Source organism: Sorex fumeus, unplaced genomic scaffold (genome assembly GCF_029834395.1).
Source record: "Sorex fumeus unplaced genomic scaffold, SorFum_2.1 ptg000032l, whole genome shotgun sequence".
NCBI lineage: Eukaryota > Metazoa > Chordata > Mammalia > Eulipotyphla > Soricidae > Sorex > Sorex fumeus.
Window position 1 is genome coordinate 2,956,642 of NW_026606089.1, and position 72,089 is coordinate 3,028,730.

Sequence of the window (72,089 nt, forward strand, 5' to 3'; positions counted from 1 at the left end):
ATATATTTTATACATGCTTGCATGGCATACTTTTTCTTAGATTTTTTATATATTTCTAGGATATATTGATCATCTTTAATTATTTCACATACATATCAACGTCCAAAAATTCTCGAAATATAATTATTGAAAAATATAATATAGAAGTCCAAATTTGTATTGCTAATGGGATAACTATATTAAGAAGAAAATAGAACCACAATAAACATACAATTAAAATGGACATACATTTCTTTAGAGTCTTTCAATTATGCATTTATATTAGTCTATATACAAGTATGATTTTTAAATAAACAATTTCTGTTACTATAAAATGTTTATTGAGATTTTATAATTGTAATGTTTTCCAGCTAAGATGACATTGATGTGAACATTTATATCTATTTGTCTACTTTTCTAATTGTTTCCTTAATATCAATTCTTAAAAACTAACTTACTTATGACCCGATATGTAGCTCAGGACAAAAGAACTTGGCTTGCATGTATGAAATTTTGGTTTCTATTCTTCGCACTATAGAAGCAAAAGCAAAATCATTAACTGTGGTTGGAAAAATAGCTCGGTGGTAAAATATTTGCCTCACATTTCGGAGGTTTTGGTTTGATCCCTGAATTTCCATATACACACACAAAAGCTAACTTACAACAAAGTCTCACACTCGATACCTAACTGGACCCTCTCCAGAAATTCGATGAACAACGGGAGGACAGTGACAGTGACAGTGACTTAATGAACATTAAACTGCTTTAAGATATATATTGCCTAAATATTATACAGATTTAACTCTCAATAAAATAACTTGAAAAGATCTATTTTCTAGCATCTTTGCTAGGGAAAGATAGCACATGATTTTTCAATATTTGTTATTTGGGGGGAAATTTTAATTTCTCTTTTTAATTTGTGCTCTTTGTCGACTAGTGAGCTTGAAAATAGCTCTTGTGTGGTACTACATGGAAAATATTATGCTATGGGAAATGAGTCAGAAAGAGAGGGACAGAAATAGAAAGATTGCATTCATCTGGGTAACATAAAGGAACAAAATAAGAAATTAACACACAAGAACAGCTGTGATAAATACCAGGTTGTTCACTCCATGGCTTAGAGGTCAGCTGCACTGTCTAGGGGTAAAGGCAGCGCAGATAGAGAAGGGAGCACCCAATAAAGGGTGCTGGGAAGATCTGCCCAAGATGGGAGATGCCTGATGAAAGTAGTCTAAGGACCGAACAGGATTGCCACCCAATGTCCCTTCTGCAGACCATAGCACCCAAAAGGAGAGATAGAACAAAAGGTATTGCCCTACCAAATAGGCAGGTGAGATGGGGGATGGGGAGGAGGAGGGATACTTGGATTGGTGGGAGTGGAGATTGGTCACTGGTGGTGGAATGGGTACTCGATCACTGTATAACTCAAAACCAAGTGCAACGTCTTGTAAGTCTACAACTGTACCTCATGGTGTTTCACTAATAAAACAAAACAAAACAAAACAAAAATTCAAAAAAAAGAAAATTGCTCTTGTGTTTACTAGTCATTTACACTTCTTTCAATAGACATTATATGATCATGTATTATGCTTATTTTTTCTATTCAAATTTAATAGCAAAATACTGATTTATTTCACAGCACTAATTTTTTAAAACCTTTCATACTTGGCCTATCATATTAATTGCCACTATTTGTTGGTGTTCCTTGTTTTTTGATCACTTAATTTGGTTTTTGTCCTTTTCTTTCTGATTGTAAAATTTTGGACCAATGAGCATATGTTTTTCTTTATTTTCTACAGTTTTAAATTGAGAACAACTGTTAGTTTTGTACAAATAAGATACCTGTGCATTTACTATTTCTTCTCATTTTATTTATTTTAACACATTTCGATTCATCTACAACTTATCCTAGTAAGTGTTGTCATATTGAAAGAAACCACAATTTTTTTCAATCATAGCACTGTAGCACTGTCCTCCCGCGGTTCATCCATTTGCTCGAGCGGGAACCAGTAACATCTTAAACCAAATTGTGAGACTTGTTGACACTGGTTTTGGCCTATCGAATAGGTCATGGGGAGCTTGCCAGGCTTTTGCTATGTGGATGAGATACACTGGGTAGTTTGCCGGGCAGAGGAATCGGTATCAGGGTTGGCCTCCTGCAAGGCAAATGCCCTACCTGCTGTGCTGTAAACGTTATCTAAAATATACTAGTAATACCAAATCTTGTTTCTTTAACAGTGCAATATAAACGATTATTTAGTAATTTTTTCGATTTGTTAATGTAATATGTAAGCTCTTGGGTATAATGAGAATATTTTTCTAACACAAGATTCTGACGAAGATGAAACTGTTATGACTGTCTTGTAGGATTCCATCTCCCTAGCCTGCTTCATTCTACCATGCTCTCTATCCAATTCGGTGGTCTTCTTGGGATTCTGACCTCCTGATTGGCTAGGCTCTAACTTTCAACTGCCTACTTTATGACATCATTCTCCCACCAAACCAACCTCCAACTGGTAGATTCTTGGGGGTCCCATGTAGTAGTTTGTAAACAAATTTGAAACATCATGGCAAGTGACGAGTGACCAATGACCAATCACGTGTGAGCACTCATTTGTACTGAACACTTGTTGTCTTAAGCCTCTTCAGTGTTCAGACGTACTCTCCTACCATCTCCTCTTCTCGTCTACCTTTCATCGGTATTTCCTCTTCTCTGACCATGTCAGGTAAGGAATAATATTTTTCAAAGCTTTTCATTAGATTTATCATCCATACACTTAGCAGTCAAGTAAAAACAGCACGGAGTAATGAAGGTAATTATTCAAGTAGAATTTTATAAGCCTCATTTGAGCTTGACTTTGACATTTGTTGTGTGATTTTAGACATTGGCTTACTTTCTCTCACATACAAAGTGTTTTTCCTCATTGATTACATTATATTTTAGACATACTTAGGAGCTCAAATACACACATATACTTAAATACACACACACACACACATATATATATATATATATATATATATGAGTGTTGATTCTCTGTGTTTCTTTTTCCTTTAATAGTGAATTTTTCATGATTTCCATTGAAAATAAGTAAATCAGAGACAGTATTTTTACAGAAACCGAAAATATAGATGCTGTGGAAAACTGTTAATATATACTAGCATGTTTTATCTGTAATGGTCTCTCCACTTGTATTTACACTTCAGTATTTTAAATATAGTGATATTACAAAGTAATAATCATTAATCTTTGAGATTTGATTTTAGCCAGGTAATAAAAAAATATGGGGCATGAATAAGGTGTGGAGTGCTGAGGGTAGGGAGGCAAGCACTCAAAGTTAAGGAAGTTTGGGATCACTTTCATCAAACATTGACCAATCGAAACCTAGACGATATGAGGGAGAAATAAATAGGAAAGAAAGAACGAAAGAAAGAAAGAAAGACAGAATAAAGAAAGAAAGAAAGAAAGAAAGAAGGAAGGAAGGAAAGAAAGAAAGAAAGAAAGAAAGAAAGAAAGAAAGAAAGAAAGAAAGAAAGAAAGCAAGCAAGCAAGCAAGCAAGCATAGGGACGTCGATTATCAAGGAAGGGGAAAACGTTTGTACAGAATGTTGAAGAGAACCAAAGATTTAAAATCAAAAAAGAAAGGTACCAGTAGGAAAAGCAGTTTATAAGAAAGCCATCCTAGCTGGCTTTTTTCCTTATTATCTCTTAGAACATAGTACTTGGTACTTGACAATTTGAGTATAAACACGCTTCAGAAATGATGCTCCCCATAAATAGCTAATAGTGCTGATCTAGGGCCGTGGAAGACACAGAATCTTCAATGTTTTTATTACATTCTGGTTTTTAAGTACATGTACGCGCTGCCTGTTAAATAAAAAAATGGTATATTCTAACTTGAATCAGGAGATTTGATTCATTTGTGTGGTAAGTAGTTTCCAGGTTAAAGCTGCTTGTCATCTTTACAAATATTATTTCATGTGATTTTTTCTTCCTAACATGAGAGTATTTAGATAATAGTCAACTTCTGTTTTAAATCCTAAGAGGAAGTAGAAAAATCAAGTCTCACAGGTCTAATTACACATTTTTGTCATATTTGTTAATTATTATTTTTCCTACATAAAAGATATTTTATTGGATTTCGGTGCTCATTTATTAAACATTGAGAAGAATGTTTTCCAGGTTGATAAATATAATTCAAATGTAGGGGTTGAAAGTAAGTTTGCAATATTTTATGCTCACTTTTTAAATGGTCTTTTCTGTTTCTTGTGTGATCAAGTGAAATCCTCTGCTATGTTTAAAACGTGTTGTTTGCTGGTTAATATTCAAAGATACTGATGAGAATAATTTTTTGTACTTTCGAAATTTCTTCCTGTATTTTACTCATTTAAAACATTTCTTGTCTATGAAATACAATCACGTTTACTTCTATTTTCTTTTTGTTATGTAGTTACTGGTAAATCCTTTCTCTTTAATGGAGTGGTAAAGTGTGCACTCAAAAATCTCCTTCTATTCCATTTTTTGGCTACCAGTTTTTTCTAAAATAGAATACTGTCTTCATATTGTATATGTGGAACAATTTATTAATAAACTTATTGGACTGTTTTATTTGGTTTTGCTTGCGCTCACATCCACTGTTATTCAAGGCCTACTCTTACGTCTGCTCTCCATAACTTACTGTACTGTGCTGCTTGCTACAGAGCCCAGATTTCATTAAAATCTATATTCTCCTTTTTCAGTTCTGTGATACATATTTTTCATGATGTTTTCTATACACTTCCTTCTATGAAAATCAAATGAAATAGAAAAATAATATTCATGTATGCATTATTTTTCTTAGAATTATTAGTAACTACATTGTAGATAAACAACATAAGACACAGAGTTTAAATAAAGTTTTCCTTCCAAAAACATTTCTTGAAAAAACTCCAGTAGTCCTTTTTGAAGTGGATCAAAAATGAGGGTAACCTTCAATGCATCCACAAGATTAAGTCGTATGTGAACAGTAAGTAACAGGTACTCATCTCACAAGTCAAATGGAAATCTGATGATTACAATGGTAATAGTTGTAAAGAACCCAAATGCCTAAATTAATGTAAGGTATCTTCCTTCTGGTTTCTGGCCTTGTAGTGATCATGCAGGATCCTGGCAAAAAAACCACATGCTTTAATTTGTGTAACCTGGAAATTCTTAAGGGACAGAGAGAGATAGTACTGGAGGGGATAAGGCATTTTCCTTGTACACAGCCAATCCAGTTGAATCTCTGTCACGGCATACACTCTCCCGAATGTTTTAAGGGGTCACTCCAGAGTGTAGAGCCAGGAAGAACCCAAGATCACTGTCAGTTGTTGGTCCAAACTCCACACCACCCCAAACCCCGGCCAATAAAAATTATTGTAATATATGAAATCTCTTTGCCATCTCTGGGCCTCAGGTTTCTTCTTGTCCATTGAATGTTGCCCTTTCTCTTAGACGTCCTAGTTTGAAAAAACTTCCATTCTAGGAAATAGCATAGGACTCAATAGGAGGCAAGCTACAGGCATTTCTAGGGTAAGGAGAATTATCTGTAAGCAAGAAATCCAGGTACAGACATGATCACCTGGCTCTTCTACAGTTCTGTGTTCACTGTGGGAGCACGATACCAAATACACAAAGTGCCAAAATGTTCCCATCTTTGAATCACCCCAAATTGTTGGAATTTTGGAAACTCAGTTGACTGTTTGTAGTAGAAGCATCCTGATGGCTTAAATTTTAAGTTCATATTTTTCCTCTCAGCGTTGAAGGAGATTATTAGTCTCACAGATTTTTTTCATCACCCTCTTGTTCCTTACAGAAAATTTTCAAAATCCATCTGTATTGGGAACTGCACATACTCTGCAGCTTTCCCTTCCCATGGTGAAAGATGCAGCTTCCCTAACAGGAAGTGTCTGCAACTACTCCAGAGTATCTGCTCCAGCTGGTAGGTCTGCTTGACTCCTGCCCTCAGCCTCTGGCACATCTTTCCAACCACTGATGGGTAGTGCCTATATTTACAACATTTCAGCACAACAATGCTATCTGGAGTGTTTCACCAGAGTCATATATCTACCTCAGCTGCTTCCTACCCAAGTGTTTTGGAATGGGATATTGCAGGAAGTGCTGAAGTGATGTCTTCCATGGGAGACTTTTTTGTGACTATTCTTGACCAAGACACTGCTGTCTCTTCCATGTCTATGGCAGCTCGCTATGAGAAAACACTAGTTACCAACAACACGGTGTCTGTGTTCCCATCAGTTTCTGCCAGTCTTGTTGAGAGAAGACCATCTCAGGTTCCACATCAGAGTCAAAGCCTGTCACTTCCCTACAAGGAAGGAAGCCAGGTGTATTACTATCATCAAGGCACTCTGGGAACTCTCCTTTCCAGCCTGCAGTCCTATGACTCCATGTCATACACAGGGCTAAATGGCTCTGCCCCCCAAGCTTACAGCAACTCATCTTGAGAAATGGTTAAGGTTCTCAAGGAGGTCCAACCCCCTAATAACCAAATACCCGCCTCCTAGTCTGGAATCGACTTCTCTCTGTCTCCTCAACCCATCACAGAATCGAGTTATCAAAGTGAGTAAAACGGAGAGAAGGGAAAGAAAATTCAAAAATTGGGGTCAAAAAAGAGGAAAACTGTTCGTAGACAGGTACTATTCATATACACTGAGATTTTTAAATTAAAAAAAACTCTGTTCATGTTTACTCCCCTCACTCATTTAACAGCATGTTATTTTCACACTCAATATAAGAGCTCCTAATGGAGATTGGAAGTTATGATAGTATAATGGACATCTAAGTTTCTTATAATGAAACGTCAGAAGCAGAGAAAAAAATAGCGCATTTTTCCCTTCTTATTTCATTTTTTAAATTTTTATTAGTTAAACGTCATGAGGGACAGTTGTAGACTTACAAATTGTTGTGATTCGATTTCATTTATACAATGATGGAGTACTTATCCCTCCACCAGTGCCCATTCTCCAGCACCACGGTTCCCAGTATTTCTCCCACCAGCCATACCCCCTATCCCACTCAGCCTCTGTGGCAGGGAATGCCACATTTTTCACTGTTCTATTTCAGCAGTCCTCCAGAATTACCACACTAAAAGTAAAATACATGTCTTAAACTAGTATTTTGTTATTTTCTTAAAAAGTTTCAGAACTCTAATTCTAATGGTACCACGTTAACTTTCCCTTCCATAAATGAACAGCAAGGTTCTGAATACACTTGTGTTTCAGAGATTCTGACTCAAATTATGAAACCTAGAATCTGTACCTCAGCACAAATATCATGATGAAGTAGTGCTTCATTCATACTCTTATTCTATGATATTAACGCCCGTTTATTTTTCCATGAAAGTGAATAAATTATCAGTACAATACATTACAAAGCTAAGCTCTGTATGGCACTTATTAGTTTGAAAATCTATAATTATTTTTTAAAAAAACCTTTTGTTTGGAGGACATTGAAACTGTGTCATAGACCGAAGTGCTCAGGGATTACTCCTGGATCTGTGCTGGGGATCACTGCTGAAGATGCTTAGGAGATCATAAGTGATACTAAAGATCAAATTGCGGTCAGGTGTGCGCAGGGCCATTGCCTTAACAAATGTAATATTGCTCTTCCCAAGTCTCTTATTTTTCAAGTTAGTTTACACAGAAATTCTTTCAAATACAAAGAAAACCAAAAAACAAGAGCAACACATGAAAAACAGTAAGAACTACAACATTTACGTCCAATCTTTGAGCACAGGACTTGTCCATTATCCGAAGAATACCCAGTAATAATGCATTGCCTATTGCTGGTAGGTGCACATTTGTTGCACCACTAGTTTTGTGGACCGAATATCTCATTTCGCAAGCACTGATTTCTTCCTTGGTTCCTTTTTAGTGATGAATTTCCTGGGGATGGAGACCTCCCTGCCATCGCAACCTTCAGGTCAGACATTTGGTCTGACACAGATTTCCGAATTGCCCACATCTTGCAGTAGCAGGATTCAAAGACCTTTGAGTAATCCACCACCTGAGCTTATGGACTAATAAAACAAAAGTAAAATAAAACCTTTACACTCTGACATCAAAATCGTCCTTATAGGAGGGGAAGTAAATGACTGAAATGGGTAGGGGAGTGTTGTTAGTTAGTTGTGGACAGTAGCTGGATATTTGACGGTGCATGGAGTATGAATACACAGTTCCAGAGATCAGGAACTCTGTACTTGAAGCGAATACAGTTTGTAAACTTGTCATCACAATTATATGTCCATATGAAATTTATCTACATATGCTTTGTGCCTTCCTTGCATGTATGTGTTATGCATTCCTTTATCATGGCCTCAGAAATGCATCTGAGGGCACTCGGAAAATTAGTTGAGCCCCAAGTATGGGGAGAGAAGTAGTAAAGAATTGGATGAGGAAAAAATATGAGTTGGAGCTTAAGAGCCGTGTAAGAGGAATATATCGATATGTATGTGTCTGTAAATACACATATATATGTATAAATATATATATGGGCTGGAGCCATAGCACAGTGAGTAAGACGTTTGCCTTACACGTGGCCAACCTGGGTTCTATTGCTCTCCTCCTCTCAGAGAGCCCAGCAAGCTACTGAGAGTAACCCTCCCTCATGGCAAAGCCTGGCAAGCTACCTGTGAAGTATTCGACATGCCAAGAACAGTAACAACAAGTCTCACCATAGGGACGTTTCTGGTGCCTGGTCGAACAAATCAGTGAACAATGGGAGGACAGTGCTACAGTGCTATGGTTAATTCAAACGTTGTTTATGTAAAATATGAAAGAATCAAATAAATATTCTATAAAGCTGATTACACCTATTAAATTAATATAACTTTAAATAGTGTTTAGAAATTAAGTTGAAGAATTTTAAGGCTATCGAAAGATATTGACAATATATCAAGAAACACATGGATTTTTGAGGAGGAAGAACACGTAGCAGTTGTCCTTTCTTAAGGTTATTATTTTTGGCATTTATAGAATATGCTTTCCCTGAATTTTTGTTAATAGCTTCCGTTTTTTAGAAAGCATCATAATAAATTATATTTTTTAAAAAAATTTAAAAAAAGGTCTGTTAGTGAGTTTGGAACGTGGGAAGTATTTTCCTATGTAATTTACATTAACCATGATATTTACAACAGAAATACCATCTGCAGTACCATTCACAATAGCCAGAAGAAACTATGGTATACCTACACAATTGAATACTACGCAGTTGGCAGGAAACTGACATCATGAAATTTGCTTATAAATGGATGTACAGGGAAGAATATCATGCTCAATGAAATAAGTTAGAAGGAAAGGGGTATACTGATTGGACTACCCCATTTTTGGATATAAAAAACCAGAATGTGAGACTAATACCCAAGGATAGCAGAAACACCGGCCAGGAGAATTGGTCAATGGTTGGACGCTTGCCACAAGTGCTGAAGGCGAGCATTTGGAATAAAGAAGGGACCGCTATGTTTTCTTCTTGTGGAGTTTAACCAGTATTTTGTATATCCTGGATATCAACCCTTTGTCAGATGTGGATTTGGTGAATATCCTTTCCCATTCTGTAGACGGTCTTTGTATTTTGGTCACTGTTTCTTTGGAGGTGCAGAAGCTTCTTAGTTTAAGATAGTCCCATTTATCTATCTCTGTTTTCACTTGCTCGGCCAGTGGCGTGGCATCTTTGAAGATACCATTAGCTTCAATGTCATGGAGGGTTTTGCCAACTTTATCTTCAATGTACCTTATGGTTTCTGGTCTGATGTTGAGGTCTTTAATCCATTTTGATCTTACTTTTGTACATGGTGTTAGGCAGAGTTCTGAGCCTATTTTTTTGCATGCAGCCGAAGAAGGGACCGCTATGACAATGATAGTTGGAAGTGATTACTCTGGGTGAGAACTGAGTCCTGAAAGTAGGTAAAGGAATAAATGTGAGAACTTCTCCCTCTCTGTATTACAATCCATAATGCCCATAGTATGTGTGAGAGAGAGAGAGAGAGAGAGAGAGAGAGAGGTGCCTGCCATAGTGTAGAGACAGCAGGCTGTCAGGTGGGGTTTGGGGTTGGGAGAGGGAGTGGTGAGAGAGAAACTGGGGACATTAGCAATGGAAAAGTATACTAGTGGAGGTTAGGTGTTAAAATATCCTATGATTGAAACTGAATCATGAAAAGGTTTGTAATATGTGTCTCCTGCAGATTCAATACAAAAATATCATATTTAGATTCTACCACCATGAATAACCTATGAATTTGCTGAAATTTATTTTTATCACCTTGGCTGGGCTCATTGCATGGATGTCTGTGTGGTAAAACTTTTTCATTTTATGCGGACTGAAGAGACAAAAATCATAGGGTTGGGACTTCTGGTGGAAGGAGAGAAGAGCACAAAACACCCTGTTGAACACATCTCAGCAGGGTCACCTAACTTGCGTGATGACAGACCTCCTTCACTGATTTCTTCTTTTGTAATGTGGAAAAATGAAAAAACTTTGCAGGCTGACAAGGGGTTGTCTCCTCCAGTTCTCACTATTTTCTTTTCGATCAGAACTGTTTAAAGATTATTTGAAAAATTTGGAGCTAAATGATTTGTTCTCATATATTTCCCCTACATGGTGTCAGTGGGCATTGATCCAGTAAGGCCAGCATGAAAAAGTTGAGGTTTATGTCTTAACCACCAATGCCAACACTACTGTATGTATCAACACAAAGTACAATAGTAAAACTTCAAAATGTGTTTGTCAAGGAAATCGGTGGGAATGCAGGGAAAAATGGGTAATTTGTTGGTGGAAGGATGCAGACACTGGTGGTGTGATTAGAATTGGAATATTGTATGACAAATCTCCAATATAAATGACTTTGAAAATCAAAATTGCCTAAATTTAAAAAAAAGGAGAAGTCAACTTATGTCTATATTTCAAGAAGGCTTGTCTTGGCAAATTTTGGCAGGGAGACCATAGTTGGTAGAGAGAGGGAGAAAGAAAGGGAGAGTTGACAGTTGAGAAGAGAAGCCTGGATATCATGGAAGAGATGAAAGCTGATCTTAGAAGATTTGGAGCCATCAGAGTTTAGAGAGCTAAATGGTCTGAACATTGCAGTTTAGATACTTGAATAGTGAGATTGGTTTCAGTCATCAGCACTGTATATATAGAAAGAGTTCAAAGACCTCACAGATATTCAGGCTATAATAACTAACAAGGGAAGCGTTTTTTTCCTGAAGCACTATGTAAGGATAATATATTGCCAGGAAGAATGATAAGAAGTTGGTTCTTTTTTCACAGATTAATACATTAGAGATGAAAACTTTTATTCAAAGGAATCTATGATCTTGTCCTGTTTCTCTGTTATCTTGTCATCATTCCATTCTCCCCCATGACCCTACCTAATCAGGGCTCTCGACATTTCTCAGCAGTGTCACCACATAGCCTCAGAGCATGTGTTAACTGCAGGTAGCTCACAGCTCTCATGTTTGCCCCCCATCCAAGCCAGAGCCATCCTTCTGAAACCAAGGATATTTGCTGAAGGCCCGTTCTTCCTTGAAGTGGCAGTCATGGTTTACCTCTTGTTAATCATTTTGTTTACAAATTTAGATGTATGTCACTACACTAGTGACAGGGATTTTCCAAACTATGGAAAGCATAAACATTTCCATTTCCCCCACGAATTTTGGGCTAGTTATTTTCTATCCACTGCTAATAATTTGTGATAATTAGGAAATAGAACTGAAGTAAAAACAGGGACATTTGTCAATTTGGTGCCATGACTAATCAGTCTTAGTATAAGTATATATTTCTAGAAAAGAAATGCAGAAGAAAATGAGTTGGTTGCTAGCAAAGAATGCCAAACCTCTGCCAAGAAATACTTTGAAAATAAAAATTCTGACTATGGACTGAACATGATTGCAATTTAATGCCTCTTTTGCAGACCACAACACCCAAAAGCAGAGAGAGAAAAAAAAGGGAATGTCCTGCCACAGAGGCAGGGTGGGATGGGGGGGGGGATTGGTGTGGGAGGGATACTGGAATACATGGTGGTGGAAAATGGGCATTGGCGGAAGAATGGGCATTTGATCATTGTATAATCAAAACCCAAGCACAAAAATTTGTAAATGTACAACTGTACATCATGGTGTTTCACTAATAAAAATTTAAAAAAAAATAAAATAAGCAAAAATTGTTTCGTCTGCCAGAGATCAGCAGATGGGAACCTGAGTGAAGGCAAAAAATTAAATTGGTTGACTTTTATTTTTCCTTGAGTATATTAATTTGATTTTGGAGTCAATTTATATGAGAGTTCATCAAGACACAGAAATTTTTAGCGCTTCTCTTGTTTAGAAGTATAGTGATACACCATATCTCTATCTCACATTCTTTTTATTTCTGATAGTTTGACACAAAAGATACGTCATAATCATAGATAAATGTAAATTATTTAAATACTTTTTTAATTATTTAAAATTACCTTATAGAATTACATTATAGAATTTCATAAATTTTAGGATTATGCAGAATCAACTTGCATGTATCATATTACACTCACTACTGAAAGGCCTACTCTGTCATTCACCATTGTTCAGTTTTTCCACTTTGATTATACTTTTCGATCTGGTAACTAAATAATCTCATAGTTCTAAAGTTTGTTTTTATTGCTTTGAAAAGATCAACATTATGTAATTTTCAACATTGGATGAAACTAGAGGATATCATGCATGTAAAGTTAGCCTTAAGGAAAGGAACAGATACAGAGAGATTTTTCTCATATGTGGGATGTAAAGACACACAGCAAGGTAGCAACAAAGGTTCAAGAGCAATGTAAGGGGAGAACTGATCCACACAATTGGGTCAGGGGATTAGGAGGGAGGGATTCTGGGGGATTGGGGGAGAGGTAGGGTTTGTTCTTTGAGAGAATGAGGAGTGTCTTGTTGGAATTATGTGTATGAGAAACCATTGTTAATTGAATTATAAATCATAGAATATAAATAATGTTTTAGACGTTTGTCTGTCTCATTTTATTCTTTTAATTTGTTTTCTCCATATGCCACATAGGCATGAACTTGTATGATGCCTATCTTTCTCTGCCTGGTTTTTGTCACTAAACATAATCACCTCATGTTATCCATTTTATATACAAATAATAAGAAGATTTCACTTCATACAACTGAGTAGTATTCCATTGCTATACCACCTTTCATTTTCAAAATTTGTGGTTTAAAAGATACAAATATTGGTTTTAACAATGCTCTGGTGTTTTCAAAGTTTTAGTTTAGTGAAACAAAATATATTTTATTGAAAAACTCTTAGAATCTTGTGAAACAGTTGTAGGGTGGAATGGAATATATGTTCAAGCGAGAACAGTCATTTAACAAAACAAGCAAAGAGAGACATAGAGAAAGGAAGCACGGTATTTCTTCAAGGGAGAACACAAGCTTGAGGAACAAGCCCACTCTGGTAGTTTAGGAATAAGAACTTGGATTGGTATGAACTTAACTTTTGCACTTTAGGGGAGAACCTGAGTGAAACTATTATAAGTACGTTCAGGATCATGATACACTGGAGTCTGCACTTGGAGTGAGGAGGGTAGAGAGTTCTTTGGGGAGACCGGACTATAGATAACAGTAATATTATAACACGAATGATAGTATCTTACCGTGGGATTCCAAAAAAATCTTTAAGAGTGGCGTCAGAAATGATAACATTCTTAGGTATTTGGGTTTCCTGTGGAAACAACGGGAAGCTGAGTTTATGTTCTGGATGCATCCACCTGAAACAAGGTCAACAAGTCATGAATGAAAAATTTCAAGTTAGATGGATCAAGGATTCTGATCCCAGTGGAAGGCTAGCTTTTGGGTGGACAATTTCTACTGATGGCCTGATGTAGGTTCTGATCCTGGGATACGTAACAGAAAGGAGGTAGTGACAGGTATCCTCAGAAGTGAAGCCTCTGAGACAGAAGTCATTCATGCCCACTTATGGGTTATCAAAGTTTGCTCATGGCTGCTACCATTATAACATGCCGTTCAATAGTTCTGTGGTTTCAATTTACTGTGTCAATGTAAAGATGAAGTTTCCAAATGGAAGGTAAAAATCTCAGGCCCTCAAGATGATGAATCATAGGGAGGGGGGGAGCTGGAGCTATAGTACAGCAGGTAGGGCATTTGCCTTGCACACGGCATACCCAGGTTAGATTCCCAGCATCCTGTATGGTCCGCCCAAGCACCGTGAGGAGTAATTCCTGAGTGCAGAGCCAGGAGTAACCACTGTGCATCGCCACGTGTGACCCAAAAACACAAAGAATGATGATCTGGGATTGATCCTTAGCATTGCAAACGGCATTATTTTTTATTTTTTAATTTTTTTCTTTCTTTCTTGCTTGCTTGCTTGCTTTTTTGTTTTTTGGGTCGCACCTGGCTATGTATAGGAGTTATTTTTTATTTTTAAAAAAACTTATAATTTTTCCTTTTTACTTGTGGTTTAAAAGTGTATCTAAAATATTTTAGAGTAAATATATATGAAGAAGAATAAAATTCACGGGAACTATTTAGTGTTCTTAATGATACAGGCGTCAGAATTTTGAGGTTAATTGTATGGGTATTGCATAAATAATTTTTCCACATTATGTGGGCTGTCTTTCGATCATGGTCACCATTTTTTCTGAGTTGCAGAAACTTCTTAGTTTAATGTAGTCTCATTTGTTTATCTTCACTTCCTCTTCCTTGGTCAGTGGTGTTTCATTCTAGAAGTTTCCCTTAGCTTTAATGTCATGAAGGGATCTTCCCACATTTTTCTCCATATATCTTAAGAATTCAGGTATGATAGTGAGGTCTTTAATACATTTGATCTGACTTTGTGCCTGGCACTATAAAGAGGTCTGATTTCATTTTTTTTTTTTGCATATTGCTGTCCAGTTTTCCCAGCACCAGTTGCTGAAGAGACTTCCTAGCTCAACTTCATATTTCTTGAGCCTTTAAGAAAGATTAGGTAATAATAATCTGAGGGCCAGCGTCAGGATATTTGACTATATTCCATTGATCTGAGGCCTGTCTTTATCTGAATATGATGGTATTTTGATTACTAAAACTTTGTAGTAGGGTTTGAAGTTGGGGAAGGTGTTCCCTTCTTCTTTTTACCAAAGATTGCTTTAGCTCTTCATGGGAGTTTATGGTTTTGTATGAGTTTAAGAGTGTTTAATCTATTTCTTTGAAAAATGTTATGGGTATCCTTATAGAAAGTGCATTAAATCTTTATAGAGCTTTGGGGTGGATTGCCGTTTTGACAGTGTTAAACCTCTCAATCCATGAGCATGGGATGTGATTCCATTTCCTCATATACTCTCTTATTTCGTGAAGTAGTGTTTTGTAGGGTTTTTTTTTTTGGTGTAATTTCTTAACCTTTTTAGTTGATTCTATTATACTCTATTTTCTGAGGTATTATTGTGAATGGGATTGTTTTTCTCTATCTCTTTTTTCTCTTTCATTATTAATATATGGGAAAGCCATGGAGTACCAGATATTGATTTTGTAATATGCTACTTTACTAAACAAATCTATTGTTCCCAGGAGCTTTTTTGTACATTCTTTGGGATTTTATAAGTATGGTATCATGTCATCTCCAAATAGTAAAAGCTTGAGTTCTTCCTTTTTTATCTGGATGCCCTTGATATCTTTTTTTTTTTTACCGAAATCATATGGCAAGTACTTTAAGTACTATGTTGAATAGGAGTGGTGAGAGTGGGTAACTTGTTTTGTGCCTGATTGTATTCTGGGATTCTAGCTCATTGATTTCTGCTCCAAGCCTTTGGTTTTTCCCCCTTGAGAATAATGCTTGCTGTGGGTTTGTGGTAATTTGCTTTGACTAGATTGAGGAAAGTACTTTCAACTCCAATTTTGTTGAGAGTTTTTCATCATGAATGGGTGCTGGATCTTATCAAATGCTTTATCTACATCTATTGATATGATCATATGACTTTTATCTTTATTTTATTGAGATGGTGTATTCTGTTGATTGATTAGAGAATGTTAAGCCATCCTTGCATCCCCAAGCTAAACCTATTTGGTCATAGTGTGTGATCTTTTGTTGAGTTTCTGGATTCTCTTTGCTAGTATTTTCTTGAAAATCTTTGTATCTGTATTCATCAAGGAAATAGGTCTGTAATTTTCTTTTTTTGTGGTGTCTCTATCGATATGAGTATTAGGGTGATCTTTGCCTCATAGAAACTATTTGGGAGTATTTCTGTTTCTTCAATTCCTGGAAAATCTTAAAAATATTGGAAGCAGTTCCTCTTTAAAGATTTGAAATAGTTCACTATTGAATCCATCTGGGCCATGGATTCTGTTTGCAGGGATACTTTTGACCATCATTTCAATTTCCTTGTTAGTGATAGGTTCAAGTATTCCAAATCTTCTTGGTTCAGCCTTGGGAGGTAATTAGAATCCAATAATTTATCAATTTATTCAAAATTCTCTCATTTCCTGCTGCAAAGAATCTCAATATAATCTCTGATGATCCTATGTATTTCTGTAGTTTCTATTAGGATAACCCCCTTTGCATTTCTGATTCGATTTATTAGAATTCTTTCTCTTTGTTTTTTTGAGAGGCTTCTCATGGTTTATTGATCTTATTTATTTTCTCAAAGAACCAGCTTTTGCTTTTATTGGTCTTTTGGATTGTATTTTGGGATTCTAGCTCATTGATGTCTGGTACAAGTTTTATTATTTCCTTCCTCCAGCCTATTTTGGACTACTTTTGTTGGTCATTTTCCAAAATCTTGAGCTCTAATTTATTCATGTAGGCCCTTTCTTTCTTCCTAATGAATTCTGGCAGATCTATAATCTTTCCTCTTAACACTGCTTTTGCTGTGTCCCACAAGTTATTGTAGCTCGTGTCCTCATTCTCATTTGTTTCTGGAAACTTTTATTTCCTCTTTGATTTCTTCTCTAAGCCAATGGTTGTTCATTACTCCCCTTAAAGAAAATATTTCCTTGCTGAGCTTCAGTCTGTTTGATCTATGGAGAAGTGACAAAGAAGTGTTGAAATCTCCTTCTAGTATTGTGTTGCTATCAATGTTTTTCTATAAGTCAATTAGAAGTTGTTTTTAAGTATTTTCCTGGTCTGTCATTAGGATCATATACATTGAGGAGGGTGAGTTCTTTCTGATGTACATATCCCATGATCATTAAGAAATGACCTTCACTGTCTCTGATAATCTTTAGCCTGAAGTCCATGTGGTCTGATACTAGTATGGCCACTCCAGCTTTGTGGAGGTGATATTTTCTTGAAAACTTGTTTCCCAGCCTTTTACTTTTAGCCCATGGGTGCTTTGATTGTTCAGACGTGTTTCTTGCATGCAGCAGAATGAATGTTGGTTTCAGTTTTCTAATTCATCTTCCCATTCTGTGCCTCTGAATTGGCACATTTAGTCCATTGACATTGAGAGAGATTGTTGTGGTGTGGATTTGTGCTCTCTTTATGTAGAATTTTTGTACTTGTGGGGATTGTCTTAGCTTAAAGTAGACCTGTTCATTCTTCTTGCAACAAAAATATGGAATGCTTTACAAGTTTGCATATCATCTCTGTGCAAGGACCATGCTCATCATTTTATCATTTCAATTTTAGTATATGTCTTAAACTTAGTAGGAGTTAATTTTTCCATATTTTTCTCTTCTTATTACTTTGAGTGTTGTCCTTCCTCACTCCTATGGCAGACAATGATTCCTAATCAAGGAATGTATTTCAAAGCAGCATGAATAAATAGATTTAGAAATTCAATGTCCCAGAAAGAAAAATATGGTTTTTACCATATTATCTTTTACCATACCCTAGGCATCAGTTTTACAAAATAATTCTTTTGGAAGATGGTATATGAGGTTGTTTAATGTCGTTCCCTGAAACCTTAATTAAGACCATTAAACTAGAGCCTTTTGCTGTTCTCACCTCAGTCCCGTGTGTTTCTCCAGGAAAAGGTGGATGGTGTTGTCTGCACTTTGACCACCTTGAATGTATGTAGGATTTTTCTCCTGAAGGATGACGTGAGAAGCATATTGATGATTTCATTCCACCTTATTACAAGTTCAACTTGAACGGAAGGTGAGACTCATGTGGCTCCTATAAAGGACAGAACAAAGGGTCTCAGTGAAGTTTAATGGCTAACTCACATTAACAACATAGATGACTCATAGTAACCTGTGTGCATCTTTCTGTATAGTGAGTTTCATATCTACTGATAGTGATTCTTAGTCATGACACATGGGCAAAACGGATCTGTAATTAAAAATCTAGTTCTCTGAGCAGAGTGGGGTCTCTGACGTGATTGAACAAGTTTGTAGTAATTTATTACTAAGGACATAAGTATTTTCAATGATGCGTACTTTTCGATCTAAAATTAATTCCAAATATGTCTAAAACAACAGTCTCCTGACCTCGCACCTGGCTTTCCTCACTGGGGCCCCTTGGAGATGGCGGGGTGAGATTCCCTCACCACCCTGAGCATAGCCCCAGCAGCTGAAGACCTCTTCAACCAGCCATAGGTACGCTTAAGACCACTCTTCCCAAGCTTGAAGGAGCCTCATGCATGAAGGAACTGGAAGAGGAACCCAAATGTGCGGGACCGGGGGATGAGATCTCCATGGCTGCTCAGATCAAGACTGTGCCCCCTCCTTCCAGATCCTCCATCTTCTAGTAATTAAGTGTTAAAACCACGATCTACCCCTGGATCCATGTAATGCCATCAATAGCCAACATCCAGAGACTGGATCTTATTTAGAAGACAGCAACTCTGATTGTCCAGTTCTCACTCTCAGAGAACCTGGTAGGCTTCTGCGAGTATCTTTCCCGCATGGTGGAGTCTTTGTTTCTGGTCACTGTTTCTTTTGAGGTACAGAAGCTGCGTAATTTAAGATAGTTCCCTTTGTTTATATCTGTTTCCAGTTGCTTGGCAAGTGGCGTGTTATATTTGAAGATACCTTTAGCTTCAATGTTGTGGAGGGATTTGCCTACCTTGTCATCAATGAGCCTGAGGGATTCTGGTCTGATGTTGAGGCCTTTGACCCATTTTTATCTGACTTTTGTGCATGGTGTTAGGTAGAGGTCTGAGCCATTTTTTTTTTTTTTGCATGTAGCTGTCAAGTTTTTTCTGCACCGTTTGTTCAGAAGGACTCTCTTGATCCACTTCACATTTCTTGCTCCCTTATCAAAGATTAGATGATTATATATTTGAGGGTGTGTGTCAGTATATTCAATCCTTTTCCATAGGTCTGCATCTCTGCCTTTGTTCCAGTACCATGCTGTTCTCATTATTATCGTTTGTAGTAGAGTTTGAGGTTGGGGAAGGTGATGCCTCCATTGTCTTTTCCCCAAGAATTGCTTTAGCTATTCGTGTGCGTTTGTTGTTCCATGTGAATTTCAGGAGTGCTTGATCAATTTCTTTGAAGAATGTCATGGGTATCTTTATAGGGATCAAGTTGAATTTTTACAATGCTTCTTGGAGAATTGCCATTTTGACAATGTTAATTCTCCCATTCCATAAGCAGGAGATATGTTTCCGTTTCCTCCTGTCCTTTTTTAATTTCTTATTGTATAGGTTCTTTACCTCCTTAGTTAATCTGATTCCAAGTTCTTGATTTTCTGAGGCACGATTGTGAATGGGATTGCTTTTTCATCTCACTTTCTTCTCTCTCATTATTTGCATATAAATCAGCCATAGACTTTTGGGTATTGAGTTTATAGCCTGCAATTTTACTATAAAAGTCTATTGCCTCTAGGAGTTTTTTCGTAGAGATTTTAGTATTCTCTAAATATAGTATGATATCTTCTGTGAATAGTGAGAGATTATTTCTACCTTTCATACATGAAAAACCCTAAATATCTTTTTCTTATCTATTTTCTATTCCAAGTACTTCCAGTACTACATTGAACAGAAGTGCCAAAATGAATTTTTACTTAGCACATTCTGTCTGTAAATTTCTATGCTAAGAACAGTGGAAGAAACACTGATGTCTTAGTAATTTACAAGTAAATTATGAAGACAGATAATTTAAAAGAATTTCTTTGTATAAATTTCCAAAATGTTTAGCTTTTATTAAATATATTAAGAATAAATCATAGGTCTTGATTACACCGTGAAGATTATTTTCCTGTTAGAAGTTACCCTTCTAAAATGCAAGAAAGAGACACATTTTGAAAATGTTGATTATTCGTTAATTCATTCAATGAATGTTTGTAGTCTGGTTGTGCAGTGCCTGCAGGAAGTCAATCTGTACCCTCAGGTGAGTGCATCAACAGTCTTCATGCTTCCCGATAACCTCAAATGGCCACTGTGCCTCTGGCTGGCTCCCAACAACTCAGGACTACATTTCCCGAGAAATTAAACTCCCGAAAGATATGTGGGAGCCATGTTAACAAACCACCCCTGGCTCAGCTATACAGGCTAATGGATTGGTCTTGTTTCAGAAACCCATAGACAAATCTGGAAGATATCAACAGCCACAGTTAACCTTGGAACTGCAAAAGGCTGAAGACACTAGGGTAAATCGGAGGGAGGCAGGTTAGTTTGGTGCCCACCCAACCAGAACCCAGTGCAGCCACTTTCTCCCACAATACAAAATCGCCACCATGCCCTCCTCTGGTTTCCACCGTCTCAGGATGGCACTCACTGAAACATAACAGCTGAAAATTCGGATATGTGTGTTTTGTGACTGAAATCTCCAGGCTTTCTCTGGGCAGGATGGGCATCCTACACTCACTGCCCTGTACTTATGGAAGCCTCAGCAGTCATTTCCATACCTCAAAGCTAAACTCCAACCTTACCTTCCTGATAAAAATGCTCAATTCCTTGAACAAAGATGATGACCTCTTAGTACCTGTATGAGACCCTTAATGCACAAAATAAAAAGGAGACAAAGAGAAAGAATCAAAGATCCTGCCATAGAGACAGGCTGGGGGTGGGGGTAGTTTGTTGGGGGATGGTTTTAGGGAACCAGGAATATTGGTTTTGGGAAATGTACACTAGAGGAAGGATGGAAGTTGGATCGTTGTATAACTGGAACTAAATTATGAATAGATTTGTAATGGTCTATATCACAGATATTCAATAAAACATTAAAAATACTGATGGAACTTTAAAACCCAGCATAACTATTTTTGTGTTCTCTGTAGGAAAAAAATGTTACTCGCCTGTGTGCCAATAGCTTGTAGAAAGCTAAACCCAAAGATATATCAATGACTGTCTTTGGCATGAATACTGTAATTGCAGCTATGTTATGTTTTAGAATCAGTTCGTGGACAAGACGCCAAGAGGAGCAGTGGCAAAGTGCATCAATGTTGAATGGATAATGTTTCAGGAGCTTGCAAGGGAGATGCAAAGCTTTGGCATGAGAAAAGGGAAGAAACAGAAGAGTGAAGTACTAATAAGTATCATGAGAAAAATGCAAGGGAGGACATTTCCAGGCAAGTGTCACACTCTGTTGAGCTTTTCGTGAGGATAAGTATTAGAAAGTATCTTTCCCATTTAGTGGTAAAAAGGTTACTTTGATGGGTATATTTAAAATTTACTTTAACGATTAGAATCACTAAGAGATACACAGTTACAAAGTTGCTCATAACTGAGTTTCAGTCATCTAATGTTCTAGAACCTTTCCAGTATATTGGGGCATTTTTGAAGGAATATCCCTGGTGCGAGGACTAGGGCATCTGAATCTTAACTCATTTCACCAAATATATGATCTGTACTCACATGATTTGCACTGTGTCCCCTACTCTTTGATTTATGTTTTCATGCAATATTTCCTTGTGAATCTCACTTCAAGTGAGGCTCCCTATTTAAGACAAGTACATGTTTCTGGGACATTACAGATTTTTTGGTTTCTGGGAGAGTCTCTAAAGCAATGCTCAGGAGGTGTGGGGGCCCTACAGACAATTCTCAGAAAACGTGGCCATGGTGCTTGGGGTCCTCCTATGCTATACAGCCTTTGATACTCTGGCAATCATGTGGTGCTGGGAGTCAAATTGAGTGCATGTGACACAAGTTCCATAAGCACTACACTATCTCCTGCGGCCCTGGGTATTAGATTTATGTCAGCATTCTGAGGTCCTCCCTTTTGTCAGAAAGCAGAGACTTGTGCAGGAGAAAGTGGAAGAGACTTTAGGGTTTAGCTAGGTTGACTGAGTAGCTGGTGATACCATTAAGATTGGAACATAAAGTAAAAATAAAACAAGAGCCCCGTGCCTTTTCCCTCTGAACTGGACACCCTCCACAGGGGGACACCTGCGGGGAACACCTGCAGCAGCTCCTTGGGACTGTCCATCACCCAATCAGCGCCTCCCCTCCAGGTGGGTAGGGGGAGCACAAGCCAGGTTCACCACTCCTCACCCCCAGCTCCCCGCGTTTTCCTGCAGAACTGGACACCCTCCAGAAGGGGACACTTGAGGCAGCTCCATGGGATTTTCCATCCCTCCTCCTACATTCCAGGAACCTGGGTGGGAGTGACCCTGGGATGGGCCAGGGGCGTGGCCTCCATATAGGGAGTGTGTCCTCCCAGAAGTGGGCGTGGCCTTCTCCTGGGTGGCCAGCCGCAGTTATATTTCCCAATCTGGGCACTCAGGACTTTCATCTCTCACTTTGTCGCCTAATACCAACTAAAAATGTCTGACCACCTCTACTAGAATACAACAACATTCCACTCGCCTACTCCATTTCTAAGAAAAGACCTGTATGAAATGTGCTGTACAAGCTCAAAACTAAAAAGTACCTCCTAAAGCGCAAATCTCCACCACAAGGAGAATATGAAGAAAAGAAAAATTCTCAATCGAGGTTGTCCACAATTGCGCTCTCATTGATAAAGAATTCCAGGATAAAATGCAGAGGGTGTTCAAGGATCTACTCAAAGAATCAATGGAAGAGATATCCAATGACTAAAATAAGAAATGAAAGAAACAATAGAACAGAGAGCCAAGAAAATACAGGAAGAAAAGAGAACAGAATATTAAAAAGCTACAAAAAGAAGAGTCACAAATAAAGGATTCAGTGGATGAAATTAAAAAGTTAGTAAATGCCCTTAGCAATAGGATAAGTGCAGCTGAAGAGAGGATCAGCGAGCTTGAAGATGAGCAACAGAACTCCCACTGGGAAGAACAAGCAATAGGAAAAGACATCAAAATGGCTCTAAGGAGAATCAGAGACCTAGGGGATGACGCCAAGAGGAACAACATTACAATCATTGGAGTACCAGAAGGAAAGGGAAACAACCCCAATGAAAAAGCTAGAGTAAAAGAAACCATTGCTGAAAAGTTCCCAGAGTTAAGGAAAGCAGACATTCAGTTCCAAGGAGCCAGAAGGGTACCAGCTAAAGGAGACCCCAGAAAAAACACTCCAAGCATATCATAGTCAAAACGATGGATGCTGTGGACAGAGACACAATATTACAAGCAGCAAGGTCAAAGAAGGAAATTACATACAAAGGAGCACCCTTTAGATTCACAGCAGACCTATCAGTGGAAATCCTCCAAACCCGAAGGCAATGGTTGTATATAGTGAAAAAATTCAAAGAAATGAACGCCTCACCGATAATACTCTATCCAGCTAAACTCTAACTCAAATTCGATGTGAACGATACACCACTTTTTAGATAAACACAAACTCAGGAACTTCATACACTCAAAACCAAATCTAAAAGAAGAAGTAAAGGGGCTCCTGTAAGATAAGAAGGAAAACACGTGTAAATCAACTCCTAAAGGAAGATGGCACAAAACCCCATGACAATAATCTCCCTTAATGTCAATGGTCTAAATGCACCTACCAAGAGACACAGAGTGGCAAAATGGGGTCAGGAACTGAAACCAGAATTCTGCTGTCTACAAGAAACTCATCTGAACAATCAGAGCAAACAAAGACTCAAAGTGAAAGGATGGAAAACAATCCTGCAAGCAAACAGCTCCCTCACAAAAGCTGGGATGGCCATACTAATATCCGACAACATTAATTTCAGGCTGAAAAAGATTAGAAGGGACAGCGAGGGCCACTTTCTCTTCATCAAAGTATACATTCCACATGAAGAAATCATACTCTTAAATGTATATGTACCTAATGAAGGAACAGCTAGATATTAAAACAACTGCTAACAGATTTTAAAGAGGACAGTACTAGCAACACCATAGTAGATGAAGACTTCAACATCGCCTTATCACCTCCGGATAGATCAACAAGAACAAAACTCAGCAAGGAAACATTGTCTTTGAATGAAGAAATAGAAGAGATAGGACTTATAGACCTATACAGGGCTTTACACGCCCCAAAGAAAGAATACACATTCTTCTCCAGTGCGCATGGAACATTTTCCAAAATAGACTATGTGCTAGGCCACAAAACATACCTCAATAGAATCAGGAAGATAGAAAGAGTATCAACAATCTTTTCAGACCATGATGCACTGAGGATAGATGTGAATCACACACAGACACGGACAACCAAATCGAACACCTGGAAACTAAACAAGTCACTGCTGAACAATGTGTGGGTCAGGAAGGACGTCAAGGAAGAAATCAAATGATACCTGGAAACAAATGAGAACGAAGACACGAACTACCAGAGTTTTTGGGATGCAGCTAAACCCCTAGTAAGGGGAAAATTCATAGCTCTGCAAGCATATCTAAGGACGGAAGAAAAGATGCACATAAGCAACTTATTTCCAGCTCAAGTTCTTATAAAAGGATCAAGAAAAGGATCCTACATTGGGCAGAAGGAAAAATATCTAAAACTTAGAGCAGAAATCAACGACATGCAAACCTAAGAAACAATCCGAAAGATCAAAGAAACCAAGAGCTGGTTCTTTGAGAAAATAAACAAGGTAGATAAACCACTAGCAACACTCACAAAGAAACAGAGAGAGAAAACACTAATACACCGAATCAGAAATAAAAATAGAGATATCACAATGGAATCCAAAGAAATTCAAAGGATCATCAGATACTACATTGAAAGTCTGTATGCCAAGAAAAAAGAGTAGTTAGAAGAAATGGATAAGTTCCTGGATTTCTAAAATATCCCAAAGATGAGTCAAGAAGATATAAAATACCTGAATAGACCTAGTCACATAAATGAAATTGAAACTGTAATCAAAATACTTCCCAAAAAACAGAAACTATCCCAAACAGTTTCTATGAAGCCCATATCTCTCTAATACCAAATGGAAACAAAGACACTATGAGAGAAAAAAACTACAGGCCGATATCACTGATGAACCCGGATGAGAAGATTCTGAACAAAATACTAGCAAATAGAATTCAACAACTCATCAAAAAGATCATACACCATGACCAAGTGGGATTCATCCCGGGCGATGCAAGGATGGTTTAACATTCGGAAATCAATCAACATAATCCATCATATCAACAAAAGAATCGATAAAAATCATATGATCATATCAATAGATGTAGAGAAAGCAATTGACAAGATCCAGTATCCGTTTATTATGAAAACCCTCGCCAAATTGGGGATAGAGGGGGCTTACCCCAATATAGTTAAAGCCAGCTACCACAAGCATACAGCAAGCATCATCCTCAAAGGGGAAAATCTGAGAGCTTTCCGCCTAAGATCAGGAACGAGATAAGGATTCCGACTCTTTCAACTGGTGTTGAACATAGTACTGGAAATACTAGCAATAGCAATTAGGCAAGCAAAAGAGATTAAGGCCATCCAAATAGTTAATGAAGAAATCAAGCTCTCACTATTCGCAAATGATATGATACTATACTTAAAGAACCATAAAACCTCTACCAAGAAACTCCTAGAAATAATACACTCGAGAGTAAAGTTAAAGGTATAAAATAAATACCAAAAAATCCATGGCTTTACTATACACAAATAGTGAGAGAGAAGAAAATGACAAGATGAAAACAATCCCATTCACAATTGTGTGCCAGAAAATCAACTACCTAGGAATTAATTTAACTAAGCAAGTAAAGGAATTGTACAAAGAAAAGTACAAAACGCTGCTTCTTGAAATAAAAGAGGACGCGAGGAAATGGAAAAATATCCCCTGTTCATGGATCTGGAGAATTAATATTGTCAAAATGGCAATACATCCAATAGCACTGTAGAAATTCAATGTGATCCCTATTAGGATACGCATGACATTCTTCAAAGAATTGGAGCAAACACTCCTGAAATTTATATGGAACAATAAACCCCCATGATGAGCTAAAGCAATTCTTGGGAAAAAGAAAATGGGAGGAATTAACCTCCTGAACCGCAAACTTTACTAAAAGTAGTAATAATTAAAACAGCATGATACTTGCTACATGCATAGCATACTTTTTCTTAGATTTTTTGATTTTTCTAGGATATATTGATCATCTTTTTAAAAAATTTTTTTTATTAGTGAAACACCTGAGTTACAGTTCTATATTTACAATTTTTTGTGCTTGGGTTTGATTATACAATGATCAGATACCCATCCCTCCACCAGTGCCCAATTTCCACCACCATGGATAATATCCCCCCAACCACCATACGCCCATCCCCCCTGCCTCTGTGGCAGGGCAATCCCCTGTGTTCTCTCTCTCCTTTTGGGTGTTGTGGTCTGCAAAAGAGGCATTGAGTGGCAAACATGTTCAGTCCATAGTTCACTTTCGACACGCATCTCCCCTCCTGGGAGGATCCTCCAAACACCCTTTATTTGGTGTTCCCTTCTCTATCTGAGCTGCCCTTTCCTCTAGAATGCCCGACTGGCCACTAAGCTATGGAGTAATCCTCCTGGTGCTGATCTCAGCTATTCTTGGCTATTAATCTCGTATTTTGTTACTTTATATCCCCCAGATGAATGCAATCTTTCTGTGTCTATCCCTCTCTTTCTGACTCATTTCGCTTAGCATGATACTTTCCATGTTGTACCACTTGTATGTAAATTTCATGACTTCATCTTTTCTAAGAGCTACATAGTACTCCAATGTGTAGATGTACCAAAGTTTCTTTAACCAGTCATCTGTTCTTGGGCATTCAGGTTTCTTCCAGTTTCTGGCTATTGCATAGAGTGGTGCAATGAACAAACACGTGCAGATATCACTTCGACTATACATTTTTGCCTTTCTGGGATATATTCCCAGGAGTGGTATTGCTGGGTCAAATGGGAGCTCAATTTCTAATTTTTTGAGAATCGTCCATACTGTTTTCCAGAAGAGCTGAACCAGTGGACATTCCCACTAGCAGTGAAGGAGAGTCCCTTTCTCGCCACATCCACGCCAGCATCAGTTGCTTTTGTTCTTTTGAATGTGGGCCAGTCTCTGAGGTGTGAGATGGTATCTCATTGTGGTTTTGATCTGCATCTCCCTGATGATTAATGATGTAGAGCATTTTCTCATGTGCTTTTTTGCCATTCGGATTTCTTCTTTGAGAAAGTTTCTGTTCATTTCATTGCCCCATTTTTTGATGGGGTTGGATGTTTTCTTCTTGTGGATTTTAACCAGTATTTTGTATATCCTGGATATCAACCCCTTGTCACATGTGTATTCGACGAATATCCTTTCCCATTCTGTAGACTGTCTTTGTATTTTGGTCACTGTTTCTTTGGAGGTGCAGAAGCTTCTTAGTTTAAGATAGTCCCATTTATCCATTTATCTATCTCTGTTTTCACTTGCTCAGACAGTGGCGTGGCATCTTTTTTTTTTCAGTATTAGGATTTTATTTGATTTTTAACAACTGCAAACTTTTTGCATAGTAAAAATTCCCTCAAATTTATGCATTTTTGTATTTTTTTGCAATTTTTTAACATGAACTATTACATTATATACTTATTGCTGGAGCTATAGCCCAGCGGTAGGGCATTTGCCCTGCAAGTGGCCGGCCTGGCCAATCTGGGTTAAATTGCTCTGTCCCTCTTAGAGAGCCCGACAAGCTACCGAGAGTATCTCGCCAGCATGGTGAAGCCTGGTGAGCTACCCATGACGTATTCAATACGATTTTGCAAAGCCTTCATAGAAGATTCCATGAATCTCGCAATCCTCCCAGGAAAAAGTTCTTTCCTCTGGAGCCTGATATTGCCAGAGAAGGCATTTAAGAGAATGAGGCTCTCAGGATATACTGAAAATATTCCTGCAAATACAGTAACAACAAGTCTCACAATGGAGATGTTACCGGGCCTGCTAGAGCTAATCGATGAACAACTGGAGGACAGTGCTATAGTTCTACTTACTCTTATTAGGATTATATTTATATTATATGCCTGAAGTTATGTCTACTTTTTTTTCCCCTTTATTTTATTTTATTTTTTTTACAGTTGTAAATTTACATTTTTTTGTGCTTTGGTTTCAATTATACAATGATCAGATACCCATCCCTCCACCAGTGCCCATTTTCCACCACCATGAATAATATCCCCCCCGAACGCCATACCCCCATCCCCTCTACCTCTGTGCCAGGGCAATTCCCTGTGTTCTCTCTCTCCTTTTGGGTGTTGTGGTCTGCAAAAGAGGCATTGAGTGGCAAACATGTTCAGTCCATAGTCCACTTTCGACATGCATCTCCCCTCCTGGGAGAGTCCTCCAAACACCCTTTATTTGGTGCTCTCTTCTCAGTCTGAGCTGCCCTTTCCTCTAGAATGCCCGACTGGCCACTAAGCTATGGAGTAATCCTCCTGGTGCTGATCTCGGCTATTCTTGGCTATTAATCTCATATTTTGTTACTTTATATCCCCCAGATGGATGCAATATTTCTATGTCTATCCCTCTCTTTCTGACTCAATTCGCTTAGCATGATACTTTCCATGTTGTACCACTTGTATGTAAATTTCATGACTGCATCTTTTCTAAGAGCTACATAGTACTCCATTGTGTAGATATACCAAAGTTTCTTTAACCAGTTATCTGTTCTTGGGCATTCAGGTTTCTTCCAGTTTCTGGCTATTGTAAAGAGTGCTGCAATGAACAAACAAGTGCAGATATCACTTCGACTACACATTTTTGCCTCTCTGGGATATATTCCCAGGAGTGGTATTGCTGAGTCAAATGGGAGCTCAATTTCTAATTTTTTGAGAATCGTCCATACTGTTTCCAGAAGGGCTGAACCAGTCGAAATTCCCACCAACAGTGAAGGAGTGTCCCTTTCTCGCCACATCCACGCCAGCATCAGTTGCTATTGTTCTTTTGATTGTGGGCCAGTCTCTGAGGTGCGAGATGGTATCTCATTGTGGTTTTGATCTGCATCTCCCTGATGATTAATGATGTAGAGCATTTTCTCATGTGCTTTTTTGCCATTCGGATTTCTTCTTTGGGAAAGTTTCTGTTCATTTCATTGCCCCATTTTTTGATGGGGTTGGATGTTTTCTTCTTGTGGAGTTTAACCAATATTTTGTATATCCTGGATATCAACCCCTTGTCAGATGTGTATTCGGTGAATATCCTTTCCCATTCTATAGACTGTCTTTGTATTTTGGTCACTGTTTCGTTGGAGGTGCAGAAGCTTCTTAGTTTAAGATAGTCCCATTCATCTATCTCTGTTTTCACTTGCTCTGCCAGTGGCGTGGGATCTTTGAAGATACCATTAGCTTCAATGTCATGGAGGGTTTTGCCAACTTTGTCTTCAATGTACCTTATGGTTTCTGGTCTGATGTTTAGGTCTTTAATCCATTTTGATCTTACTTTTTTACACGGTGTTAGGCAGAGTTCTGAGCCCATTTTTTTGCATGCAGTCGTCCAGTGATGCCAGCAAAATTTGTTAAAGAGGCTTTCTTTACTCCACTTCACATTACTTGCACCTTGATCAAAGATTAGATGATCATATGATTGAGGGGAGATATCAGTGTATTCAACCCTGTTCCATTGGTCTGCAGTTCTGCCTTTGTTCCAGTACCATGCTGTTTTAATTATTACTGATTTGTAGTACAGTTTGAAGTTCGGGAGGTTGATTCCTCCCATTTTCTTTTTCCCAAGAATTGCTTTAGCTATTCGTGGGGGCTTATTGTTCCATATAAATTTCAGGAGTGTTTGCTCCATTTCTTTGAAGAATGTCGTGGGTAACCTTATAGGGATTGCATTGAATTTATACAATGCTTTTGGTAGTATTGCCATTTTGACAATGTTAAGTCTCCCGACCCATGAGCAGGGGATATCTTTCCATTTCCTCATGTCCTCTTTTATTTCCTGAAGTAGCGTTTTGTAGTTTTCTTTGTACAGGTCCTTGACTTCCTTAGTAAGATGATTCCTGGATACTTGATTTTCTGGGGAACAATTGTGAACAGGATTGTTTTTTACATGTTGCTTTCTTCTCTCTCACTGTTTGCATGTAGCAAAGCCATGGGCTTCTGTGTATTGATTTTATAGCTTGCAACTTTACTATAAAGCACTGTTTAATTTCCAGGTGTTTCATTTAGTTTTCTGTTTTTGTATGTGATTTACTTCTAATTTCAGCGCATTATGGTCTGAGAAGATTGTCGATACAATCTCTGTCTTCTTAATTTTTTGGAGACATGTTTTGTGGCTCAGCATGTGGTCTATCTTGGAGAATGCTCCATGTACGCTTGAGAAGAATGTGTATTCAGCTTTTTGTGGATGAAGTGTCCTGTATATATCTACTAAGTCCCTTTCTTCCATTGTTTCCCTCAGATGAAGTATGTCCTTGCTAAGCTTGAGTCTGGTTGATCTATCAATTGGTGACAAAGCAGTGTTGAAGTCTCCCACTAGTATTGTGTTGCTATTGATGTCTTTTTCCAAATCTATGAGTAGTTGTTTTAAGTACTTTGCTGGTCTCTCATTAGGTGCATATACATTTATTATTGTAAGTTCTTCCTGTTTTACAGATCCTTTGATCAATAAGAAATGGCCTTCACTGTCTCTTATGACCTTCCTCACTCTGAAATCGATGTGGTCTTATATTAGGATGGCTTCCGCAGCTTTTTTATGGGAGCTGTTTGCCCGTAGGATTGTTTTCCAGCCTTTGACTCTGAGTCTGTGTTTGCTTTGACTATTGAGATGTGTTTCTTGCAGGCAACAGAATGTTGGGTTCAATTTTCTAATCCATCCTGCCACTCTATGTCTTTTACTTGGTGCGTTTAGCCCATTGACATTGAGAGAGATTATTGTTATGGGATTTTGTCCCATTGTTCTGTTGAAATTTGCTGTATTTGAGAGGCCTGTCTTGCCTTAAAGTAGCCCATTTAGTTGTACTTGTAAACACGGTTTTGAGTCTATGAAGTTCCTGAGCTGTAGTTTGTCTGTGAAACTGTGTGTTGTTCCTTCTATTATGAATGAGAGTCTCGCTGTGTAAAGTATTTTTGGGGAGGCATTTATTTCATTGAGTTTTTTCACTATGTCCCACCACTGTTTTCGGGCCATAAGGGTTTCATCAGAAAAATCAGCTGTGAATTTTAAGGATGCTCCTTTGTAAGAGATTTCTTTCATCGATCTTGCTGCTTTCAGAATTTTGTCTCTGTCTAAGGTTTTGGTCATTTTGATCAGAATGTGTCTTGGGGTATTTTTATTCTGATTTCTTCTAGGTGGTACCCTTCGGGCCTCCTGAATATGGTCACAAGTTTTCTTCATCTCTGGAAACGTTTTAGCAATGATGTCTTTGACAGTTTCTTCTTCATCAAGGTTTTCTTCCTCTACCTCTGGGACTCCAATAATTCTTATGTTACCCCTCTGGGCTTCATTACGATCTTCTCTTGCCATCTGTTCCCGAATTGTGAGTCTCTTTTCCATTTTCTCCTCTTTTCTGGAGAGTCTCTGAACTTCATCTTCGAGCTCACTTATTCTGTTCTCAGCAGCTCTTACTCTGCTGCTGAGGCCTTCCACTGAGTTTTTCAATTCGCCTGCGAGATTTTTCAGGTCTGACCTATCTGATTGCATTTTCCTCATTTCTGCCTTCAAATCCTCTTGTCTTCTATTGGCATTGCTTTCCATTGTTTCTTTTAGTTCCCTAAGCATCCTAAGTAGCTCCCTTCTGAATTCCTTGTCAGAGAGGTTGTCTAACACTGCAATACTGTTGGTGTCATCTGGGCTAGACACTTCAATAAGAAAGTTTGGTGGGCTTTTGCGTTGCTTTTCCATTGTGAAAACTGTGGTTTAGTCCTTAACATTCACTGTTACTATTCTGCTTGATATGCAGTGTGAGTTAAGATAGGCTTATGAGTTATTGGCTACTGTGTTTCTAGTGACTGAGCTAAACTAGAGAAGTTTCCATCGAAGAAGTTAGCTTATGGTTCCTATGGTATATGTAGTGGGAAAATATTTCGCTGCCGCTAATGCGGCCGTGGCTCCAGAAAGAGTCCCTGGCACTGAGCGAGATGTTGGGAACGACGATGGAGCTAGCTGTGCATGTGCAGAGAGGGTCCCAGGCCCTTGGGGGCGGGCTGTACCTGGTTGGAATAAGAGCCGTTCAGCTTGGTTGCCCAGAACTGGGCCTGCGTGCCCGTCCCGCGCAGATCAGGGGTGAAACCGGCTTTCTAGGAGGTGGACCTAGCTCCACCTAGGAGGGAGGGTCCCAGGGCCTTGGGGGCAAGCTGTACCTGGTTGAATTAGGAGCCGTTCAACTTGGTTGCCCAGAGCTGGGCCTCAGTGCCCGTCCCCATATTAATCATCTTTAATTATTCCACATCAATACCAATGTCCAAAAATGTTTCAAAATGTAATTATTGAAAAAAATCACATAGAAGTTCAAATTTGTATTGTTCGTGGGATAACTACATTAAGAAGAAACAGAACCACAAGAAACATACAAGTAAAATGAAGCTACATTTCTTTGGAGTTTTTCAATTATGTATTTACATTAGTCTATATACAAGCATGATTTAAAAAAAATAAATTTCAGTGACCATAAAATTTTGGAGTTTTTCATAATTGTAATGTTTTACTGCTAAGTCTGTATTGATGTGAACATTTTTATCTATTTGTCTAATTTTCTGATTGTTTACTTAAGATCAGTAGTTAAAAGCTAACTTGCTGATGACTGATTATGTGGCTCAGGGTTAAAGCACTTGGCTTGCGTGTATGAAACTTTGGGTTGGCCTCCTGCAAGGCAAATGGCCTACCCACTGTGCTGTAAAAGTTATATAAAATATAATAATAAAAAAAACCTAATGATGTTGGTGAACAGTTGATTATAAATGATTATTTAGTAATTTTCTTGATTTGTTAATGAAATATGTAAGCTCTTGAGTATAATGGGAGTAGTTTTCTAACATAAGAGTCTGAGGAAGGTGAAACTGTTATAACTGTCGTGTAGGATTCCATCTCCCTAGCCTGCTTCATTCTACCTCTCTCTATCCAATCCGGTCTTCTTCTTGGGAATCTGACCTCCTGATCGGCTAGCCTCTACCTTTCAACTGCCTACTTTATGACATCATTCTCCCACCCAACCAACCACAAACTGGTAGAATCTTGGGGTTGGTACCGCTTGACTTTGAGCCTGGAAGGTGGTGGTGGAAAGAGATGGTCCTAGGAGAGTTAATGGAGTGAAGGATGTATGGGAAGGAAACCGGGAAGGGTAGGGAACTGACAGCTGGTGATCAGCATTGGAGAGTTGGTAGATATTTTCTAAGTATGTTAACATGTTTTTCGTAAATTATAAGCAAAACAAAAATATGAAAATAAGATAGGTTCCAAAGAACAGGTTACATAAAAGACCGAGAGAGCTGAAAGGGCTGGCATTCCTTCTGGAGTTTTCAATCATACCATTTACTAAAGATGGTATTTTCACATCACTTAGCTGCAGAGAGGAATAGTGAGAAACAGAATGCCACCAGAAAAGCAAACTTGATGACCACGGTTTATAAAGGCCAGGTGGAAGGTGTTCACATGGATCCCAAGTGCAAATGGATTAACAGGAACATATATTATACTAAGTCTGCTTGGTACCAGTAACTTCTTTGGTGGAAATGGAGGAAAACAAATGTAGTTTCTGACAGACCTGAGACTAAACTGCTAATCAATTTTCCCAGGCAAGGGTAGTTGACTGGCTGGGAACAGAACAACTTGAAAAGTGTTTTGCTACCTTTCATATATGGCTAGAGGAAAATGATCCCAGTCATCTATTAAAACTAACAAGCTTCAACTCTCTTGAAGGACAGTTGTATTCAGTGAGGAAAATATGCTGGGAGAAAAGTCTGAAATGATGGGCATAGAGACAATAAGTGCAAAAGGAAGGACTTGAAATTTGGGTTCCTCTGAAAACAAAGCTTGAAACAACAAGATTTGGTGAGCACATGATTTACTGGGAATGGGATCTAAGGAGGAAAAGAGTGATATCAGGGATGTGAACAAGGAACATCCAGGTTAAGGAAGACTTATCTAGCTGATTAACCCATGGGCAACATGGTTCCAAGACTACCAGAACTTACCAAGGACTTTCTTTTAATTTTCTTTCTTTTTTTTTAAATTGATTTATTTAATTGTAAAATACTGGATAACAATTTTTATCAATTAAAGTGAATGGGGCCATGTGCAAGGTAAGTGAAGAGAAGTATGAGAACATTGCAATTCAATATCAAGTGGTTTAAATCAATGATCTTATTTTTTTTTTGTATAGGATCCCTTTATTTCTTTTTGTTTGTTACTTTTTCCCCTTTATTTTATTTTATTTTTTTTAAAGTTGTAGATTTACAATTTTTTGTGCTTTGGTTTCAATTATACAATGATCAGATACCCATCCCTCCACCAGTGCCCATTTTCCACCACCATGGATAATATCCCTCCCACCCCCATCCCCCCATCCCCCCTGTCTCTGTGGTAGGGCAATCCCCTGTGTTCTCTCTCTCCTTTTGGGTGTTGTGGTCTGCAAAAGAGGCATTGAGTGGCAAACATGTTCAGTCCATAGTCTACTTTCGACATGCATCTCCCCTCCTGGGAGGATCCTCCAAACATCCTTTATTTGGTTCTCCCTTCTCTATCTGAACTTCCCTTTCCTCTAGGATACCCGGCTGGCCTCTAAATTATGGAGTAATCCTCCTGGTGCTGATCTCAGCTATTCTTGGGTATTAATCTCATACTTTGTTACTTTATATTCCCCAGATGAATGCAATCTTTCTATGTCTATCCCTCTCTTTCTGACTCATTTTGCTTAGCATGATACTTTCCATATTGTACCACTTGTATGCAAATTTCATGACTTCATCTTTTCTAACAGATACATAGTACTCCATTGTGTAGATGTACTAAAGTTTCTTTAACCAGTCATCTGTTCTTGGGCATTCAGGTTTCTTCCAGTTTCTGGCTATTGTAAAGAGTGCTGCAATGAACAAACAAGTGCAGATGTCACTTCGACTATACATTTTTGCCTCTCTGGGATATATTCCCAGGAGTGGTATTGCTGGGTCAAATGGGATCTCAATTTCTAATTTTTTGAGAATCGTCCATACTGTTTTCCAGAAGGACTGAACCAGTCGACATTCCCACCAACAGTGAAGGAGTGTCCCTTTGTCGCCACATCCACGCCAGCATCGGTTGCTTTTGTTCTTTTGAATGTGGGCCAGTCTCTGAGGTGTGAGATGGTATCTCATTGTGGTTTTGATCTGCATCTCCCTGATGATAAATGATGTAGAGCATTTTCTCATGTGCTTTTTTGCCATTCGGATTTCTTCGTTGAGAAAGTTTCTGTTCATTTCATTGCCCCATTTTTGGATGGGGTTGGATGTTTTCTTCTTGTGGAGTTTAACCAGTATTTTGTATATCCTGGATATCAACCCCTTGTCAGATGTGTATTCGGTGAATATCCTTTCCCATTCTGTAGACTGTCTTTGTATTTTGGTCACTGTTTCTTTGGAGGTGCAGAAGCTTCTTAGTTTAAGATAGTCCCATTTATCTATCTCTGTTTTCACTTGCTCGGCCAGTGGCGTGGCATCTTTGAAGATACCATCAGCTTCAATGTCATGGAGGGTTTTGCCAACTTTATCTTCAATGTACCTTATGGTTTCTGGTCTGATGTTGAGGTCTTTAATCCATTTTGATCTTACTTTTGTACATGGTGTTAGGTAGAGTTCTGAGCCTATTTTTTTGCATGTAGCCGTCCAGTGATGCCAACACAATTTATTAAAGAGGCTTCCTTACTCCACTTCACATTACTTGCACCTTTATCAAAGATTAGATGAGCATATGATTGAGGAGAGATGTCAGTGTATTCAACCCTGTCCCATTGGTCTGCAGTTCTGCCTCTGTTCCAGTACCATGCTGTTTTAATTATTACTGCTTTGTAGTACAGTTTGAAGTTCGGGAGGTTGATTCCTCCCATTTTCTTTTTCCCAAGAATTGCTTTAGCTATTCGTGGGGGCTTTTTGTTCCATATAAATTTCAAGAGTGTTTGCTCCATTTCTTTGAAGAATGTCATGGGTATGCTTATAGGGATTGCATTGAATTTATACAATGCTTTCGGTAGTATTGCCATTTTGACAATGTTAAGTCTCCCGACCCATGAGCAGGGGATATCTTTCCATTTCCTCATGTCCTCTTTTATTTCCTGAAGTAGCGTTTTGTAGTTTTCTTTGTACAGGTCCTTTACTTCCTTCGTTAAGCTGATTCCTAGGTACTTGATTTTCTGGGACACAATTGTGAATGGGATTGTTTTTTTCATGTTGCTTTCTTCTCTCTCACTGTTTGCGTATAGGAATGCCATGGACTTTTGGGTATTGATTTTATAACCTGCAACTTAACTATACGAGTCTATTGTTTCTAGGAGTTTTTTGGTGGAAGTTATTGGGTTCTCTAATTATAGTGTCATATCATCTGCGAATAGTGAGAGCTTGATTTCTTCCTTTCCTACCTGAATGCCCTTAATATCTTTTTCCTGCCTAATCGCTATTGCAAGTACTTCCAGTACTATATTGAACAGCAGTGGAGAGAGTGGGCATCCCTGTCTCGTCCCTGATCTTAGAGGGAAGGCTCTCAGTTTTTCCCCATTGAGGATGATGCTTGCTGTAGGCTTGTGGTAGATGGCTTTAATTATGTTGAGGAAGGTCCCCTCTATACCCATTTTGGCTAGGGTTTTCATCATAAAGGGGTGCTGGATCTTATCAAATGCTTTCTCTGCATCTATTGATATGATCGTATGCTTTTTATCTTTTCTTTTGTTTATATGGTGGATTATTTTATTGATTTCCGAATGTTAAACCATCCTTGCATCCCTGGGATGAATCCTACTTGGTCATGGTGCATGATCATTTTGATGAGTAGTTGGATTCTATTTGCTAGTAGTTTGTTGAGGATCTTTGCATCTGTGTTCATCAGGGATATCGGCCTGTAATTCTCTTTCTTTGTGGTATCTCTGTCTGCTTTTGGTATCAGTGTGATATTTGCTTCGTAGAAACTGTTCGGAAGTGTTTTTGATATTTCAATTTCGTGGAAAAGCTTAAAGCATCGGGAGTAAGTCCTCTTTAAAGATTTGGAAGAGTTCACTTATGAATCCATCTGAGCCAGGACTTTTGTGCTTGGGGAGACTTTTTATTACCATTTCAATTTCCTTGATGGTGATATGTCTGTTCAGGTATTCCAGGTCTTCTTGGTTCAGCCTTGGTAGTCTCTAGGAGTCTAGGAATTTATCCATTTCCTCGAGGTTTTGATGTTCCGTGGCATAAAGCTTCTCAAAGTACTCCCTGAGGACCTCTGAATTTCTTTGGTTTCTGTTGTAATTACCCCCTTTTCATTTCTGATTCGGTTTATTAGGGTTTTCTCTCTCCCTTTCTTTGTGAGTTTTGCTAGAGGCTTATCGATCATGTTAATTTTCTCAAAGAACCAGCTCTTGATTTCATTGATCTTTCGGATTGTTTTTTGGGTTTCCATTTCGTTAATCTATGCTCTGAGTTTTATTATTTCCTTTCTCCTGTTCGGGTTGTGCTCCTTTTTTTGGTCCTTCTCCAAGCTCTTAAGCTGTGAGGTTAGGTTACTTATGTGTGCTCGCTCCTCCTTCCTGAGGAATGCTTGTAGAGCTATCAACTGTCCTCTCAACACAGCCTTTGCTGTGTCCCATAAGTTTTGGTAATTCGTGTTCTCATTTTCATTTGTTTCTAGGAATCTTTTGATTTCCTCTTTGATTTCCTGTCTAATCCACTCGTTGTTCAATAGTGCACTGTTTAATTTCCAGGTGTTTGATTTAGTTTTCTGTTTTTGTGTGTGATTTACTTCTAATTTCAGCGCATTATGGTCTGAGAAGATTGTTGATACAATATCTACCTTCTTAATTTTATGGAGGCATGTTTTGTGGCTCAGCATGTGGTCTATCTTGGAGAATGTTCCATGTACGCTTGAGAACAATGTGTATTCGGCTTTTTGTGGATGAAGTGTCCTGTATATATCTACTAAATCCCTTTCTTCCATTGTTTCCCTCAAATGAAGTATGTCCTTGCTAAGCCTGAGTCTGGTTGATCTATCAAGAGGTGACAAAGCAGTGTTGAAGTCTCCCACTAGTATTGTGTTGCTATTGATGTCTTTTTCCAAATCTATGAGTAGTTGTTTTAAGTACTTTGCTGGTCTCTCATTAGGTGCATATACATTTATTATTGTAAGTTCTTCCTGTTGTACAGATCCTCTGATCAATAAGAAATGGCCTTCACTGTCTCTTATGACCTGCCTCACTCTGAAATCGATGTGGTCTGATATAAGGATGGCTACCCCAGCTTTTTTATGGGAGCTGTTACCCTGTAGGATTGTTTTTCAGCCTTTGACTCTGAGTCTGTGTTTGCTTTGACTATTGAGATGCGTTTCTTGCAGGCAGCAGAATGTTGGGTTCAATTTTCTAATCCATCCTGCCACTCTATGTCTTTTAATTGGTCCGTTTAGCCCATTGACATTGAGAGAGATTATTGTTATGGGATTTTGTTCCATTGTTCTGTTAAAATTTGGTGTATTTGAGGGTCCTTTCTTGCCTTAAAGTAGCCCATTTAGTTGTTCTTGTAACCATGGTTTTGAGTCTATGAATTTCCTGAGCTGTTGTTTGTCTGTGAAACTGTGTGTTTTTCCTTCTATTATGAATGAGAGTCTTGCTGAGAAAAGTATTTTGGGGGAGGCATTTATTTCATTGAGTTTTTTTACTATGTCCCACCACTGTTTTCGGGCCATGAGGGTTTCATCAGAAAAATCAGCTGTGAATTTTAAGGATGCTCCTTTGTAAGAGATTTCTTTCTTCGATCTTGCTGCTTTCAGAATTTTGTCTCTGTCTAAGGTTTTGGTCATTTTGATCAGAATGTGTCTTGGGGTATTTTTATTCGGATTTCTTCTAGCTGGTACCCTTCGGGCCTCCTGAATGTGGTCACAAGTTTTCTTCAGCTCTGGAAATGTTGTAGCAATGATTTCTTTGACAGTTTCTTCTTCATCGAGGTTTTCTTCCTGTCCCTCTGGGACTCCAATAATTCTTATGTTACCCCTCTTGGCTTCATCACGATCTTCTCTTGCCATCTGTTCCCGAATTGTGAGTCTCTTTTCCATTTTCTGCTCTTTTCTGGAGAGTCTCTGAACTTCATCTTCGAGCTCACTGATTCTGTTCTCAGCAGCTCTTACTCTGCTGCTGAGGCCTTCCACTGAGCTTTTCAATTCGCCTACAAGATTTTTCAGGTCTGATATTTCTGATTGCATTTTCCTCATTTCTGCCTTCAGATCCTCTTGTCTTCTATTGGCATTGCTTTCCATTGTTTCTTTTAATTCCCTAAGCATCCTAAGTAGCTCCCTTCTGAATTCCTTGTCAGAGAGGTTGTCTAACACTACAGTTCTGTTGTTGTCATCTTGGCTAGACTCTTCAATATGAAAGTTTGGTGGGCTTTTGCATTGTTTTACCATTGTGAGAGGTGTGCTTTAGTCCTTCACATTCACTGTTACTATTATGCTTGATATGCAGTGTGAGTTAAGGTAGGCTTATGAGTTATTGGCTACTGTGTTTCTAGTGGCTGAGCTAAAATAGAGAAGTTTCCATCTAAGAAGTTAGCTTATGGTTCCTATGGCATATGTAGTGGGAAAATATTTCGCGGCCACGTCAGCGGCCGTGGCTCCGGAAAGAGTCCCTGGCACTGGGCGAGGAGTTTGGAACGTCTCCTGTTTGGAATTGGAGCCGTTCAGCTTTGTTGCCCAGAGCTGGGCCTCTGTGCCCGTCCCACGCAGATCAGGGGTTGAAAACCGGCTGTCTAGGGGCTGTTTCTAGCTGCGCGTGCCCAGAGAGGGACCCGGGCCCTTGGGGGCGGCTGTACCTGTTGGAATTGGAGCCGTTCAGCTTTGTTGCCCAGAGCTGGGCCTCTGTGCCCGTCCCACGCAGATCAGGGGTTGAAAACCGGCTGTCTAGGGGCTGTTTCTAGCTGCGCGTGCCCAGAGAGGGACCCAGGCCCCTGGGGGCGGGCTGTACCTGTTGGAATTTGGGCCGTTCAGCTTTGTTGCGCAGAGCTGGGCCTCTGTGCCTGTCCCACCAATTTTCTTTCTTTTATATGGTCACTTAAAACATGAATTCTTTGCTTCTTCAAATACATTTTGGAAATGATTTTTTAAATTTTTTTTTATTAGTGAAACACCATGAGGTACAGTTGTAGATTTACAATTTTTTGTGCTTGGGTTTGATTAAACAATTACCAGATACCGATCCCTCCACCAGTGCCCATTTTCCACCACCATGGATAATATCCCCCCCACCCCCATCCTCCCATCCCCCCCTGCCTCTGTGGCAGGGCAATCCCCTGTGTTCTCTCTCTCCTTTTGGGTGTTGTGGTCTGCAAAAGAGGCATTGAGTGGCAAACATGTTCAGTCCATAGTCCACTTTCGACATGCATCTCCCCTCCTGGGAGGGTCCTCCAAACATCCTTTATTTGGTACTCCCTTCTCTGTCTGAGCTGCCCTTTCCTCTAGAATGCCCGACTGGCCACTAAGCTTTGGAGTAATCCTCCTGGTGCTGATCTCAGCTATTCTTGGCTATTAATCTCATATTTTGTTACTTTATATCCCCCAGATGGATGCAATATTTCTATGTCTATCCCTCTCTTTCTGACTCAATTCGCTTAGCATGATACTTTCCATGTTGTACCACTTGTATGTAAATTTCATGACTTCATCTTTTCTAAGAGCTACATAGTACTCCATTGTGTAGATGTACCAAAGTTTCTTTAACCAGTCATCTGTTCTTGGGCATTCAGGTTTCTTCCAGTTTCTGGCTATTGTAAAGAGTGCTGCAATGAACAAACAAGTACAGATGTCACTTCGACTATACATTTTTGCCTCTCTGGGATATATTCCCAGGAATTGTATTGCTGGGTCAAAAGGGAGCTCAATTTCTAATTTTTTGATAATCGTCCATACTGTTTTCCAGAAGGCCTGAACCAGTCGACATTCCCACCAACAGTGAAGGAGTGTCCCTTTCTCGCCACATCCACGCCAGCTTCGTTTGCTTTTGATTGGAAATGATTTTTAATTAAAAAAATGTTGTATTAACATGTCATTATTAAAAAGAAATATATAGGCAAAAGAGTTAGTGCAGTATGTAGAGGGTGTTTACCTTGTATGCGGCTAACCTGAGTTCAGTCCCCGGAACCCTGATCCTGCCAGGAGTGATCTCTGGATACAGAGTTAGAAGTGAGCCCAGTGCACATCTGGGTGCGCTCCCCTACCACAAAAAAGAAAGAAAATAAAAGAAAAGAAAAACATATAACTGATTCTTGAGTGACATAGTGGTTAATGGTGCTAACTGGTATATAACTTTTGAAAACCCCCAAATTTAAGAGATAGTCTGCTGTTGACCTAGAAGTTGGTTTTTTAATAGTATTTACTCACATTGTCTGCAATTAGTGCTATTTGTGGCCTGTAAATCTGTAAATTTTGATACATTTAAAAAAATTATAATGGATTTTATAATGGACTTTATAATGAATTGGTATTTTAGAGTAATAAGTGATAAATTGTATTTCTGTTTTTGTGGGGTATTTTGGCCATAGTATGTGGTGCTTGGGACTTCTGACTCTGTGCTCAAGGGTCATTCCTGGTGATGCCAGCCATTAAGTTCGGTTGACTATGTGCATGGTAAGTGCTTTAACCCCTATACTAATTCTGGGGGCCAATCAAATAAATAATCTGCATATATCTTATACATGCATGGCATACTTTGTCTTAGATTTTTGATATTTCTAGGATATATTGATCATCTTTAATTATTTCACATCAATACCAATCTCCAAAAAAGTTTCAAAATATAATTATTGACATAAAATCATATAGAAGTCCAAATTTGTATTGTTCATGGGATAACTATATTAAGAAGAAAATAAAACCACAATAAACATACAAGTAAAATGCAGGAGTCTTTCAATTATGTATTTATATCTGTATATATACAAGTATAATATTTAAAATATAATTCTCATATACTATAACATTTTATTGAGTTTTTTATAATTGCAATGTTTTACTGTTAAGATGATATTGTTGTGAACATTTATATCTATTTGTCTACTTTTCTGATTGTTTACTTAAGATCTGATATTAAAAGCTAACTTAAGCACAGCGGGTAGGGCGTCTGCCTTGCACGCAGCCAACATGGCTGACCCAAGTTCGATTGCTCCGCCCCTCTCGGAGAGCCCGGCAAGCTACCGAGAGTATTCGATATGCCAGACACAGTAACAACAAAGTCTCCAATGGAGACGTTACTGGGCCGGCTCGAGCAAATCGACGATCAACGGGAGGGACTTTACCTTTACCTTTACCTTACTAGGGCTTGAGTGATAGCACAGGTGGTAGGATGTTTACCTTGCAAGCGCCCGACCTGGGTTCAATTCCCAGCATACCACATGTTTCCCTGAGCACCGCAAGGGGTAATTCCTGAGTGCAGAGCCAGGAGTAATCCCTGTGCATCGCGAGGTGTGACCCAAAAAGAAAAAAAAATAGCTAACTTACTTATGACGGGGTATGTAGCCCAGGGCTAAAGCACTTGGCTTGAAAGTATGAAATTTTGGGTTCTATTCCTCACACTATAGAAAAAAAAACAAAATCACTAACTGTGGTTGAAAACATATCTCAGTGGTAAAATATTTGCCTCACATTTGTGAGGTAATGGGTTTGATCCCTGAATTTCCATATACGCTCACAAAAGCTAATTTACTTAAAGAATATTAAACTGCTTTAAACCAAGTATATATTGCCGTACTATTATACAGATTTAATTCTCAATAAAATAACTTGAAAAGATCCATTTATAGCATCTTTGCTAGGAAAAGATGTTACCTGATATTTAAATGTTTGTAATTTGGGGACACATTTTAATTTGTCATTTTAATTTGTGCTCTTTGTCTACTAGTGAGCTTGAAAATTGCTCTTGTGTTTATGAGGAATTTACACTTCTTTCAATAGAGATTATATGATCATGGTTTATGCTTATTTTTTCTATACAAGTTTAATAGCTAAATACTGATTTATTTCACAGCAGTAATTTATTAAAAACATTCATCATTTGCCTATCATATTAATTGCCATTAGTTGTTTGTTTTGCTTGTTTTTTGATCACTTAATTTTCTTTTTATGTTTTCTTTCAGATTGTAAGATTTTCACACAAATGAGCATATGTTTTTCTTTATATTCTACAGTTTTAGATTGAGAACAACTGTTTGTTTTGTAAAATAAGATACTTGTGCATTTACAATTTCTTCTCATTATTTTTACATTTTAACACATCTCGATTCATCTACAACTTATCACATTAAGTATTGTCATATTGAAAGAAACCACCATTTTTTTCAATCATAGCACTGTAGCACTATCCTCCCGTGTTTCGTCCATTTGCTGGAGTGGGCACCAGTAACATCTTACAACAGATTGTGAGACTTGTTGTTACTGGTTTTGGCCTATTGAATACGTCATGGGTAGCTTGCCAGGCTTTTGCTATGAGGGCAAGATATTCTGGGTATCTGGGTATCTTGCCGGGCAGAGGAATAGGAATCAGGGTTGGCCTCCTGCAAGGCAAATGCCCTACCCGCTCTTATGTAAACGGTATATAAAAATACTAGGAATACCGAATGTTGTTTCTTTAACAGTGCAATATAAATGATTATTTAGTAATTTTATTGATTTATTAATGAAATATGTAAGCTCTTGAGTATAATGGGAGTAGTTTTCTAACACAATAGTCTGAGGAATTTGAAACTGTTCTAACTGTTTTGTAGGATTCCATCTCCCTAGCCTGCTTCATTCTACCCCTCTCTTTATCCAATTCGGTCTTCTTCTTGGGAATCTGAACTCCTGATTGGCTAGCCTCTACCTTTCAACTGCCTACTTTATGACATCATTCTCCCACCAAACCAACCACCAACTGGTAGAACCTTGGGGTTCCCATGCGGTTGTTTGTAAAAAATTTGAATCATCCCGGCAAGTGACCAGTGTCCAATGACCAATCACCATTGACCAGTCATCTGTACTGGACACTTGTGGTCTTAAGCCGCTGCAGTTTACTGACTTACTCTCGTACTGTCTCCTCTTCTTGTCTACCTTTCATCAGTATTTCTTCTTCTCTGACCATGTAAGGTAAGGAATAATACTTTTCAAAGATTTACATTAGATTTATCATCCGTAAACTTAGCAGTCTAGTAAAAACAACATGTAGTAGTGAAAGAAAGTATTCAAGTTGAATTTTATAAGCCTCATTTTTGTTGACTTTGACATTTGCTGTGTGATTTTAGACATTGGCTTTCTTTCTCTCACATACAAACTGTTTTTCCTCATTGACTACTTTATATTTTAGAAATATTTATGAGCTCAAATACAAACATATATATATATATGTTGATTCTCTGTGTTTCGTTTTACTTTTCATCGTGTATTTTACATAATATCCTTTGAAAAAAGTAAATCAGAGACAGTATTTTTACAGAAAAAGAAAATGTAGATGCTGTGGAAACCTGATAATACATACTCGCACGTTTTCTCTGTAATAGTCTCTCTTCTTGTATTTATACTTCAGTATTTGAAATATTGTGCTATTACACAGTAATAATCATTTTTCTTTGAGTTTTCTATTGAAACCAGGTAATAAGAAAATTTGGGGGATGGGGAAGGTGTGGACTGCTGAGAGATAGGGAGGCAAGCCCTCAAAGGTAAGAAAGTTTGGGATCACTTTCATCAATCATTGACCAATCGAAACCAAGACGATATGAGGGAGAATAAAATAGGAAAGAAAGAATGAAAGAATATGGACGGCAATTATCAAGGAAGGGGAAACCGTCTGGATTGAATGTTGAAGAAAACCAAGGATTTAAAATCAAAAAAGAAAGAATATATGTTAAATATGATGAGGTAAATACACTGAGAGCAAGTCAAAGCAATTTACTTCAATAAATGCCAGGACTAGAAAGTATACTGTTCCTTGAGTAGGGTACCAGTAGGAAAACCAGTATATCAGAAAGCCATCCTTGGTGACTTTTTTCCTTACTATCTCTTAGAACACTGTACATGGTACTTGACAGTTTGGAATATAAACATTCATCAGAAATGATGCATCCCATAAATAGCTAATAGTGGTTATCTAGGTGGGTGGAAGAAATAGAATCTTCAATGTTTTATGACGTTCTGGTTTTTAAGTACATTTACGTGTTGCCTGTTGAAATAAAAAAAATGGTATTTTCTAACTTGATTCAGGAGATTTGATTCATTTGTGTGGTAGTTAGGTTCCAGGTTAAAGTTGCTGTCATCTTTACAAATATTATTTCATGTGATTTTTTTCTTCCTAATATGAGAGTATTTTGATAGTAGTCAACTTCTGTTTTAGATCATAAGAGGAAATAGGAAAATCAAGCCTCACATGTCGAATTACACATTTTTGTCATATTTGTTAATTTTGATTGTTCCTACATTAAAAACATTTGATGGGATTTTGGTGGTCATTTATTAAACATTGAGAAGAACGTTTTCCAGGTTAATAAAGTTAATTCTACTCTAGGTTTTTAAAGTACATTTGCAATATTTTGTGATCATTTTTATATGGTCTTTTCTGTTGTTTGTGTGATAAACTGAAATCATATGCTATGTTTAAAACGTGTTGTTTGGTGGTTAATATTCAGAGGTATTGATGAGAATAATTTTTTGTAATTACAAAGTTTCTCTATTTTACTCATTTAGAACATTTCTTACCTATAAATACAATCACGTTTATTCCTATTCTATTTGTTATGTAGTTACTGCTAAATCCTTTCTCTTTAATGGACTGGTAAAGTGTGCACTCAAAAATCACCTTCTATTCCGTTTTTTGGCTAGAAGTTCTTTCTAAAACAGAATACACTCTTCATATTGTATATGTGGAACAATTCATTAATAACCTTATTGGACTGTTTTATTTGGTTTTGTTTGAGACCACATCCACAGTTATTAAGGGTTTACTCTTGGGTCTGCACTCCATAACTTACTGTACTATGCTGCTTGCTACAGAGCCCAGATTTCATTGATATCTATATACTTCTTTTTCAGTTCTATGATACATATTTTTCCACGATGTTTTCTTTATACTTCCTCCTATGTAAACCACGTGACATGGAAATATTATATTTATGTATGCATAATTATTCTTAGAGTTATTAGTAACTACATTGTAGATAAACAATTTAAGACACAGAATTTAAATAAAGTTTTCCTTCCAAAAACATTTCTTGGGAAAAACTCAAGTAATCATTTTTGAATTGGATCAAAAATCAGGGTAACCTTCAATGCATCAACAAGATTAAGTCTTAAGTGCACCGTACTAGCAGATATTCATTGCACAAGTCAAATGGAAACCTGATGACTACAATGGTAATAGTTGTAAAGACCCCAAATGCCTATATTAATGTAAGGTATCTTCCTTCCGGTTTTTGGCCTTGCAGTGATCATGCAGAGTCCTGGAAAAATGTCCACATGCTTAGGGTCCGTAACTTGGAAATTCATAAGTGGCAGCGATATAGTACTGGAAGGGATAAGGCATTTGCCTTGTACACAGCCAATTTGTTGGGTCTCTGTTACTGCAGACACTCTTCTGAATATTACAAGGGGTCAATCCACAGTGCACAGCCAGAAAGAACCCAAAATCACTGTCAGTTGTTGGTCGAAACTATACTCCTTAAAATGCCCAATAAAAATTATTGGAAAACATGAAGTCTCTTTGTCATTTCTGACCCTCAGGTTTCTTCTTGTCCAGAGAATGTTACCCATTCTCTTAGAGTTCCTAGTTTGGAAAAGTTTGCCTTATAGGAAATAACATATGAGTCAATAGGACAACAAGCTACAGGCATTGCTAGGGTAAGGAGAAACTATCTATATATAGGTAGGTTGTATAGCTAGCTATGTATAGCTAGCTATGTATAGCTAGGTTGACTGAGTAGATGGTGGTACCATTAAGATTGGAACATAAAGTAAAAATAAAACAAGAGAAATATCTAACAATAGCAAAGAGAGTTATAGTACTCAAAAAAAATTAGAATCAGGCATATTGGCAATTAGTTTTAAAAAGCATCAAGGAGAGTATATAGTATTGTGAGTGAACAAATCTACTCTATGGATTAATCTCATCCTTGAAATGGAAAAGGACAATGTGTTACATTTACAAATTTACAAATAAGATATATACCATCTATTTCGGCTGTGTTCCTATGCTTTACGAAGTATTATTCTAATTTTATATTTAATTTAATGATTCAAACAGTATTTGCCAACATTAAACTTTTAATGGAATGTTTTATTAAAATGTTTTTTAAAAAATTTTAAAAAATGTTTTATTAAAATGTTATTTAAAGGTATTTTCAAAGATGTCACGCCACTGTCTGAGCAAGTGAAATCAGAGATAGATAAATGGGACTATCTTAAGCTAAGAAGCTTCTGCACCTCCAAAGAAACAGTGACCAAAATACAAAGACAGTCTACAGAATGGGAAAGGATATTCACCGAATACACATCTGACAAGGGGTTGATATCAAGGATATACAAAATACTGGTTGAACTCCACAAGAAGAAAACATCAAACCCCATCAAAAAATGGGGCAATGAAATGAACAGAAACTCTCTCAAAGAAGAAATCCGAATGGCAAAAAAGCACATGAGAAAATGTTCTACATCATTAATCATCAGGGAGATGCAGATCAAAACCCAATGAGATACCATCTCACACCTCAGAGACTGGACCACATTCAAAATAACAAAAGCAACCAATGCTGGCGCAGATGTGGCGAGATAGGGACACTCCTTCACAGTTGGTGGGAATGCCGACTGGTTCAGCCCTTTTGGAAAACAGTATGGACGTTTCTCAAAAAATTAGAAATTGAGCTCCAATTTGACCCAGCGACACCACTCCTGGGAATATATCCCAGAGAGGTATAAATGTGTAGTCGAAGTGACATCTGCACTTATTTGTTCATTGCAGCACTCTTTACAATAGCCAGAAACTGGAAGAAACCTGAGTGCCCAAGAACAGATGACTGGTTAAAGAAACTTTGGTACATCTACACAATGGAGTACTATGTAGCTCTTAGAAAAGTTGAAGTCATGAAATTTACATACAAGTGGTACAACATGGAAAGTATCATGCTAAGCGAAAAGAGTCAGAAAGAGAGGGATAGAAATAGAAAGATTGCATTCATCTGGGGAATATAAAGTAACAAAATATGAGATTAATACCCAAGAATAGCTGAGATCAACACCAGGAGGATTACTTCATAGCTTAGAGGCCAGCCGGGTATTCTAGGGGAAAGGGCAGTTCAGGTAGAGAAAGGGGCACCAAATGAAGGGTGTTTGGAGGATCCTCCAAGGAGGGGAGATGCATGTTAAAAGTAGACTATGGACTGAACATGTTTGCCACTCAATGCCTCTTTTGCAGACCACAACATCCAAAAGAAGAGAGAGAACAAAAGAGGATGCCCTGCCAAAGAGGCAGGGTGGGTGGGTGGGGGGATATTATCCATGGTGGGTACTGGTGGAGGGATGGGTATTTGATCATTGTATGACCGAAACCCAAGCACAAAGATTCGTAAATCTACAACTGTACATCATGGTGCTTCAATATTAAAAAAAAATTAAAAATTTATTAAAAAAAGAAACATATGGGGCAATGAGCTAGTGCAGTGTGTAGAGGGTGTTTACATTGTATGCAGCTAATCTGAGTTAAATCCCCAGAACCCTGAGCCTGCTAGAAGTAATTCTGGATAGAAAATCAGAAGTGAGCCCAGAGCACATCTAGGTGCACTCCCCTCCCCACAAAAAAGGAAGAAAAGAAAAGAAAACATATAACTGATTCTTGAGTAAAATAGAGATTAAGGGTGCTAACTCCTATATAACGTTTGAAAACCCCCAAATTTAATAGCGAGTCTAGTATTGACCAAAAAGATGGTTTATTAATAGTATTTACTTACATTGTCTGCTAGTTGTGCTATATGTGGTCTGTAAATCTGTAAATTTGATACATTTAAAAAATTTATAATGGATTTTATAATAGACTTTATAATACATTGGTATTTTGTGTTTAATAAGTGACAAATTATATCTCTACTTTGTGGGTTATTTGGGCCATAGTATGTGGTGCTTGGGATTTCTGACACTGTGCTCAATGGTCATTTCTGGTGGAGCCAGCCATTAATTTGGGTTGACTGTGTGCATGGTACGTGCTTTAACCCCTATACTAAGCCTGGGGTCCAATCAAATCAATTATCTGCATATATTTTATACATGCATGCCATAATTTTCTTAGATTTTTGATTATTCTAGGATATACTGATCATCTTTAATTATTCCACATCAATACCAATGACCAAAAATATTTCAAAATATAATTATTGAAAAAAAATTATATAGAAGTTCAAATTTGTGTTGTTCGTGAGATAACTATATTAAGAAGAAATAGAACCACAAGAAACATACAAGTAAAATGAAGGTACATTTCTTTGAAGTCTTTAAATTATGTATTTATATTAGTATATATACAAGTATAATTTTCACTTAATCACTTAACTTCCCATTAGTCGTCAATTTGCTCGAGCGGGCGCCAGTAACGTCTCCATTTGTCCCTGTTGCGTGCTAGTGTAGCCCAATGGCATCTCTTCGCTCCGGGAACATGGAGGGCCTCAAACCGATCGTTCATGATCTTGACAAAGAAGTCTGACTATCTGGTAGGTGGGCGGCCACACGGTCTCTTGACATCCCGTGGAATCCAATCAGTAACAGCTCTAGTCCAACGGTCGTCTTTAAATCTCATTACGTGACCAGCCCATCTGATTTTCGACACCTTGGCATATGAGACAGCGTCCCTGATCCTTGATCGTCGACGGATGTCAGAACTCCGGATTCGTTCTCTCATTTGAGTGAAACGTGATATTCCAAGCATAGCTCTTTCTATTCTTCTTTGGGAGACCTGAATGGCGTTCTCATCTTGTTTGCGTAGGGCCCAGGTCTCTGAGGCATATGTTAATGCAGGAAGAACAGTGGAATCAAAGAGATGTGCCCGGAGCCGGAGGTTCTTCGTCCTCTTAGCTATTTCTTCGACGTTCTTGAAGGCATTCCAAGCCGCTCTCTTCCTCCTGCGCAGCTCGGGTGCCAGGTCATTTCTCATGTTGACCTCTCGACCTAGGTACACATAGCTGTTGCATTCGGAGATGGTCGTTCCATTGAGAGTGAATGGGGCATCAGGAACAAGGCTGTTTCTCATAAACATTGTCTTCGTAAGATTCAGCTGTAGTCCTACCTTTCCACACTCACGGTCAAAGTCGGCCAGCATTTGTGCCGCTTGGCTGATGTTTGGTGTTATTAAAACAATGTCATCAGCAAAGCGGAGGTGGTGTAGTTGCCGACCATCTATCTTCACTCCCATTCCTTCCCATTCCAGTCGTCGCATGATGTTCTCGAGGGTGGCACTGAAGAGTTTCGGTGAAATGGTATCACCCTGCCGCACCCCTCTCTTGACATCAACGATCACTTCTTTGTAGAATGGTGAGATCCTGGTAGTGAATCCGCAATACAGCTCACGGAGGATCCTGATGTATTGGGCTTGAATGCCCTGATTGGCTAGGGCTTCAATGACCGCTTCCGTCTCAACAGAATCAAAGGCCTTCTTTAAATCAATGAACGTTAATCAGAGCGGCATCTTGAACTCCCGAGAAACCTCAATGAGCTTGGTTACCGTGTGGATATGGTCGATGGTGCTGAATCCTTTGCGGAACCCTGCTTGCTCGCATGGTTGTCCTTCATCTAGTGTTCTGCCAATCCTATTCAGGATGACTCGAGTGAACAGCTTGTAGATGACAGACAATAGGCAGATCTGGCGATAGTTGCCAATGTCATGGATGTCTCCCTTCTTGAACAGTAGTACGGTCCTGCTGGTTTTCCATTCGGACAGAACCTTGCATTCAGACAGGTAGCGAGTGAAGAGCCGAGCCAGTGTATTGATGAGTACTGACGGCAGGTTCTTCAGGTGTTCAGGTCTGACCTTGTCTGGGCCGGGTGCTGTTTGCTTTTTTACCAATGAAATGGCGTGTCGGATTTCGGAAGGGAGATCGTTAGGAACGACATACCCATCCTGTGGAATTTGGTATGTCGGCAAGTGGACATGGCTATCGAAGATATTTGAGTAGAAGTCATGGATAATCTTCTCCATTGCCGTTCTGGAGGATGTGATGGATCCATCAGGACATCGGAGGGCAGTCATCTTGGTCTTATAGTTGGCGAAGGACATGCGGGCGTTACGAATACTTTTCCCGGCTTCTGCCGCATCTACCAGTACTTCTGCTCTTCTCTCTTTGAGGTCTTCCTTGATCGCATCTCTGCATTGCTTTGCAAGCTCGGACGTTAGCTTGCGGTTGCCTGAGGCATGCGCCAAACCATGCTGGCGAATTAGCTCAAGAGTTTTCGAAGATAGGCGACTTTTTGTGGCTATCTCTCTCTTGGCGTTCCTCGCACATTCATGGAGGTGCTGAACCAGTCAATCGTATTCCTCGTCAATGTTGTCAACAATGGCATCTTCCCATGTTGCCGCAATAGTACCAAAGAGTTCCCAGTTGGTGGTCATTCTGGGAGTTCTCTTTTTGAACTTTGCAGCCCTTTCTCCCCGCTCTGTGAAGTAGAATTTTGCATGAAGGAGACGGTGGTCCGATCCCGTTCGAAATTTTGGGACAACAGCGACATCAGTCAGGCAAAACCGTCGATTGAATATGATGTGGTCTATTTCGTTGTGGAATCGTCCACCAGGAGACTCCCATGTCCATCGTTTAGATTCTGCCTTCTGGAACTGTGAGTTACGATGAATGGTCTTGGTCGACATGATGAACTCAGACAGTCTCTCACCCTGTTCGTTCCATTCTAGGCCATGGGTTCCGATGTGAAGTTCTTCAGCTGATCTTCTCGGTCCTATCTTGGCATTAAAATCACCCACAATGATCTTGTAGAAGGTGTGGTCTTCTTTATAGAACTTCTCTAGCTCCATGTAGAACTTCTCGATTTCTCTTTCATCATAATGAGATGTTGGTGCGTAGACAACGAAGATAGAAACTGCAGGCAGTGAAAAAAGTATAATTTTAAAAAAATAAATTTCAGAGACAATAAAATTTTTGAGTTTTGTTAATTGTAATGTTGTACTGCTAAGCCTATATTTATGTGAACATTTATATATATATTTGTCTATTTTTCTGATTGTTTACTTAAGATCTGTAGTTAAAACTAACTTACTGATGACAGGGTATGTGGCTCAGGGCTAAAGCACTTGGGTTGCATGTATAAAACTTTAGGTTGGCCTCCTGCAAGGCAAATGCCCTACCCACTGTGCTGTAAACGTTATATAAAATATACTAAAAATAAGAGCTAATGACATTGGTGAACAGTGCAATATAAATGATTATTTAGTAATTTTCTGGATTTATTAATGAAATATGTAAGCTCGTGAGTATAATGGGAGTAGTTTTCTAACACAATATTCTGAGGAATTTCAAACTATTAAAACAGTCTTGTAGGATTCCATCTCACTAGCATGCTTCATTCTACCCCTCTCTCTATCCAATCCGGTCTTCTTCTTGGGAATCTGACCTCCTGATTGACTAGCCTCTACCTTTCAACTGCCTACTTTATGACATCATTCTCCCACCAAACCAACCACCAACTGGAAGAACCTTGGGGTTCCCATGCGGTTGTTTGTAAAAAATTTGAATCATCCTGGCAAGTGACCAGTGAACAATAGTTGGAATAGTGGGTTCCACTTTAGGTACCAGATGGTTACCTTAGACAAAAACTGAAATGCCATACAAATTTTATTTATTCTAATATAATTTTAATAAATTAAAATGATGCATCGTAGTTAATTGGTTGTTAATAAAAGTTATGAAGTTTGAGATGCTGTGGTTGTTTTGGGGAAAGGCTGGGGGTTGAAGAATGGCATGGGAAAGAATGGGGAGTTATAGAGAGGACAAAGGGGGAATACACAAGACTCTAAGAAAGATAAACTTGGTACAGGGTTATAAACCCATAAGAGGAGAAATTGCATGGGCCTGATGAAGTGTGGGGTAGAGTCAGAGGAACAGTATTGCTGACAGGGCATTTTCTCTGCAAGCAAGAAGGACCCAGTTCAATTCTTGCAATCCTTTATGGTCCTCAGAGAACCACCAGATGTGAAACTTGAGCGCAGAGCCAGGAGTAAGACCAGAGCACAGTCAAGTATGCCCCATCCTGGTGTCCTCCCAAAAAAAAAAATGGGAGAAATGGCACAGTCTGGGGATTAGGATTAAAAGAAAAAATTCGGAATAGGCTAAAGAAGGCAGATGAGTCAAAGGTGACCGGAAATAAAGTTAAAATTCTTTCATGGAGTCTGTGTTTATGCCTCATGGCCACTTTTGGAAAATAACGAAATTTGAGACACATCTCTAAAAGGTTCGGGTGGTCTAATCATAAATGATGGCTGGGGGTTGTGAACACATAGACTGGGGAATGAACCTTCCAGATGAGTGGTCAACGGCCTCAGAGTCATTCAAGGATGACTCTTAACAGGGACCAAGCCAAGAGAACTGTTGCAGCATGAAGCCTGAAGATCAGCTCCTGGGAGATGCAGAGATAAGTCACCATGACCTCGGGCCCTCTGTTCAGCACCCCTAGCTGCACAATTTCCCTTATTCCCAACAATATTCAGAGTCGCTATCACGGTGACACTTTGCTAGCTAGTATCAACAATGAGGTCCATTGCCTCTGTAAGTCTTTGCATTTGTAAACTCCCCGCTGTGGGAAAGCCTGCTTTCAGGCAATGGCATCTGGACATTTCTGGCAGGGGGAGCTCAAATTATATTACCTTGAAGGGCTGCTCTGTGGTCTTCCATGGTCCCTGGTGCCTGTAGCCCTCTCTATACATCGCTGTTAACTGGAGATCACACAAGAACCAACGTTATCAGTGTTGTTGGGGCTGCCTTGGGGGATGTACTGGACTAAGACATGCGCACTAGGTCACCACGAACAAAGCTGTTGGTTCCGCTTAACCTTAAGCCTGGAAGGTGGTGGTGGAAAGAGATGGTCCTGGGAGAGTTAATGGGGTGATGGATGGATGGCAAGGAAACCGGGAAGGGTAGGGAACTGGACAGCTGGTGATCATCATAGGAGAGTTGGTAGATGTGTTTTAATTACGATAATATGTTTTTCAGAAATGATAAGCAAAACAAAAATATGAAAACAAGATAGGTTCCAAAGAACAGGTTACATATAAGATCGAGATAGCTGAAAGGGCTGGCATTCCTTCTGGAGCTTTCAATCATACCATTTACTAAAGTTGGTATTTTCACGTTATTTAGCTGTGGAGAGGAATAGTGAGAAACAGAATGCCACCAGAAAAGCAAACTGGATGACCACCTTTCATAAAAGCCAGGTGAAAGGTGTTCACATGGATCCCAAATGCAAGTGGGTTAACAGGAACATATATTTAATTAAGTCTGCTTGGTACCAGTAACTACTTTTGTGGAAATGGAGGAAAAGGAATACAGTTTCTGACAGACTTGAGAATAAACTGCTAACAAATTTTCCCAGGAAAGGGTAGTTGACTGGCTGGGAACAGAAAAACTTGAAAAGTGTTTTGCTAACTTTCATGTATGGCTAAAGGAAAATGATCCCAGTAAACTCTCAAAATTAACAAGCTTCAACTCCCTTGAAGGAAAGTTGTATACAATGTGGAAAAAATGCTGGGAGAAAAGTCTGAAATGATGGGAAAAGAGACAATAAGTGCAAAAGGAAGGACTTGACATTTGGGTTCCTCTGAAAATAAAGCTTGAAACAACAAGATCTGATGAGCACATGATTTACTGGAATGGGATCTGAGAGGAAAATAGTGATATCAGGGATGTGAACAAGGAACATCCAAATTAAGGAAGACTTAATTAGCTGATTACCCCATGGGCAACATGGTTCCAAGACTACCAGAACTTACCAAGGAATTTACTTTAATTTTCTTTCTTTTATATGGTCAATTACAACATGTATTCTTTGCATAATTCAATGACAATTTGGAGTGTTCATTTCTTTCTCAATATTCTTTTCACTTGTGTAAGCATCTTAAACATCTGCTGGATAACAGAATTATTTGATCAGACTTGATCAAATATCAAATCAAAAAAATTTGATCAGACTTGATCAAATTTCAAATAAAAAAAAGGGTGCTAACTCCTATATAACGTTTGAAAACCCCCAAATTTAATAGATAGTCTGCTATTGACCAAGAAGATGGTTTTCTAATAGTATTTAATTCCATTGTCTGCAAGTACTGATATGTGTGGCCTGTCAATCTGTTTATTTTGATACATTTAAAAACTTATAATGATTTTTATAATAGACTTTAAAATAAATTTGTATTTTATGATAGTAAGTCATAATTTATAATTCTATTTTTGTGGGGTATTTGGGCCATAGTATGTGTTGCTTGGGACTTCAGACTCTGTGCTCAAGGGTCATTCCTGGTGGTGCCAGCCATTAATTTGGGTTGACTGTGTGCATGGTAAGTGCTTTAACCCCTATACTAAATCTGGGTTTCAATCAAATAAACTATCTGCATATATTTTATACATGCATGGCATACTTTTCCTTAGATTTTTTTATATTTCTAGGATATATTGATCATCTTTAATTATTTCACATCCATACCAATGTCCAAAAATTTTTAAAATATAATTATTGAAAAAAAATCTCACAGAAGTGCAAATTTGTATTGTTCCTGGGATAAATATATTAAGAATAAAATAGAACCACAATAAACATATAAGTAAAATGGAAGTACATTTTTTGGAGTCTTTCAATTATGTATTTATATTAGTCTATATATAAGTATGATTTTTAAATAACCAATTTCAGTTAGTATAAAATGTTAATTGAGGCCGTCCCCCACGCCCCACCGAGGTCGCCAGCTGCTCCCCACGAGCGGCTCTCCGGCACGGCCACGGCCCCGGAGGCACAAGGACTTAGCACAGAGAACCAGCCGCTTGGAGCAGAAAAGCAAATGGACTTGTGTTGATGCGCGCCACCAAGCCTGCCCGGAGGGGGAAGGGCGTTGACCGGCCTGCCCGCTCCTCTCTGGAAAGAAAGATGGCGGCCGCACGGGAGCCTTGTGGAAAGCGGGTTTGAGCCGGGCTCGGGGAAGCGGCGGGGACCTCATGGGAAGGGGGGCTTTGTGGGCCGTCCCCCACGCCCCACCGAGGTCGCCGGCTGCCCCCCACGAGCGGCTCTCCGGCACGGCCACGGCCCCGGAGGCACAAGGACTTAGCACAGAGAACCAGCCGCTTGGAGCAGAAAAGCAAATGGACTTGTGTTGATGCGTGCCACCAAGCCTGCCCGGAGGGGGAAGGGCGTTGACCGGCCCGCCCGCTCCTCTCTGGAAAGAAAGATGGCGGCCGCACGGGAGCCTTGTGGAAAGCGGGTTTGAGCCGGGCTCGGGGAAGCGGCGGGGACCTCATGGGAAGGGGGGCTTTGTGGGCCGTCCCCCACGCCCCACCGAGGTCGCCGGCTGCTCCCCACGAGCGGCTCTCCGGCACGGCCACGGCCCCGGAGGCACAAGGACTTAGCACAGAGAACCAGCCGCTTGGAGCAGAAAAGCAAATGGACTTGTGTTGATGCGCGCCACCAAGCCTGCCCGGAGGGGGAAGGGCGTTGACCGGCCCGCCCGCTCCTCTCTGGAAAGAAAGATGGCGGCCGCACGGGAGCCTTGTGGAAAGCGGGTTTGAGCCGGGCTCGGGGAAGCGGCGGGGACCTCATGGGAAGGGGGGCTTTGTGGGCCGTCCCCCACGCCCCACCGAGGTCGCCGGCTGCCCCCCACGAGCGGCTCTCCGGCACGGCCACGGCCCCGGAGGCACAAGGACTTAGCACAGAGAACCAGCCGCTTGGAGCAGAAAAGCAAATGGACTTGTGTTGATGCACGCCACCAAGCCTGCCCGGAGGGGGAAGGGCGTTGACCGGCCCGCCCGCTCCTCTCTGGAAAGAAAGATGGCGGCCGCACGGGAGCCTTGTGGAAAGCGGGTTTGAGCCGGGCTCGGGGAAGCGGCGGGGACCTCATGGGAAGGGGGGCTTTGTGGGCCATCCCCCACGCCCCACCGAGGTCGCCGGCTGCTCCCCACGAGCGGCTCTCCGGCACGGCCACGGCCCCGGAGGCACAAGGACTTAGCACAGAGAACCAGCCGCTTGGAGCAGAAAAGCAAATGGACTTGTGTTGATGCGCGCCACCAAGCCTGCCCGGAGGGGGAAGGGCGTTGACCGGCCCGCCCGCTCCTCTCTGGAAAGAAAGATGGCGGCCGCACGGGAGCCTTGTGGAAAGCGGGTTTGAGCCGGGCTCGGGGAAGCGGCGGGGACCTCATGGGAAGGGGGGCTTTGTGGGCCGTCCCCCACGCCCCACCGAGGTCGCCGGCTGCTCCCCACGAGCGGCTCTCCGGCACGGCCACGGCCCCGGAGGCACAAGGACTTAGCACAGAGAACCAGCCGCTTGGAGCAGAAAAGCAAATGGACTTGTGTTGATGCGCGCCACCAAGCCTGCCCGGAGGGGGAAGGGCGTTGACCGGCCCGCCCGCTCCTCTCTGGAAAGAAAGATGGCGGCCGCACGGGAGCCTTGTGGAAAGCGGGTTTGAGCCGGGCTCGGGGAAGCGGCGGGGACCTCATGGGAAGGGGGGCTTTGTGGGCCGTCCCCCACGCCCCACCGAGGTCGCCGGCTGCCCCCCACGAGCGGCTCTCCGGCACGGCCACGGCCCCGGAGGCACAAGGACTTAGCACAGAGAACCAGCCGCTTGGAGCAGAAAAGCAAATGGACTTGTGTTGATGCGCGCCACCAAGCCTGCCCGGAGGGGGAAGGGCGTTGACCGGCCCGCCCGCTCCTCTCTGGAAAGAAAGATGGCGGCCGCACGGGAGCCTTGTGGAAAGCGGGTTTGAGCCGGGCTCGGGTAAGCGGCGGGGACCTCATGGGAAGGGGGGCTTTGTGGGCCGTCCCCCACGCCCCACCGAGGTCGCCGGCTGCTCCCCACGAGCGGCTCTCCGGCACGGCCACGGCCCCGGAGGCACAAGGACTTAGCACAGAGAACCAGCCGCTTGGAGCAGAAAAGCAAATGGACTTGTGTTGATGCGCGCCACCAAGCCTGCCCGGAGGGGGAAGGGCGTTGACCGGCCCGCCCGCTCCTCTCTGGAAAGAAAGATGGCGGCCGCACGGGAGCCTTGTGGAAAGCGGGTTTGAGCCGGGCTCGGGGAAGCGGCGGGGACCTCATGGGAAGGGGGGCTTTGTGGGCCGTCCCCCACGCCCCACCGAGGTCGCCGGCTGCTCCCCACGAGCGGCTCTCCGGCACGGCCACGGCCCTGGAGGCACAAGGACTTAGCACAGAGAACCAGCCGCTTGGAGCAGAAAAGCAAATGGACTTGTGTTGATGCGCGCCACCAAGCCTGCCCGGAGGGGGAAGGGCGTTGACCGGCCCGCCCGCTCCTCTCTGGAAAGAAAGATGGCGGCCGCACGGGAGCCTTGTGGAAAGCGGGTTTGAGCCGGGCTCGGGGAAGCGGCGGGGACCTCATGGGAAGGGGGGCTTTGTGGGCCGTCCCCCACGCCCCACCGAGGTCGCCGGCTGCCCCCCACGAGCGGCTCTCCGGCACGGCCACGGCCCCGGAGGCACAAGGACTTAGCACAGAGAACCAGCCGCTTGGAGCAGAAAAGCAAATGGACTTGTGTTGATGCGCGCCACCAAGCCTGCCCGGAGGGGGAAGGGCGTTGACCGGCCCGCCCGCTCCTCTCTGGAAAGAAAGATGGCGGCCGCACGGGAGCCTTGTGGAAAGCGGGTTTGAGCCGGGCTCGGGGAAGCGGCGGGGACCTCATGGGAAGGGGGGCTTTGTGGGCCATCCCCCACGCCCCACCGAGGTCGCCGGCTGCTCCCCACGAGCGGCTCTACGGCACGGCCACGACTCCAGGGCACAGAAATCAATCTCTTAACTAGCTAACTTTTAATAGAAATTCTTCCAGGGTCAATAAGTAAAATAGCAGAAATTCATTTTATTCTTAAACCAAGTTCTAGAAAGCAAATCATTTCACAACGCTGTTTCAGCATGTCTGATGGGGGGGGGGGTGGGTCGTAAACTCTAAACAATAATTGTGCATCTTCTATCGAAATAATCTATCTAGTCAAAGTAGATAGAGTATTAACTAGAACTTATCTGCCTCATAAGAATTGGGAGGGGTGGGAGGTGGGGGTCTATTGGGGTTCGGGGTTAAAAATGAGTATTGGTAAAGGGAAATGTGTTCGGTATCTACATGACTGAGACCTAAACCCGAAAGCTCTGTAACTTTTCCCGCAGTGATTCAATAAATAAATAAATTTAAAAAAAAAATGTTAATTGAGCTTTTATAATTGTAATGTTTTACTAAGAAGATAACATTGATGTGAACTCTATATCTATTTGTCTACTTTTGTAATTTTTTACTTAAGACAATTATTAAAATATAACTTACTTGTGACGTGATATATCGCTCAGGACAAAAGAACTTGGCTTGCATGTATGAAACTTTGGTTTCTATTCTTCGCACTATAGAAACAAAGGCAAAATCATGAACTGTGGTTGGAAATATGCCTCGGTGATAAAGTATTTGGCTCACATTTCTGAGGTTATGGGTTTGATCCCTGAATTTCCATAGACACACACAAAAGTTAACTTACAACAAAGTCTCACACTGGAGACCTAACTGGGCCCGCTCGAGAAAATCGATGAACAACGGGAGGACAGTGCCAGTGACAGCGACTTAAAGAACATTAAACTGCTTTAAACTATATATTGCCTAACTATTATACAGATTTAATTCTCAATAAAATAACTTTAAAAGGTCTATTTTCTAGCATCTTTGCTAGGGAAAGATAGCACCTGATTTTTCAATATTTGTAATTTGGGGGGACATTTTAATTTCTCATTTATTTTGTGCTCTTTGTCGACTAGTGAGCTTGAAAATTGCTCTTGTGTGGTACTACGTGGAAAATATTATGCTATGGGAAATGAGTCAGAAAGAGAGGGACAGACATAGAAAGATTGCATTTTTCTGGGTAACATAAAAGAACAAAACAAGAGACTAACACCCAAGAACAGCTGTGATAAATACCAGGTTGTTCACTCCATGGCTTAGAGGTCAGCTGCACTGTCTAGGGGTAAAGGCAGCACAGATAGAGAATGGAGTACACAATAAAGGGTTCTGGGAAGATCTGCCCAGGATGGGAGATGCTTGCTGAAAGTAGTCTATGGACCGAACAGGATTGCCACCCAATGTCTCTTCTGCAGACCACAGCACCCAAAGGGGGAGACAGAACAAAAGGGAGTGCCCTACCAAAGAGTCAGGCTGGGATGGGGGATGGGGGGTGGGAGGGATACTGGGATTGGTGGGAATGGAGATTGGGCACTGGTGGTGGGATGCGTACTCGATCACTGTATAACTGAAACAGAAGCGCAACAACTTGTAAGTCTATAACTGTACTTCATGGTTTTTCACTAATAAAACAAAACAAAACAAAAATTAAAAAAAAAGAAAATTGCGCTTGTGTTTACTAGTCATTTACACTTTTTTCAATACAGATTATATGATCATGGTTTATGCTTATTTTTTCGATTCAAGTTTAATAGCTAAATACTGATTTTTTTAAAGCACAAATTTATTAAAAGCATTCATACTTGGCCCATCATATATCATATTAATTGCCAGTATTTGTTGGTTTTGCTTGTTTTTTATTACTTAATTTGGTTTTTGTCATTTTCTTTCAGATTGTAAAATTTTGAGACAAATGAGCATATGTTTTTCTTTATCTTCTACAGTTTTAAACTGAGAACAACTGTTTGTTTTGTACAAATAAGATACCTGTGCATTTACTATTTCTTCTCATTTTATTTACTTTTTAACACATCTCGATTCATCTACAACTTATCCTAGTAAGTGTTGTCATATTGAAAGAAACCACCATTTTTTCAATCAGAGCACTGTAGCCCTGTCCTCCAGCGGTTCTTCCTTTTGCTGGAGCAGGAACCAGTAATATCTTACAACAAATTGTGAGACTTGTTGTCACTGGTTTTGGCCTATCGAATAGGTCATGGGGAGCTTGCCAGGCTTTTGCTATGTGGACGAGATACTCTGGGTAGCTTGACCGACAGAGGAATCGGAATCAGGGCTGGCCTCCTTCAAGGCAAATGCCCGACCTGCTGTGCTGTGAACGTTATCTAAAATATACTAGTAATACCAAATTATGTTTCTTTAGCAGTGCAATATAATCGATTATTTAGTAATTTTCTTGATTTGTCAATGAGATATTTAAGCTCTTGAGTATAATGGGAGTATTTTTCTAACAGAAGAGTCTGAGTAATGTGAAACTGTTATAACAGTCTTGTAGGATTCCATCTCCCTAGCATGATTCATTCTACCCTGCTCTCTATCCAATCCGGTCTTCTTCTTGGGATTCTGACCTCCTGATTGACTAGCCTCTACCTTTCAACTGCCTACTTTATGACATCATTTTTTCACCAAACCAACCACCAACTGGTAGAATCTTGGGGGTCCCATGCAGTTGTTTGTAAACAAATGTGAATCATCATGGCAAGAGATGAGTGACCAATGACCAATCACCAGTGAGCAGTCGTCTGTACTGAACACTTGTGGTCTTAAGCCGCTTCAGTGCTCAGATGCACTCTCGTACCGTCTCCTCTTCTAGTCTACCTTTTATCGGTATTTCCTCTTCTCTGACCATGTCAGGTAAGGATTTATTATCCCTAAACTTAGCAGTCAAGTAAAAACAGCACGGAGTAATGAAAGAAAGTATTCAAGTAGAATTTTATAAGCCTCTTTTTAGCTTCACTTTGACATTTGCTGTGTGATTTTAGACATTGGCTTACTTTCTCTCACATACAAAGTGTTTTTCCTCATTGATTACATTATATTTTAGACATACTTAGGAGCTCAAATACGCACATTCACAAACACACACACACATATATATGAGTGTTGATTCTCTGTGTTTCTTTTTACTATTAAAAGTAAATTTTACATGATATCCATTGAAAACAAGTAAATCAGAGACAGTATTTTTACAGAAACAGAAAATATAGATGCTGTGGAAAACTGTCAATATATACTAGCAGGAGTTCTCTGTAATGGTCTCTCCACTTGTATTTATACTTCAGTATTTTAAATATAGTGATATTACATAGTAATAATCATTGACCTTTGATTTTTCTATTTAAACCAGGTAATAAAAAATATGGGGCATTGGAAAGGTGTGGAGTGCTGAGCGGTAGGGAGGCAAGCCCTCAAAGGTAACAAAGTTTGGGATCACTTTCATCAAGAATTGACCAATAGTATCCAAGACGATATGAGGGACAATAAAATTGGAAAGAAAAGAAAGAAAGAAAGAAAGAAAGAAAGAAAGAAAGAAAGAAAGAAAGAGAGAGAGAAAGAATAGGAACGTCAAGTATGAAGGAAAGGGAAAACGTTTGGAAAGAATGTTGAAGAGAACCAAAGATTTAAAATCAAAAAAGAAAGAATATATATTAAATATTCTGATATAAATACACTGAGGGTAAGTCCAAGCAATATACTTCAATAAATGCCAGGACTAGAAAGGATAATATGCCTTGAATAGGGTACCATTAGGAAAAGCAGTTTATCAGAAAGCCATCCTTGCTGGTTTTTTCCCTTATTATCTCTTAGAACACAGTACTTGGTACTTGACAATTTGAGTATAAACATGCTTCAGAAATGATAGTTCCCATGAATAGCTAATAGTGCTTCTCTAGGGTGGTGGAAGATACAGAATCTTCAATGTTTTTATTACTTTCTGGTTTTTAAGTACATGTACGCGCTGCCAGTTAAATAAAAAAATGGTATATTCTAACTTGAATCAGGAGATTTGATTCATTTGTGTGGTAAGTAGGTTCCAGGTTAAAGCTGCTTGTCATATTTCCAAATATTATTTCATGTAATTTTTTCTTCCTAACATGAGAGTATTTTGATAATAGTCAACTTCTGTTTTTAGATCCTAAGAGGAAATAGAAAAACCAAGTCTCACATGTCTAATTACACATTTTTGTCATATTTGTTAATTATGATTTTTCCTACATTAAAGATATTTTATTAGATTTTGGTGCTCATTTATTAAACATTGAGAAGAATGTTTTCCTGGTTGATGAATATAATTCTAATCTAGGGGTTGAAAATAAATTTGCAATATTTTGTGATCACTTTTTAAATGGTCTTTTCTGTTTCTTGTGTGATCAAGTGAAATCCTCTGCTATGTTTAACACGTGTTGTTTGCTAGTTAATATTCAAAGGTTCTGATGAGAATAATTTTTTGTACTTTCGAAATTTCTTTCTGTATTTTACTCATTTCAAACATTTCTTGTCTCTGAAATACAATCACGATTACTCCTAATTTCTTTTTGTTATGTAGTTACTGGTAAATCCTTTCTCTTTAATGGAGTGCTAAAGTGTGCCCTCAAAAATCACCTTCTATTCCATTTTTGGCTAGCAGTTTTTTCTAAAATAGAATACTGTCTTCATATTGTATATGTGGAACAATTTATTAATAACCTTATTGTCCTGTTTTATTTGGTTTTGTTTGGAATCACATCCACTGTTATTCAGGGCTTACTCTTGGGTCTGCTCTCCATAACTTACTGTACTATGGTGCTTGCTACAGAGCCCAGATTTCATTACTGTCTATATACTTCTTTTTCAGTTCTATGATACATATTTTTCATGATATTTTCTTTACACTTCCTCCTATGTAAATCATATGAAATAGAAAAATTATATTCATGTATGCATTACTATTCTCAGAATTATTAGTAACTTCACAGTAGATAAACAACGTAAGGCACAGAGTTTAAATAAAATTTTCCTTCCAAAAACATTTCTTGGGAGAAACTCAAGTAGTCATTTTTGAAGTGGATCAAAAATGAGGGTAACCTTCAGTGCATCCACAAGATTAAGTCGTATGTGAACCGAAAGTAACAGGTACTCATCGCACAAGTCAAATGGAAACCTGATGATTACAATGGTAATAGTTGCAAAGACCACAAATGCCTATCTTAACGTAAGGTATCTTCCTTCCGGTTTCTGGCCTTGTATTGATCATGCAGGGTCCTGGCCAAAAGAACCCATGCTTTAGTTTGTGTAACCTGGAAATTCCTAAGGGACAGAGAGATATAGTACTGGAGGGGATAATGCACTTGCCTTGTACACAGCCAATCCAGTTGAATCTCTGTCACAGCATACACTCTCCTGAATGTTATAAGGGGTTACTCCAGAGTGTAGAGCCAGGAAGAACCAAGATCACTGTCAGTTATTGGTTCATACTCTACACCACCCCATGCTCTCTCAATAAAAATTATTGGAATATATGAAATCTTTTTGCCATTTCTGGGCCTCAGGTTTCTTCTTGTCCAGAGAATGTTTCCCATTCTCTTATACTTCCTAGTTTGAAAAAGCTTCCATTCTCAGAGATATCATAGGAGTCAATAGGATAGCAAGCTACAGGCTTTTCTAGGGTAAGGAGAGATTATCTGTAAGCAAGAAATCCAGGTACAGACACAATCACCTGGTTCTTCTACAGTTCTGTGTTCACTTTGGGAGCACGATACCAAATACACAAAGTGCCAAAAGGTTCCCGGCTTTGAATCACCCCAAATTGTTGGAATTTTGGAAATTCATTTGACTGTTGGTACTAGAAGCATCTTGATGGCTTAAAATTTAAGTTCATATTGTTCCTCTCAGTGTTGAAGGAGATTATTATTCTCACAGATTTTGTTTATCACCCTCTTGTTCTTTACAGAAAATTTTCAAATTCCATCTTTATTGGGAAAAGCACATACTCTGCAGCTTTCCCTTCCCATGGTTAACGATGCAGCTTCCATAACAGGAAGTGTCTGCAAATACTCCAGTGTATCTGCTTCAGCTGGTATTTCTGCTTGGCTCCTGCCCTCAGCCTCTGGCACCTCTTTCCAACCACTGATGGGTAGTGCCTATCTTTACCAACATTTCAGCACAACAATGCTATCTTGAGTGTTTCACCAGAGTCATATATCCACCTCAGCTGCTTCCTACCCGAGTGTCTTGGAATGGGATCTTGCAGGAAGTGCTGAAGAGAAGTCTTCCATGGGAGACTTTTCTGTGACTGTCCTTGCCCAAGACACCGCTGTCTCTTCCATGTCTATGGCAGCTCGCTATGAGAAAATCCTAGATACCAACAACACGGTGTCTGTGTACCCATCACTTTCTGCCAGTCTTGTTGAGAGAACACCATGTCTGGTTCCACATCAGAGACGAAGCCTGTCACTTCCCTACCAGGAACGAAGCCAGGTGTATTACAATCATCAAGGCACTCTGGTAACTCTCCTTTCTGGCCTGCAGTCCTATGACTCCATGTCATACATAGGTCAAAATGGCTCTGCCCCCCAAGCTTACAGCAACTCATCTAGAGAAATATTTATGGCTCTGAAGGAGGTCCAGCCGCCAAATAACCAAATACCAGCCTCCTCCTCTGGAATCGACTTCTCTCTGTCTGCTCAACCCGTCACAGAATCGAGTTATCAAGGTGAGTAAAACGGAGAGAAGGGAAGGAAAATTCAAAAATTGGGATCAAAAAAGAGGAAAACTGTCCTTAGACAGTTGGTATTCATATACACTGAGATTTTTAAGTTTATGAAAAGAACTTAACTCAGTTCATGCTTACTTCCGTAACTCCTTTTACAGCATGTTATTTTCACTCTCAACATAAGAGCTCCTAATGGAGATTGGAAGGTATGATGTTAAATAGACATCTAGGTTTCATATCATGAAACTTCAGGAGCACACAAAAGAATGCGGCATTTTCCCCTAGTTATTTCATTTATTTTTTAATTTTTATTAGTTAAACATAAGGAGGGACAGATGTAGACTTAAAATTATTGTGCTTGGTTTCATTTATACAATGATGTAGTGCCTATCCCTCCACCAGTGCCCATTCTCCAGCACCACGGTTCCCAGTATTCCTCCCACCACCATAACCCCCATCCCACTCAACCTCTGTGGCAGGGAATGCCACATTTTTCACATTCTATTTCAGCAGTCCTCAAGAATTACCACAATAAATGTAAAAAACATGTCTTAAACTAGTATTTCGTTATTTTCTTAAGAAGTTTCAGAACTCTTATTGTAATGGTACACTTTAACTTTCCCTTCCATTAATGAATAGCAAGGTTCTGAATACACTTATGGTTCAGAGATTCTGACTCAAATCATGAAACCTAGAATCTGTACTCCAGCACAAATATCATGCTGAAGTAGTGCTTCATTCATACTCTTATTCTATGATATTAACGTCCTCTTATTTTTCCATGAAAGTGAATAAATTGAGAGTACAATACATTACAATGCTAAGCTCTGTATGGCATTTATTAGTTTGAAAATCTATAATTTTTTAAAAAAACCTTCTGTTTGGAGGACGTTGAAGTTGTGTCAGAGACCGAAGTGCTCAGGGATTACTCCTGGATCTGTGCTAGGGATCACTGCTGAAGATGCTTAGGAGATCATACGTGATACGAAAGATCAAACTGAGGTCAGCAGTGCGCAGGGCCATTGCCTTACTAACTGTACTATCCCTCTGTCCCAAGTCTCTTATTTTTCAAGTTAGTTTACACAGAAACACTTTCAAAAACAAAGAAATCCAAAAAACAAGAGCACCACATGACAAACAGTAAGAACTACAATATTTACCTCCAATATTCAAGCACAGGGCCTTGTCCATTTTCCTTAGAATAGCCAGTAACAATGCCTTGCCTATTGCTGGTAGGTGCACTGTTGTTGCACCATTAGTTTTGTGGAGTGAATATCTCATTTCGCAGGCACTGATTTCTTCCATGGTTCTTTTAAGTGTTGAATTTCCTGGGGAGGAAGACTTCCCAGGCATTGCAACCTTCAGGGAAGACATTTGGTCTGCAACAAATTTCCGAATTGCCCCCATGTTGCAGTAGCAGGATTCAAAGACCTGAGTGTAATCCAGCACCTGAGCTTCGGGAAGATCCCATAATATCTCCAGCCAAAGTAACCTGGTGCTGACCCCAACTCCAACTCAGTAACAAAAAGTTAAGAATTTTGATCAAATGAAAACTGGGCTTTCAAAACCTCTGGAGACCTACCAGATGCCAGTAGACTTAGATCAATGCAAAGATCTGCAGGTAATGAACACCACTGACACAATCACTCTGAAGCAGGTGCAAGAAAACTCAAGTGGAACTAAGGGGACCTCCCATGCAAAACAGAACAACAAAAAGGAGGCTTCTGAAACTCTTGAGGGAGAACCCAAGGCCAAAATCCAGCCAAACGTCCGAGAATGCATGCTAAGCGGAGCGGGGATTTTTCGTAATGCTGCAGTCAGTGATAGCTGTCCTAAGACCAAAGCCAAAACTAACAGCAAATCTCAAAAAACTGCCTCCAGTAGTATCAGCAAGACAAAGAGCCATGGGCAGGAGAAGATAAAAACCACCAGAGACAACTCTAAGAAAGCTAAGGAGTGTAAGCAGCCAGGGAACAAGGTCAAGGCAGAAGAAAAGCCCACCATTGGCAAGAGGAAACGCAAGGAAACTCAATCTGAGCTTTGCCAAGAGGCAGTTAAAAAGCCCTGCTGCTACCTAGGCATACACATGCTGGATTCTGTCCAAGTGTTTCATGCTTTGGGGAAGGAAAGTGATCCAAAACTTGGAATCTCTTCCTCCTAGGTCCTGAGTACTCAAAGAAGCCTAAAGATGTCAAGCCATCCTCAGCTGTCAAGCTATGGCTAGGTGCTACACAGGATGGAAAAGGCCTTGAGAAATCTCAGGTCAAAGCACACAAACCAAGTAGCAGTGCTGAAAAACGCTCATCGCCAGCAAATTCTGAGCTGCCATATCCTGGGAAGGTCAAATTGGTACCTTTGCCTTTTCTTACCATGGAGAATCCACAAGCTGGACCTCTTCCTCGGAGACGACAATCTGTGTCCTCACATGGTCCTGCTGCAGCTTACCATGCCAAGCCTGGCTCTACCAATGCAGCTCAGCCAACCGCTGCCAATTCTTCCTGGTCAACCACTGCATTTTTGTCGGGTTCTGCCAAACCTGCTCAGTCCATTTCAACCAACCCATCTCGACCAGGTTTGCAGAACCCTAGTAGCCGACCTATTCGTCTCCCCACAGCTTCTAGACCTGCTCCCTACAACAGCACCTGGCACTTCTCTCCAGTGTGAACCTCCTTCAGTCTCTGCGAACCAGCGGCAGTAGCCACCCAAACATCAGAGTCAGTTTCTCCTCCAAGACTTCCGTTTCCAACCGATTCCATGGAGAAAGCCCAATGTTCCCGAGCCAGACATGTCAAAGCCCATCACCAAAGAGCATAGACCAGAGCGTGAGGCTATGAAAAGGAAGGCTCAGCATGAGCGTGAGAACACTGCCAAACTCACCTCTTTGGGGGAAAGTGTAGTACTTTATTGAGAGGGAAAAGAGATGGACATCTCTCTCTATTATGGCTACGTAATGGGAGTAGCTGGAATGGTAGGTTCCATTTGAGGTACCAGATGGTTTTCCTAGGCAAACACTGACATGCCATACACCATTTATTTATTCTAATATATTTTTTCAAATTAAAGAGATGCATCATAGTTAATTCTTTGTTAATAAAAATTCTGAATTTTGAGATGCTGCCTATTGTGGTTGTTTTTGGGAGTGGCTGGGGGTCGAAGGATGGGATGGGAAAGAATGGGAAGTTAGAGACAGGAAAAAGGATGAATAGACAAGACTCTACGAAATACAAACTTAGTCCAGGGTTATAAAGCCCATCATAGGATAAATTGCATGGGCCTGATGAAGAGTGAGGTAGGGTCAGAGGAAGAGTATAGCTGACAGGGCATTTTCTCTGCAATCAAGAAGTTCTCAGTTCATTTCTTGCAGACTTTGATGGTCCCCAGAGACCCACCAGATGTGGAACTTGAGCACAGAGCAGGGAGTAAGACCAGAGTACAGTCAAGTATGCCTATCCCTGGTGTCCTCGAAAAAAAATTGGACAAATGGCACAGTCTGCGGTTTTCGGTTAATAGAATAAATTTGGAATAGGCTGAGAAAGTCTGATGAGTCTAAGATGACCAGAAGAAAAGTAAAAATTCTTCAATGGACGCACTGTTTACGTCTCATGGCCACCTTTGGAAAATAACCAAATTTGAGACACATCACTAAAAGGTTTGGGTGGTCTATCAATAAATGATGGCTGGGGGATGCGAACACAAACACTGGGGAATAAACCTACCAGATGAGTGATCAATGCCCTCAGAGTCATTTAAGTATGACTCTTAACAGGGACAAAGCCAAGAGAACAGTTGCAGCTTTAAGCCTGAATATAGCTCCTGGGAAATGCAAAGATAAGTCACATGTCCTCAGGCCCTCTGTTCAGCACCCCTAGCAGCACCATTTCACTTATTCCCAACAATATTCAGAGTTGCTATCGTGGTGACACTTTACTAGTGAGTTTCAACAATGCGGTCCACTGCCTTTATAAGTCTTTGGATTTGTAAACTCCCCAAGTTAGCCAAGCCAGCTTTCAGGAAATTTCTGGGGTGGGGGGGGAGCTCAAATTATATTAGCTTGAGGGGCTGGTCTTTGGTTTTCCATGGTTCCTGGTGCCTGTAGCTTTCTCTAAACATCGCTTTTAACTGCAGCTCACAGAAGAACCAACTTTATAAATAGCGTTGTGGCTGCATTGCCGTAGGTACCGTACTAAGACATGTGTCCTAGGTCACCACTCCCAAAGCAGTTGGTACCGGTTGACCTTGAGCCTGGAAGGTTGTTGTGGAAAGAGATGGCCCTAGGAGAGTTAATGGGGTGATGGATGGATGGAAAGGAAACCGGCAAGTGTAGAGAAGTGGAAAATTGGTGATCATCATGGGATAGTTTGTGGATGTTTTTCAAATAAGTTAAAATATTTTTTGTAAATGAGATTCAAGACAAACATACAAAAATAAGATAGGTTCCAAAGAACAGGTTACATATAAGACCGAGAGAGCTGAAAAGGGCTGGCATTCCTTCTGGAGCTTTCAATCATACCATTTACTAAAGATGTTATTTTCACATCACTTAGCTGTGGAGAGGAATAGTGAGAAACAGAATGCCACCGGAAAAGCAAACTGGGAGACCACCTTCAATAAAAGCCAGGTGGACGGTGTTCACATGGATCCCAAGTGCAAATATATGTCAACAGGATCACATATTTAACTAACTCTGCTTGGTACCAGTAACTACTTTGTTGAATATGGGGGAAAATGAACGCAGTTTATGATTGACCTGAGACTAACCAGTTAATAGATTTTCCCAGGAAATGGTAGTAGACTGGCTGGGAACAGAAAAACGTGAAAAGTGTTTTGCTACCTTTAATGTATGGCTGGAGGGAATTGATCTCAGTAATCTCTTAAAACTAACAAGCTTCAAATCTCTTGAAGGAATGTTGTAATCACTGAGGAAAAAATGTTGGGAGAAAAGTCTGAACTGATGGGAAAAGAGACAATAAGTGTGAAAGGAGGGCTTGAAATTTGGGTTCCTCTGAAAACAAAGCTTGAAACAAGAAGATCTGGGGGTAACATGATATACTGGTAATGGGATCTGAGCAGGAAAAGAGGGATATCAGGGATGTGAACAAGGGAAATCCAAGTTAAGGAAGACTTAGCTAGCTGACTACCCCATGGTCAACATGGTTCCAAGACTACAAGAAATTACAAGAAATTTACTTTAATTTTCTTTCCTTTATATGGTCAATTACAACATGAATTCTGTGCCTACTTCAAGCAGAATTTTTCTTTCTCAATATTCTGTTCATTTGTGTAAGCATCTTAAACAACTGCTGGATAACAGAATTATTTGATGAGACTTATTTTTTACTTTAATGTTTAGTTGAGATTACTGAAAACTGGGCCTAAAGTGAAGTTTGTCCTGATTGGTACAAGTAGAGAATGGAGGTCTAGGGATGGAATTAGAGATTATAGGGTACCACATTCAGTTCCTAATAAAACAAGTAAAGGACAGTGTCCCAAATAGATTATTGAAAAAGATATTCCTCTCTATTTAACCTCTAAATTCAGAATTTTCTATATTTAATTAAAAATGAAAGAATGTTCCTATATTTGGTCTTTTAAAGACATTCCAGGTTGGTTACAGAAACAAACACTGCCTATGAAATCATAACATCTTAATCATAAAAACCTGATTACTACTTAAATGTCCAAGAATGTCAGTTCTAAGAATTATTTCCCTGGATCTCACTAGTGTACATGATAGTCATATGAATACATCTGTGTGGATACATCGCTGGTATCTAATTTAGAGAATAGATATATAGAGATTAGATCACATAGCTGAGTGTGCTCTCAACTTTTCTAGTCACTCCCCTGCCCCCCACACACCCAAAGACTTGTAGGAATCCTTATTTATCCATGACTTTTCCTCCTCCCCTCTCCCAGAATCTTTTAAAATTTCTTTTCCAGTACTAATGTAATGCACTTTAGAAAAACTTGAGTTAATCTTAATTCTTGTCATTTAGCTTTTATATAGAGAACCAAGAAAATCTTATTAAAAGTGTATTTTTGTATTCTTTGAAAATGGTAATAAGAACTTTATCATTGAGTCCCTGAATATACATTATGTAAAGAATTTTCTGAGAAATTCCCTGTATAAATCAATACTTGAAGAAACAAAT

The 72,089-nt window shown here is 39.7% G+C and overlaps 1 pseudogene; it reads right to left on the reverse strand.

The window, feature by feature from the left end:
• Nucleotides 1-17,525: 17,525 nt before the first annotated feature.
• Nucleotides 17,526-17,619, reverse strand: LOC130025839 (uncharacterized; annotated as a pseudogene).
• Nucleotides 17,620-72,089: the final 54,470 nt, after the last annotated feature.